General features: G+C 41.2%; 1 protein-coding gene, 1 long non-coding RNA gene and 3 other non-coding genes across 5 annotated transcripts; 1 reads left to right on the top strand and 4 right to left on the bottom strand.

Annotated features, from left to right (window-relative positions):
- Positions 1-26038: 26038 nt before the first annotated feature.
- On the bottom strand, positions 26039-38821 carry LOC133631305 (zinc finger protein 37 homolog). The gene is made up of 2 exons (XM_062023483.1): positions 38467-38821; positions 26039-27737 (listed from the first exon to the last, which is right to left on the bottom strand). Exons 1-2 carry the CDS (start codon positions 38816-38818, stop codon positions 26605-26607), a joined length of 1485 nt encoding a protein of 494 aa, XP_061879467.1. The 5' UTR covers positions 38819-38821; the 3' UTR covers positions 26039-26604.
- Positions 38822-43689: 4868 nt separating this feature from the next.
- Positions 43690-54160, bottom strand: LOC133631306 (uncharacterized). The gene is made up of 3 exons (XR_009821436.1): positions 53863-54160; positions 47153-47345; positions 43690-45610 (listed from the first exon to the last, which is right to left on the bottom strand). It is a non-coding gene; the product is annotated as an uncharacterized LOC133631306 (long non-coding RNA).
- trnav-cac (transfer RNA valine (anticodon CAC)) lies at positions 47883-47955 on the bottom strand. The gene has a single exon. It is a non-coding gene; the product is annotated as a tRNA-Val (tRNA).
- trnav-cac (transfer RNA valine (anticodon CAC)) lies at positions 49606-49678 on the bottom strand. The gene has a single exon. It is a non-coding gene; the product is annotated as a tRNA-Val (tRNA).
- On the top strand, positions 49913-49983 carry trnag-gcc (transfer RNA glycine (anticodon GCC)). The gene has a single exon. It is a non-coding gene; the product is annotated as a tRNA-Gly (tRNA).
- Positions 54161-72089: the final 17929 nt, after the last annotated feature.

A 72089-nucleotide genomic window follows, 5' to 3' on the forward strand; every position in this document is an offset into this window, starting at 1 on the left:
CAGAGACACATATACACGCACACAGAGACACATACAGACACACACAGAGACACTTATACACGCACACAGAGACAAATATAGACACACACACAGAGACACATACAGACACACACAGAGACACATACAGTATACACACACACAGAGACACATATACACGCACACAGAGACACTTATAGACACACACACAGAGACACAGACAGACACACACAGAGACACATACACGCACACAGAGACACATATAGACACACACACAGAGACACATATAGACGCACACAGAGACACATATAGACACACACACAGAGACACATACAGACACACACAGAGACACTTATACACGCACACAGAGACACATACAGACACACACAGAGACACGTATACACGCACACAGAGACATATAGACACACACACAGAGACACATACAGACACACACAGAGACTTATATAGTATACACACACACAGAGACACATATACATGCACACAGAGACACATATAGACACACACACAGAGACACATACAGACTAGGGATGATGTTTGATAAGAAATTATCGAGTTCGAGTCTATTATCGAATCCTCTTATCGAACCGATTCCTTATCGATTCTCTTATCGAGTCCAGATAGGTTGTTGTATATGGAAAAAAACACACAATATTTGGTTTAACAAAAGCTCACTTTTATTATATAAGAAAACAATTTAATCTAATAAATAAATAAATATTGACTGTTACCCCCCTAAAAAAATAAAATAAATGAACATTGACTGTTGTTACCCAAAGTATATTAAGTGGGATTTTTCAGAAAAACAAATATATACAGTAACACAAAAACAACCTGTCTCTGTGATCACTATAGGTGTATAAATAATAATATAGTGTTAAATAAAATCAGTCCCTTGGGCACAAAACTGGAAATAATACAGCTCTCCAAAAAGTGCAATTCTGCTGCTATTTGACATAACTGTTTGTTATGATGCTTTGACATTTTTGCACTTTAAAGAAAGAAAGAAAATTCTATGAAGAGAAAAGTTGTTTGCAAATGTGGTTACAATGCTAAAAAATGAAAAGTTAAAGCTAAAAAAAGAAATACACTTTATTGAGTTAACATTATTTCTTTATAGGGGGAAAGATGTTATGAGCTAGGGAATATAACAACTACACTACCCATCATGCAACGGGAGTGACGAGCATGCGCGGTAGCCCCGAAAAGTGTTGCATGTCGTCACCCGTGAAAGTAAACGTCAAGAACTCAGCCAACACGCCTCGTCTGCATTATTTATAATTAGACAGACAACACATATACAGTGTGAAAAACAAAAGTTAAAAAAGGGAGATGTGTTGTATATATATATGTATGTGCTGCGGTTGCTTTAAGAACGTTGCGCCAGCTGCCGTAAAGGAGGTGCGTTGCTAGCCTGGTTGCTATGTTTCCGGTTGGTCGTAAAAGTGTTCGTCATGTGTTTGTACCCTGCTCAAATCTCTCAGTAAAGTTATTCATTGGATTATACCTTTTGTTTTGAACTTTATTACACCTTGGAGCGCTTTTTCCCGTCCATTTTTTTCCTGCTTTCTCTATCTGCGCCTAATGACTGAGCTACGTGACTGATTTATTGTGATGTCACACGGAGCATTTCTGGTCGGGACGGGATTCGTTCCGAGAGATTCGAATAAAGAACCAACTCTTTTCTTTACTATAGTGGTCTCGATAACGGGTACCGGTTCTCAAAAAGGGATTCGAGTCCGAGGACTCGGTTATTTTCTTATCGAACAACCGGGAAAACCGGTTTCGAGTATCATCCCTAATACAGACACACACAGAGACACATATACACGCACACAGAGACACATATAGACACACATACAGAGACACACACAGACACACACAGAGACACATACAGTATACACACACACAGAGACACATATACATATATACACACACAGAGACACATACAGACACACACAGAGACACATATACACACACAGAGACACATATACACACACAGAGACACATATACACGCACACAGAGACACACACACACAGAAACACATACAGACACACACAGAGACACATATACACGCACACAGACACATATACACGCACACAGAGACGCATATAGACACACACACAGAGACACATACAGACACACACAGAGACACATACAGTATACACACACACAGAGACACATATACATATATACACACACAGAGACACATACAGACACACACAGAGACACATATACACACACAGAGACACATATACACGCACACAGAGACACACACACACAGAAACACATACAGACACACACAGAGACACATATACACGCACACAGAGACACACACACACAGAAACACATACAGACACACACAGAGACACATATACACGCACACAGACACATATACACGCACACAGAGACGCATATAGACACACACACAGAGACACATACAGACACACACAGAGACACATACAGTATACACACACAGAGAGACACATGTAGACACATATACATATATACACACACAGAGACACATATAGGCACACACACAGAGACACATTTAGACACACAAAGACACATATAGACGCATACATAGACACATATAGACACATGTATAGACACGTATACACACACACACAGACACATATACATATATACACACACAGAGACACATATACACGCACACAGAGACACATATAGACACACACACAGAGACACATACAGACACACACAGAGACACATAGACACATTTACATAGATACACACACAGAGACACAGGTAGACACACACAGAGACACATATAACGCACACAGAGACACATATAGACACACACATAGACACGTATACACACACACACAGACACATAGACACACACACAGACACATACAGACACACACAGAGACACATATAACACACACAGAGACACATATAGACACACACACAGACACGTATACAGACACACACAGAGACACATATACACGCACATAAAGACACATATAGACACACACACAGAGACACATACAGACACACACAGAGACACATAGACACATTTACATAGATACACACACAGAGACACAGGTAGACACACACAGAGACACATATAACGCACACAGAGACACATATAGACACACACATAGACACGTATACACACACACACAGACACACAGACACACACACAGACACATACAGACACACACAGAGACACATATAACACACACAGAGACACATATAGACACACATATAGACACATACAGAGACACACACAGAGACACATATAGACACACACACAGACACGTATACAGACACACACAGAGACACATATAACACACACAGAGACACATATAGACACACACAGAGACACATATAGACACACACAGAGACACATATAGACACATACAGAGACACATATAACACACACAGAGACACATATAGACACACACAGAGACACATATAACACACACAGAGACACATATAGACACACACAGAGACACATATAGACACACACAGAGACACATATAGACACACACAGAGACACATATAGACACATACAGACACACATATAGACACACACAGAGACACATATAGACACACACAGAGACACATATAGACACACACACAGAGACACATTTACACACACACAGAGACACATAGACCCATATGCATATATACACACACAGAGACACACACACACCCTCCCCTCACTAAGCATCCAATCAGTGTTGCAGTGGTCAAATAAAGAAGTTGCCAAGCCCCACAGAGCAGTTGTAGTGTGAAGCAGCAGCACAGACGTGCTTTCACGTCCACTGCATGAGATAAACAGAAGGCAAACAACTCATGTCTGACAAATCCCTACGCACAGCTCCGTCCCAGGCTGTAGTTCTGACTCTTTTATTTCATTTGAGCACAGCTTTTTTTTTTTTTTTTTAGAACGCCAGCTTACTGATTTTCTGCTCCTTCTCGCAGTATCAGCAAACACTGCTTGTCCTGATCCTCCCTCCATTTCCCCAACAAGTGTTTGCCCCAAAGCAGCCTGCTAACATACCCATGCAGTGACTTAAAGGATCATATTGTGTTATTCTTTTGTTACATGTACAACACTCCTTTACATACCATGTGATGGTGGTTTAGATGATGTTTTACAGACCATCTTCAAGCCGCTTTCTGACCATCTCTTTAGGATGTGCTGTTATGTGCCTCCACTTCAACTGTTATGTGCCTCCACTTCGACTGCGTCATCTCCCCGTCAGCCATGTTGTAGTTTTTAGCACTTCCATATCGAGTCTACTGACAGATATAAGTTCGAACTATACGCTACTTCTTATTAGAAATGGCACGTGCATCTACGAGACAGTCTGCCCCACAACAAGAGAACAGGGCGAAAGAAGGAACTTACAATGGCGGACTGTCGCAAAGCTATTTGGGTACATTTCCACCAGATATGGAGATATCCGTTGACTTCAGAACTGGGAAAAAATGTCACTAATTGGGCAAATTCCCAATGGCTCCTTTGGCGACAGCATGAAGGAAGGCAAGATTATTTTATAAGTATCTCCGCCATGCTTCAGTGGTTTGATATCACATTTTCAGGACTGCAAATACAAAATATGCAGAAACAGGTACCATAAGGTAAGAAAAGTGGGGTTTGCATAATAGGCAATGTATCTTTTCAGCCTTTTCAGCCCAAAGCGGGCATCTGGTAGAACATTGAGGTTATTCAACCCTGGCTGGTATGGCACCTTGCCATGCTGCATGTGGTACGAGATGCCTGCTTCTGTTTCTGTGGCAGCACTGTTAATGAGAGGGATGTAGTTTTTACCTCAACTTGTTTTAACAGCTGGAAGATCAAGACAAGGGGCTACAGCAGGCCTGGACAATTATTTTGCCTCGGGAGGTCCACATTTAGAGAAAAAAATGTATCTGGGGGCCGGTGTATCTATTTTTAGGAACACTAATACAAAACCTCACAAAAATGTCTGGATGCTAAACACGTTATGCCTTGGAATGGAATGGAATTTTAAATTTTTTTACTGAATGAGACACCCAGAATGTACATGAAAATAAAGAATGGGATTTACAATATTAACTATGAAGGATAAAACACTGAATATTGACAACATATGAACGTCACACACCGTCTCCATCGACATATTTTACCATCAAGCGAAACACAACAAAAATGCAACAAACAGCGAAATATGAATGCGAAGGGTAAATAAACAAAACACCTACAATCTGATACATCTGATACATCACTAAGCTTTAGAACTTTCTTGTTAAAATCTCCTTCCGAGTCTGTCCCTGACACCCGCATTTCAAGCTGACACTCTGTGGAAACGCTCCCCACCCACACTGCTTGGTGCCTCGTCTGAGCTGCTTTGACTTAGATTACCATAGTAACTAATTAGATTACTATAGTAACTAGTATATCATGCAAAAGCGCGGATTCCAACCATTGAAATACTTTGTATAGTTCAAGACTTACGGTCATTAGAAAACATCACTGCACATCATAATGGCAGCTACAGTTTCCATCTTAAAGATCTAAAAAAATTATTTGGGAATGTCCGGCGGACCAGATTGAAAAGCTTGATTGATTGATTGATTGAGACTTTTATTAGTAGGTTGCACAGTGAAGTACATATTCCGTACAATTGACCACTAAATGGTTACACCCGAATAAGTTTTTCAACTTGTTTAAGTCGGGGTCCACTTAAATTGATTCATGATACAGGTGTATACTATCAGATATATACTATCATCATAATACAGTCATCACACAAGATAATCACATTGAATTATTTACATTATTTACAATCCGGGGTGTGGAGGGGGTTGGGGGGGTTAGGTTTGGTTGTTATCATCAGTCATCAACAATTGAGAACAGAGAAATGGATATTGGAACAGTGTAGGTCTGACTTGGTAGGATATGGACAGCAAGTAGTGGACATAGAGAGAGAGAGAGAGAGAGAGAGAGAGAGAGAGAGAGAGAGAGAGAGAGAGAGAGAGAGAGAGAGAGAGAGAGAGAGAGAGAGAGAGAGAGATCAGAAGGCATAAGAAAAAGTATCTACATTTGATTATTAACAATCCGGGGAGGGTGTTAGTTTAGGGTTGTAGCTGCCTGGAGGTGTACTTTTATTGCGGTTTTGAAGGAGGATAGAGATGCCTTTTTATACTTGTTGGGAGCGCATTCCACATTGATGTGGCATAGAAAGAGAATGAGTTAAGACCTTTGTTAGATTGGAATCTGGGTTTAACGTGGTTAGTGGAGCTCCCCCTGGTGTTGTGGTTATGGCGGTCATTTACGTTAAGGAAGTAGTTTGACATGTACTTCGGTATCAGGGAGGTGTAGCGGATTTTATTGACTAGGCTCAGTGCGAGTTGTTTTACTCTGTCCTCCACCCTGAGCCAGCCCACTTTGGAGAAGTGAGGTGTGATCTGGGGTGGAGCTCTAGAAGTAATCTGACTAGCTTGTTCTGGGATGTTTGAAGTTTAGATTTGAGGGTTTTGGAGGTGCTAGGGTACCAGGAGGTGCATGCGTAATCGAAAAAGGGTTGAACGAGATTTTCCCGCTAGGATCCTCATGGTGCTTTTGCTGACCAGAGAGGAGATTCTATTGAGAAATCTCATTCGTTTGTTGACCTTTTTGATTACCTTGGTTGCCATTTTGTCACAGGAAAGATTAGCCTCTAGAATGGAACCTAGGTAGGTGACCTCATCTTTCCTGGTGATAACAATGTCACCCACTTGGTGAAGTCATTGACTTTCTTAAGGTTGATGTGGGACCCAAACAGGATGGATTCTGTCTTACCCAAGTGTATGGATAGCTTGTTGTCAGCGAGCCAGGTGCAAGTTCTACAGAGTTCAGCACTGAGGATTTTCTCCACCTGTGACTTGTCCTTGTCTGATACCAGCAGGGCAGAGTCATCCGCAAACAAGAACAATTCACAGTCGCATGCCGATGACAAGTCGTTTATGTATATTAGGAACAGAAAAGGCCCCAATATACTGCCTTAACGGGGCCCCCGGACCATAATTTGCCCAGGTCTGGTCTACAGGCATGTGTCCATGCACAACCATGTGCATGCTTCTACTCTACCTTCCAGTTTTGCAAATATTGACTCTTGTGTGTGAAGTCCTACTTTAGGTACAGTTTTATGCCATCCAGTTGAGGGATTACCACCTTATAGTGGTCAGGGGTTGCACCTCAGCAAAAGATGGTCTTCAGGCGGGACAACCAAGTTGTGCAGGTCTGAAGGTTAGAGGCCTGACAAAGTGCAAGCCACTTCTCCAGGTTGGAGTTAGACACAAAGCTAACAACTAAATTCACTGAAGAAGACAATGTTATTCATGTATTAGCACTGGGGAAGTGCTGCAGCATGCTGGAACAACATGTAAACATGATGCCACCTTCACATTTCTGACAGCCCCCTCATATACGCCTGCCTAGAACCAGCCCTGCATAACACATGTCAGGTGTGTACTTTCTTACATTCACAATAAACTTTACTGAATAACATGTGCACTGTGTGTATTTTCTTATATTCATTATTCCACCTCTGCACATAAGAACACTTCCACTTCCTAAACCTCAATCAACCTTCAGGCTACACATGTGTTTTCCCTGATACGTGACTGCCATCTATTGACAACTTTTATCATTACATCCCCCTTCCAGAGTTAACCATGAAAGCCAAATATTTGAAAATGTATTTCCGTGAGAGCCATATAATATTTTTTAACACTGAATACAACTAAATGCGTGCATTTTTAAGTAAGACCAACATTTTTAGAGTATAATAAGTCTCTTATTCGTTTTAATAACATTGTTATTCTGAAGCTAATCAATAATAAATTAAATACTTCTTACCATAAATGCGACGTCTTGAACAGGTGCGGTAGAAAACGGATGGATGGATTAAAATACATGAGAATGTTTTTTATTTTGAACGTTATTTTTAACACTGTGATTACCAGCGGAATTATTCATTACTTATCGTGTTAAGCAATGTCAGCTAAGATTTATCTGAGAGCCAGATGCAGTCAACAAAAGAGCCACATCTGGCTCGAGAGCCATAGGTTCCCTACCCCTGCACTACTGTATGAGTTGCATGTTAACTAACTTCTAAAACACTACATGTTAAACCGGGGGTCGGCAACGCGTGGCTCTCGAGCCACAAGCTCGAGCCCTAGTGGCTCCCTGGGGCTTTTTCAAAAATGTATGAAAATGGAAAAAGATGAGGAAAAAAAAAAATTTTTTGTTTTAATATGGTTTCTTTAAGAGGACAACATGACACAAACCTTCCTAATTGTTAGAAATCCTGCAGTTTGTATTAAACACACTTCACTGATGAGAGTATTTGGCGCGCGCCACTGTGTCCTGATTTCGGACGTCCTTGAGCGCACCGTAGTTTGTTTACAAGTACAACTTTCCTTGATGCTGCCACGGAAAGACGCGATTTATGCCACTCCTTCGTCTATTTGTCCATCAAACGTTTTATGCTGTGCGCGAATCCACAAAGGTGAGCTTTGTTGATGTTATTGACTTGCGTGGAGTGCTAATCAGACATATTTGGTCACTGCGTGACTGCAAGCTAATCAATGCTAACATGCTATTAGCTGTATGTGCATAATGCATCATGATGCCTCAGATTTTAGGTATATTTGAGCTCATTTTATTTGTAGTTTCCGTTTCCTTCAACTTGAACACACACATCTTTACCTTTGGCCATTCTAAGCCTCCGTTTTAGTAATGTTTTCCAATGTTGTAAAAATGTGTAGAATAAATATTACATTTTAACATTTCTGTCAACGAAGATTTGCATCCGCCTGCGACACATAGTCATTTTGATAGTAGGCTATTATAGCTATAATAGACACTTACATCATGTGTTGTCTTCATTATAACACTAATATAAGGCTTTACATTTTTTGCAGCTCCAGACAGATTTTTATTCATTTTTTGGTCCAATATGGCTCTTTCAACATTTTGGGTTGCCGACCCCTGGGTTAAACCATACAACACAAACACATATTTATGAATATGTATTTATGTTAATCAGCTTCAGTGGGAGGATACTATTGCACTGAAATGTGATTCCAGTTCTGTTTCTGACCTTTTTTTGTCAAAAAGCTATCAATGTCAAACCACATTTCACTGCAATATTATTTCCTTGCCCCTAACCCACAGGTGTCAAACTCAAGGCCCGGGGGCCAGATCTGGCCCGTGACATCATTTTATCCGGCCCGCAAACATCTAGAAATGTGTCAATAAAGTACTTAATATTTCCTCACTAAATGTAATTGATTTTTTTCATTTTGACAGAAAAAATATATGTACTGCTTGAAATTGCATACATTTTAAACTTTATTGGTATCCAATATTGCAACACATATTACAGTATATTATCAAACTTTCCAAACATGTTTTTGTCTAAATAAAAATACTTAACTTTACACCAAACTACCCATCAAATTAATGAAAATGACAATACATTTGATGTTGTTCTTTACAGCATATTACTGTGAATTGAAAAAAACTACTACTGTTTTTTGCGTTAAAATTCTGTTGACTGAGCTACCGGTTTTTGACTGTAAAATCTACGGTTGTTGTTTTTAACGGTGTACTACTGTAAATGGAAAGACGGTACATTTGTTTTTACAGTAGAAAAACTGGCAGTTAAGTTGCCAGAATAAAAAAAGAACTTGTACTGTTTTTCCATTAACAATATCATGTTGAAAAAAACAATGTAAATTTAACAGTAAAATTCTGGCAACTAAGCTGACAGTTTTTTCCGTAAAACCCCCCCAAAAAATCAGTGGTACTCTTTTTCCATTTACAGTAAGATGTTGGCCTAGTGGTTAGAGTGTCCGCCCTGAGATCGGTAGGTTGTGAGTTCAAACCCCGGCCGAGTCATACCAAAGACTATAAAAATGGGACTCATTACCTCCCTGCTTGGCACTCAGCATCAAGGGTTGGAATTGGGGGTTAAATCACCAAAAATGATTCCCGGGCGCGGCCACTGCTGCTGCTCACTGCTCCCCTCACCTCCCAGGGGGTGAACAAGGGGATGGGTCAAATGCAGAGGACACATTTCACCACTCCTAGTGTGTGTGTGTGACAATCATTGGTACTTTAACTTTGTAAAAAAATAAGAAAAATACGGAGCCCCTAAAGGGACATGGGAATTTTTTTTTTTTTAGACATGTATCTCGTGGCCACGAGATACTTTCTCGTGGCCACGAGAAAGTATCTCGTGGCCACGAGAAACTTTCTCGTGGCCACGAGAAACTTTTTATTAAAAAAAAAAAAAAAAAAAAAAAAAATAATAATTTTTATTTTTATTTTTTTTTTTTATAAAAAGTTTCTCGTGGCCACGAGAAACTTTCTCGTGGCCACGAGAAACTTTCTCGTGCGCACGAGAAACTTTCTCGTGGCCACGAGAAACTTTCTCGTGGCCACGAGAAAGCATTGGATGCGTGCTGATGTGTGTTAAAATGGCAGTTTATGAGTTAATATGGCTGTATTTCCAGATAGGACTTTCCCCCATGTGTGTTGTGGCAAAATGTGAATGCTTGATTAGTAGGTGTGAGACAAACACTTCATCTTCCTGGTTATTGTAACGCTACATGTTTGACATTATTTAAGACTTTATCATGCCCGGGAAAGGACAGTTTTCCTCTTCTGTGGCTGTGGGGGGTGGGCGTGGCTTGCGGACCTGCAGCGAAGCGGAGTGTGTCAGTTAGTCCCATGTTGATGTGATCAAACTTCTTTCTTGCTTGGAAGATACACACACAATTGTAACTGTTATTTCTTCCTGCAAATAATAAATATGTACAACGTGTTTGGATGTATTCATTTATGTAAAATTGTCATTAAATGTAATATTGCCTGACAAAAAGTGATACGACGTACGTAATATTTTGATATTTACACATCGCATATTTACACACGCGCATCTGACTAGAATACCCTTATGTGCATTACATATATCAACATCAACTACCTACTGTACTGTTTACTTGTTGAAATACCCTTTTTAGAACAAATATCTACCCACATAATTTATATGTGTATATATAATATATATATATGTGTATGTATGTATATGCATATATATATATATATATATATATATATATATATATATATATATATATATATATATATATATATATATATATATATATATATATATATATATATATATATATATATATATATATATATATATATACAGTATATACACGCACACACACACATATACATGTATACTGTATAGGAAGAAACACACATAAAAATATACAGTATACATATATACACACAAACACTAAATTTGACAAACAAAATAACTACTATTTTTAAGAACAAGTTACAGTAATATAATATATATATATACACTACCGTTCAAAAGTTTGGGGTCACCCAAACAATTTTGTAGAATAGCCTTCATTTCTAAGAACAAGAATAGACTGTCGAGTTTCAGATGAAACTTCTCTTTTTCTGGCCATTTTGAGCGTTTAATTGACCCCACAAATGTGATGCTCCAGAAACTCAATCTGCTCAAAGGAAGGTCAGTTTTGTAGCTTCTGTAACGAGCTAAAGTGTTTTCAGATGTGTGAACATGATTGCACAAGGGTTTTCTAATCATCAATTAGCCTTCTGAGCCAATGAGCAAACACATTGTACCATTAGAACACTGGAGTGATAGTTGCTGGAAATGGGCCTCTATACACCTATGTAGATATTGCACCAAAAACCAGACATTTGCAGCTAGAATAGTCATTTACCACATTAGCAATGTATAGAGTGTATTTCTTTAAAGTTAAGACTAGTTGAAAGTTATCTTCATTGAAAAGTACAGTGCTTTTCCTTCAAAAATAAGGACATTTCAATGTGACCCCAAACTTTTAAACGGTAGAGTATATATATACATGCTTATACATAATATGTATATATATATATATATATATATATATATGTATATATATATATATATATATATATATATATATATATATATATATATATATATATATATATATATATATATATATATATATATATATATATATATATATATATGTATATATATATATATATATATATATATATATATATATATATATATATATACTATATATATATATATATATGTATATATATATATATATATATATATATATATATATACATATACATATACATATATATATATATATATATATATATATATATATATAGATACACACATATATATATATATATATATATATATATATATATATATATATATATATATATATATATATATATATATATATATATATATATGCATATACATACATACACATTTATATATATTATATATACACATATATATTATGTGGGTAGATATTTGTTCTAAAAAGGGTATTTCAACAAGTAAACAGTACAGTAGGTAGTTGATGTTGATATATGTAATGCACATAAGGGTATTCTAGTCAGATGCGCGTGTGTAAATATGCGATGTGTAAATATCAAAATATTACGTACGTCGTGTCAGGCAATATTACATTTAATGACAATTTTACATAAATGAATACATCCAAACACGTTGTACATATTTATTATTTGCAGGAAGAAATAACAGTTACAATTGTGTGTGTATCTTCCAAGCAAGAAAGAAGTTTGATCACATCAACATGGGACTAACTGACACACTCCGCTTCGCTGCAGGTCCGCAAGCCACGCCCACCCCCCACAGCCACAGAAGAGGAAAACTGTCCTTTCCCGGGCATGATAACGTCTTAAATAATGTCAAACACGTAGCGTTACAATAACCAGGAAGATAAAGTGTTTGTCTCACACCTACTAATCAAGCATTCACATTTTGCCACAACACACATGGGGGAAAGTCCTATCTGGAAATACAGCCATATTAACTCATAAACTGCCATTTTAACACACATCAGCACGCATCCAATGCTTTCTCGTGGCCACGAGAAAGTTTCTCGTGGCCACGAGAAAGTTTCTCGTGCGCACGAGAAAGTTTCTCGTGGCCACGAGAAAGTTTCTCGTGGCCACGAGAAAGTTTCTCGTGGCCACGAGAAACTTTTTATTAAAAAAAAAAAAAAAAAAAAAAAATTATTTTTTTTTTTTTTTTTTTTTTTTTTATAAAAAGTTTCTCGTGGCCACGAGAAAGTTTCTCGTGGCCACGAGATACTTTCTCGTGGCCACGAGATACTTTCTCGTGGCCACGAGATACATGTCTAAAAAAAAAAAAATTCCCATGTCCCTTTAGGGGCTCCGTACCACACTATATTTTACAGTAAAATTTTGTAATTGTTAAGTTATTACTGTAAAACCGTCTACTTAAAACTATTTGTATAATTAATAATGAAATCCAGAGGCAAATTCATACATTATTCGCTGTTACAAGCGGCCCTCTTATGGCAGCCATAACTGCCTTGTGGCCCTCAATGAAAACCAGTTTGACATCCTTGCCCCTAACCTAACATCCATCATTCTGTGGTGGGATGTTGAGCACTCAGCAGGCTTGTAGGCCTCTGGTGGCAGCCCAGACATGTCTGAGTGAAGCTGGTTTGTTTGCCATGCGTTTGTTCTGGAAATAAGACTGGAAATAAGGACAAAAGAGTACCACGTCCCGGGAGTTTGGGGGTTAAATATTCATATGTCTCTGTTGGGCACATCAATCATTCTGAGGAGTAGAAGTTGGCAATTCTTTATGTTAGCCAGCATCACCTCTGTGTGTCACTAAAATATCCACAACCTGTAGAAATGCACATATTAGTGAGGCAGCGCACAATTCCACGTCAAAGTCAGTCTTGATTCATCTCACCTTTGACTTGAAAAAGGGCGTACGGCAGATTTTTATGTTTACAAAAGCTTGTTACATGAGGCCCCTGTATGTGCATCAGGAACACGGGTGCCCACACTTTCTCTGCAGGCGAGCTACTTTTCAATTGACCAAGTTGAGGGGATCTACCTCATTCATATATATCCATCCATCCAAATTTCTACCGCTTATCCCTTTCGGGGTCACGGAGGGTGCTGGAGCCTATATATAATTTACATGTATTTATTTATGAAAGATACATTTTTGTTAACAAGTTAAAGGTGTTCAATGATAATACAAGCATGTTTAACATATATAGATTCCTTTCTTTCATGAAGACAAGAATATAATTTGTTGTATTACCTGATTCTGATGACTTGCATTGATTGGAATCAGACAGCAGTGATGATAACATACACATTTTCAAATGGAGAAGAAAATAATTCCTGCTTTCTGTCCAATACCACATGAAAGTGGTTGGTTTTTGGCATCTTATTTGTCCAACTTCCATACTCCTTTGTATACACTTTACAAGAAATGAATTGGCTGCAAACTCCGTAGCTCGCTAGCTTGTGCGCGCTAGCTTTCTGAGGCTCTTATTTTCAATGCAAAAACTGAAATCTAAGTAAGATGAAATATCTCAAATAAGGGTGATATTGGCTTATTTTCTGTCTGATAAGATAATTCTTCTCACTAAGCAGATTTTATGTTAGTGTTTTACTTGTTGTAAGGGTTTTGGTCCTAAATGATCTCAGTAAGATATTACAGCGTGTAGCTGAGATTTATGACCTATATTGAGTAAAACATGCTTGAAACTAGAATATCAATTAATGCAAAGCTGTGTCATCAACACTCACAAGTATAAAACTACTTTTTTTAAAGTAATAATTTCTGAACTTCCGGTTGGCGACAAGATGGAGTAGTCGCACTTTTTTCACGCTCCCGCAAATTTCATTCCTACCATTCTGTATAGCTCGACTGAATGCAGTAACTGCTACTAACATTTTAATAGTACAAATACCTTTTCGCGCTAAATGAGAAAATGTCTAACAGAGCCAAAAAGGAGGAGCAAAGGAAGGAGGATTCGGCGGCAAGTACCATCATGGCTACGCTAACTACAATGCTAGCGGACCACAAGACTTCTCTCTCGTCGGAGTTTAACTCCGCCTTTTCCAAACTCAACAACACGCTGGACTGTATTCAGACCACACTTCTGGAAAACCAGAAGCGTCTCTCCTCACTAGAACTGTTTGCCGACACGACCAGCCAGGATATGCTGGCTATGAACACCAAGCTAACGTTCATAACCGAGGAGAACGCGAGGCTAAAAGCTAAGCTAATAGACTTGGAGAGCAGAAGTCGTCGGAACAACATAAGAATTGTCGGCGTACCCGAAAACATCGAAGGTCCAAACCCAACAACGTTCTTCTCTCAACTGCTGGTCGAAGTCTTGGGTGAACACACGCTGTCGTCGACCCCGGAGCTGGACCGTACCCACCGCTCGCTAACAGCAAAGCCAGGCCCCGGTGAGAGACCGCGTGCTATCGTGATATGCTTCCACCGATTCCAGACGAGGGAGCTGGTGGTGCGGGAAGCTCGGAAACGCAGGGGCAAACTAAAGTACAAGGACTCACCGATACACATCTTCGAAGACTACTGCCCTGAAATACTGGAACAGCGGGCCGTGTACCGGGACGTCATGAGGGATCTCTACAATCTGGGCCTCAAACCAGCACTCCACTATCCGGCTAAGCTAATGGTTTCAACCGAGGATGGAAGGAGACGACGACTCGCATCTCTCAAAGACGCCCAAGATTTTGTCAAATCCCACAATCAACGCAGCCAAGAACATGCAAAAGAGTAATCTCAGTTGGTATGACTTTATTGAAACTTTGTTTGATACGATGTGACTACCCCACAGTGCATGACAGGACGGCGCTAGCTTAGCTAACTGCAGCCATGTCTGGAGGCCACACTGCCGCCACCAACCTTAACAATCAACGCCTGCTTTATCACGGTTAACCATCCTAACAACTCCAGGCCTGACTGTGAATATTACATCTGTGTGGTCGCTCATTGGATCCACTTTCATTCACTCTTTGTTTAACCTTTCAGCTAATATATTATACTGACATTCTAGAGCTAACCTGGCTAATATACAATTATCATTATTGTTTAAACAACCTGCAATATTTGTAATTCTGTTTTATTTTGCTACATCGACACTAAAATTATTTTGTCTCCTTTTTACATTTATTTAACATGTTCTTATAGATATATATTCTTACACTGTGGTTTACTTTTTCTGTTGTTATTTGACCTAACTGCTGACCTACTTATCTCTTGGTTGGTTACTGTTATTCCTTACCCACACATCCATGATGGTATGCACGTTCATGCATGGGTGTGTGTGTATGTATGTATACATATATATATATAGGTGTGTGTATGTATGTATATGTACATGGCACCACTTGTACTTTATGTTACTATATGCTTTTTGAGTTGTTTATACTTTATAATCTATTTTTCTCGCTTTCTGAAGTTATCTTAGTACTGGGTACTATGTTTCCTGAGGGAATATATTGCAGTTTTGATGCACTTTAAAATGTTCTGACTCAGTTGGAGCCAATTTGTTGTTCTCGGGAGGTGGAAAAAACCGGAAGCCGATATGGATACGTCCACGCAGGCGCAAGGACAGCGCACTGCTGTGAAAAGGACACTTAAGGTTCAGTTTCGACAATGGGGTTCTCAGGTCCTGGGACGATGGCCCTGTAGGTGGTTCCCAGGTTTAACCCACCTGGCATTGTTGTATGTTGTTGTGTCTGCGAGTATGTATGTGAGTCTGTTGTGTTTTCTATATGTATGTGTTTTTATTGGTTTGTTTATCTCCTCATTCCTTCCTCTCATGCTTCTGTTTCATCCCCTCCTCTTACCAGTACTCTCTGCAGTTCCCAGTTATCATGCATCAGCCCCCCTCCTGACAGCCCGTTCTGCTCTCCTAGTTGGACATGGTGAGGTATGACAAGCACCAGTAATACACTTAGATTTGTTTCATGGAACGTGAGGGGAGTGGGGAGCGCCACTAAAATAGGGAGGGTCTTGACCCATTTGCAACACCTCAAAGGAGATATATTTTTCATTCAGGAGACCCACCTTCGCAACAGAGAGATTTCACGACTTAAAAGAGGCTGGATCAGCCATATTTTCCATTCAAAATTCAACGAAAGGGCCAGGGGCACAGCTATCCTCATTCGTAAAAATATTTCGTTCGGACTCAATCAAATTGTAGCAGACCCGGCTGGTCGTTATGTTCTGGTCCTGCTCTAAACTATGTTCCTTTTGGGAGGATATTTTTGACACGATCGAAAAAGCATACGGTCAAAACTTTCCCCCCAACCCATTATCAGCCATTTTTGGCGTATGCCCCGATAACATGTGCCCGGTATCACTAAAACGCGCCGTTGCTTTTACGACCTTGCTGGCCAGGCGATTGATCTTGTTTAATTGGAAGCTGGCTCGCCCCCCATCACACGGCCGTTGGATTAGAGAGGTTCTCTACAATCTAAAACTGGAAAAACTTAGGTTTTCGCTAAAAGGCTCGGCTCAAGCGTTTGAAAGCTCATGGAGTCCTTTCTTGCTGTATGTCAACTCTCTTGATTTATCCCCAGATGCAGATGAGGAATAATCTCCCTTTTATTTATTATTATTATTTTATTTTAATTTAATTTAATTTTAATTTTATTTTTTCCCTTTCTCTCCTTTCAGCCTGTTTGTCTGTCTCTGGCCTCGTATGTGTGTGTGTGTGTGTGTGTGTGTGAGAATGTCTGTCTTTGTCGTCTTACTTGTTATATGATTGTGCCATATGTCCCTTGTTGGTGTGACCTGAGTGGGGTGGGAGGGTGGGTGGGGGATTTGGGTTTTAAGGGAAAGGGTGTGAAGAATTGTCTGACTTTAAAATTGTACTGTTTCGACTTGCACTTTTTTCTGTATTTGAAAATGCCAATAAAAAAAGTTGGATTAAAGTAATAATTTCTTACTTCAAGCATGAAGTACGTCCTCCTCGGACGTACTGCAAGTGAAAAAGGGTGTCCCTCAAGGTTCTGTGTTGGGCCCATTATTATTCACTATTTACATAAATAATCTTGGACAGAATATTCCGAACTCAACTTTCCATTTCTATGCTGATGATACTGTCATATACTGTACAGCACCCACTCCTGCTGAGGCCTTTAAATATCTACAACATGCATTTGACAGAGTACAAGAACAACTTTGCTATCTTCAACTGGTTTTAAATCCAGAGAAAACAAAGTGTATGTTCTTTACCACATCAAAAACTGTAAGATCAGCACTGTGTGAGAACATTTTAACAAGAAATGGGCAACAAATTATGTTAGTATGTGCTTTTAAATATTTAGGATTTTTAATTGATGACCACTTGAGTTTTAAGGAGCACATTCAGTATGTTGTAAAAAAACTGAAACTTTTACTGGGATTTTATTATAGAAACAAGTCTTGCTTTTCTTTTACTGTGAAACAGAAATTGGTAGAAACAACCTTCTTACCTGTTATTGACTATGGAGATGTGTTGTACATGAATGCTACTGCTGGTTGTCTCCACAAGCTGGATAGTGTGTACCACGGTGCACTGAGATTTATCACCAACTGCGCTCCCCTTACTCACCATTGCGTATTATACTCAATGGTTAACTGGACATCTTTATGTGCTCGACGCCTCAATCATTGGTATGTTTTCATCTGCAAACCATTCTGGGTATCACTCCATCTTATCTGTCTTGTCTTTTAACAAAGAAACAAGGAAGTCACAATCTTCGTTCAACGAATGTTCTGCAATTTGTTGTCCCCAAAGTAAGAACTGAACTGGGCAAGAAAGCATTTAGGTTTTCAGCAGCGAAGGCTTGGAATAACCTACAATCGAATATTAAACTTCAAACCCTTGTTACATTAAATGAGTTTAAAGCTTCCGTGAAAGGACTGCAGTCTACCTTGTCTGTATGCACATGTGTTATGTGAGCAAGTTTTAATGTCGTAAATGTGATGTTTTATGTATTTGTTTACTGTTTTTAATGTAACCTTGCTGCTGCCCTCTTGGCCAGGTCTCCCTTGGAAAAGAGATCTTTGATCTCAATGGGATTTTACCTGGTTAAACAAAGGCTAATAAATAAATAAATAATGAGAAAAAAAATCATGATGCCGAGCGCATATCATTATGTCAAGATAATGGCACTAGCATTTACTTACTTAACAATCATTTTCAACATATTGAGCAAAAAGGTCTCTTTTTTTTCTACCAAGAAAAGTGCACTTGTTGTTAGTGAGAATATACATATTTTAAGGTATTTTTGGGTTCATTGAGGGTAGCTAATTTTACTTGTTTTGGAAAGTCTTGACAAGCCAAATTTTCTTGTTCTATTGGCAGATAATTTTGCTTAGTTCAAGTAAAATACCCCTAATTTTTGTATTTTCTTTTCTTGTTTTTGAACACTGACTTTTTGCAGTGCTGTTAGCGCAGGCGGGATGAAGCAGCGCTTTTATTGTGAAGATAGGAACTGTGCAGTCGGTCTTTAGAGCTTTGACAGCAGGTACGGCAAAGAGTCTGTTGAAATAAAAAGTGTTTCTCGCCTTCCTGTCTGTCATTTTTTCTTAATATTGATCTCGCAGCAGCCTGCGTTATCTCACAAGACCCTTGGGTGCTGTGAATGTCAATCAAGTGACGAAAGTGACATCATAGTGAAGATTGATGATCGCTAATTTCCATGTCTTTGAGAACTGAACACACACTGAAAGAAAAAAAGAAATGGCTGTGTCAGCAAGAAAGCGAAGAAGAAGCCAAAACTGATTTTGGGATAATTAGTGTTGCACCTCGTTTGAAAAGATAGTCGTTACAATGATACGTCAAACTTTAGAAGAGGCGGGTGACTCTGATTACCCCCATAATTGATGTCATGTATTACAAAACGTTTTAATGCAGAAGCCTGCTCACATGAGCCAGATTACAGTTTCATTGTCATGGGGCGTGCACAATCAGCTGCTCCTTCGTCTGCACGTGCCACAGGACACGCCCACACACTCTCTGCTTCTGCTGCCACACACCAGCACAGCTGTGCGCAATCATCAACCGACACACCTGCTGCTGATGACATCACTCCTCATAAAAGCCAGCGTGTCCAGAGAACCAACGCTGGAACGTAGTCTCTGCTTGCAGTAAGCTTTCGTCTCTGGCTCCTCACCTTTGTTTGCTCGCTCCTTGTGACCTTCGACCCTTGTGCTCATGTGTCTCTTGTTTTCCCCAGTATTCCCTCCGTCGCCTTGGAAGTGAGCAGTGTGCCTCACTTCTCTGGACCCCTCTGGATTCTGATTTGCCTCCCTCGATCCTCGACCCCCACTTTGGACTTGGACCTCTGGACGCCCCTCTCAGCCCCACGGACCCCCGCTTGTTTCACGGACTCCCCTACCTGCCTCGCCCTACTGAACTGGTCACCTTCTCACTCAACACGCACTTACAACAACCACTGGTAAATATTCATTGTAACGCTTCACATAGTCCTGCAAACATACACAGTAGCATACACACTCCACCACATCATCAAGCTCTAAATAAACTATTGAGCTTATTCTTGTTGCTGTGTCGTCTCCTTCCCCGTCGAACATAACATTCATGTGAAAATTAGGTTAGCTGGATAGGCTCAAATCCCCACATCGATATATTAATTTTATCGATGTATTCGAGTATATCATTGCAGACTATTAAAAAAAATAAAAACTTATATATTTTTCTTCTCTAACTTCCATATGTTCTGGAACATATGTACAATCTATGTGGGATCTGAGCCGAGGATGTCATTGTGGCTTGTGCAGCCTCTTGAGACACTCGTGATTTAGGGCTATATAAGTAAACTTTGATTGATTGATTTTTGTATGGCAACATCATTTTTAATTTTCCTGAAGGAATCAATAAAGTACTATCCATCTATCTATCAAATAAAATAACTGCAGTGTCTCTTGGCCCTATTAAATGCAAGAACATGTTCTTCGTACCTTGTCACATACATTTGAACACCAATTACAATGAAATGTACACACTTGAACAAGTTTTTACTATATTTGTCCAACATCTCATGAATAACTTCAGAAGCAGGAGCAACAAAAGTATACACACATTTCTGCAACAAAAGTTGTACCCATTTATAGATACACGAAGATACAGTAATTGTACAACATTGTGGATATTTACAGTGTGTAGCTAGCATAGATAATCCTCCCTACGTCACTTTTACGATGACTGCTATGCAAAACAAGGTTAATCTCGCAAGATGGTTGAAAAGATCGCCACTATTTGCTCTTTCCTAAAAGCAAAAAAATTATTCCTCAAACGGAGAAAATCCACACATATGAAACTCATACCATTTCACTACAGAACATTTGGTACACGGTATAACAATAATTTATTAAGAATATTTACCTCCTGAAGTTACGAGTTCACTTAAACACAAAACGTGATTTTATTTGGTACTCATCCAACTCTGACTTCACGGAATGTTGCAAACACACCACAAATGCCACACTGACCCCTATTGGTGTCCTCTCAGAACTACATTCTAAAATACATTTTTTCCAACCGGCTACATCTCTTCTGCAAAAAAAGTTACCAAATTAAAAAGTGCCACACCCAACTATTTAACTACTCACGGCTTAATGAAAATAACATTACAAGTCTACTTAGGAAAGTGATATGGGTTTGCACGCATCCAGGCATTGGGTCTCCAACTTCGACGTGGTGTCGGAATGAGCACTGAAACCTGCCAGCTTCCAGTCGTCTCTAAGAAAGTAGCAGGGGCAGTTGTATCATGTAATGGTTTGTGCTGACCGGATGCTGGTACAGCAACATCAGGTTAATCAACACTCCTTGGTCCCCCACTATTCTGACGAGTGTTGTCGTGTCCCCTCTTTGTTGTTAGCTCAATTTGAGGATAAGCCACTTCTTCTATTGGACTCTGACACTGAATCAGTCTGCTCAACACAAGGATGGACCTGATCCAACAGTTGGACAAGCTTGACAGGGCTTGAGATGAACTCGATGAATGGTCTTCACCGCAGATCCACTTTCCACTAGTTCAACAGTGTACATGCTTCCCTGTTTGTCAATCACACAATATATTTGAAATCCCCATGCATCTTGTATTTATTTTCTTACTTTTGACCAGTTACAGAGAAATGCTAAATGTCCTATTCCTACATCTGGACAGTATGCAGTCTCCTTGTCACATTCCAATCTATGGGCCACTTTCTGCTGTACATATTGTTGAGCTCTCCGATTGGCATTGTTCAACCGTTCTTGATGAAATTTGCATCAGAAGCTGAATCACTTTTGAGTTTCAGCTGCAGTAGATCACAAAGCTGTACTGACTGAAAAACATGAACAATCATATTAAAGTATCTGTAAAGTATTAGCCCACATTTTGTTTTGTTTGTATACAGCTAGCTCAACAGTGTATGTAGTTGTAATAACATGCATGGTGTGCTGCATGTCTCATGATCAATATTATAGTGACTCACTCAATGGATAGTTGTCCGTTTGGCCGGGGTAGTTTTTTCAAGTTGAATTTGGGTAGGTACGCCATTTAGTTCACATAGCTTGGCTTCAAGTTCCACATTTACACAGACAAGCTTGCGTCTGCACCAGCGTTTCACCCACTGTTCGTGCTCGCTTCTACAAACCCCGTTTCCATATGAGTTGGAAAATTGTGTTAGATGTAAATATAAACTGAATACAATGATTTGCAAATCCTTTTCAACCCATATTCAATTGAATGCACTACAAAGACAATATATTTGATGTTCAAACTCATAAACGTTATTTTTTATTTGCAAATAATAATCAACTTAGAATTATATGGCTGCAACACGTGCCAAAGTAGTTGGGAAAGGGCATGTTCACCACTGTGTTACATGGCCTTTCCTTTTAACAACACTCAGTAAACGTTTGGGAATGAGGAGACACATTTTTTAAGCTTCTCAGGTGGAATTCTTTCCCATTCTTGCTTGATGTACAGCTTAAGTTGTTCAACAGTCCGGGGGTCTCCGTTGTGGTATTTTAGGCTTCATAATGCGCCACACATTTTCAATGGGAGACAGGTCTGGACTACAGGCAGGCCAGTCTAGTACCCGCACTGTTTTACTATGAAGCCACGTTGATGTAACACGTGGCTTGGCATTGTCTTGCTGAAATAAGCAGGGGCGTCCATGGTAACGTTGCTTGGATGGCAACATGTGTTGTTCCAAAACCTGTATGTACCTTTCAGTATTAATGGCGCCTTCACAGATGTGTAAGTTACCCATGTCTTGGGCACTAATACACCCCCATACCATCACAGATGCTGGCTTTTCAACTTTGCACCTATAACAATCCGGATGGTTCTTTTCCTCTTTGGTCCGGAGGACACAACGTCCACAGTTTCCTAAAACAATTTGAAATGTGGACTCATCAGACCACAAAACACTTTTCCACTTTGTATCAGTCCATCTTAGATTAGCTCAGGCCCAGCGAAGCCGACGGCGTTTCTGGGTGTTGTTGATAAACAGTTTTTGCCTGACATAGGAGAGTTTTAACTTGCACTTACAGATGTGGTGACCAACTGTAGTTACTGACAGTGGATTTCTGAAGTGTTCCTGAGCCCATGTGGTGATATCCTTTTTACACTGATGTTGCTTGTTGATGCAGTACAGCCTGAGGGACCGAAGGTCACGGGCTTAGCTGCTTACATGCAGTGATTTCTCCAGATTCTCTGAACCCTTTGATGATATTACGGACCGTAGATGGTGAAATCCCTAAATTCCTTGCAATAGCTGGTTGAGAAAGGTTTTTCTTAAACTGTTCAACAATTTGTTCACGCATTTGTTGACAAAGTGGTGACCCTCGCCCCATCCTTGTTTGTGAATGACTGAGCATTTCATGGAATCTACTTTTATACCCAATCATGGCACCCACCTGTTCCCAATTTTCCTGTTCACCTGTGGGATGTTCCAAATACGTGTTTGATGAGCATTCCTCAACTTTATCAGTATTTATTGCCACCTTTCCCAACTTCTTTGTCACGTGTTGCTGGCATCAAATTCTAAAGTTAATGATTATTTGCAAAAAAAAAAAAAGTTTATCAGTTTGAACATCAAATATGTTGTCTTTGTAGCATATCTAATTGAATATGGGTTGAAAATGATTTGCAAATCATTTTATTCCGTTTATATTTACATCCAACACAATTTCCCAACTCATATGAAAACGGGGTTTGTATAAGCAACAGTTCATCCTTCGTAAATTCAGGTTAAAAAAGATACGATTTTGAATTCTCATTTGTTCAAAAATAGTCATCTTAGTTGTGTTTTATCAAGGCTACCATGATTAGTACACACTCTCATTTGTTTCTGGAAGTAGGAACAACTCTTATTTTTTTGTGATAGAGTGAATGGAGCACATACTTGTTGGTCACAAAAAACATTCATGAAGTTTGGTTCTTTTATGAATTTATTATGGGTCTACTGAAAATGTGACCAAATCTGCTGGGTCAAAAGTATACATACAGCAATGCTAATATTTGGTTACACGTCCCTTGGCAAGTTTCACTGCAATAAGGCGCTTTTGGTAGCCATCCACAAGCTTCTGGTTGAATTTTTGACCACTACTCTTGACAATATTGGTGCAGTTCAGCTAAATGTGTTCGTTTTCTGACATGGACTTGTTTCTTCAGCATTGTCCACACATTTAAGTCAGGACTTTGGGAAGGCCATTCTAAAACATTAATTCTAGCCTGACTTAGCCATTCCTTTACCACTTTTGACGTGTGTTTGGGGTCATTGTCCTGTTGGAACACCCAACTGCGCCCAAGACCCAACCTCCGGGTTGATGATTTTAGGTTGTCCTGGAGAATTTGGAGGTAATCCTCCTTTTTCATTGTCCCATTTACTCTCTGTAAAGCACCAGTTCCATTGGCAGTAAAACAGGCCCAGAGCATAATACTACCACCACCATGCTTGACGTTAGGAATGGTGTTCCTGGGATTAAAAGCCTTACCTTTTCTCCTCCAAACATATTGCTGGGTATTGTGGCCAAACAGCTCAATTTCTGTTTCATCTGACCACAGAACTTTCCTCCAGAAGGTCTTATCTTTGTCCATGTGATGTCAGTTGACATCACAAGCTCTCTCTCTCTCTCTCTCTCTCGAGAGAGAGAGCTTGTGATGGACATCTGCACCCGAAGCTATCTAAGGGCATATTTCCTTAATAGGATAATCTGTGACCAAATACAAATACATGCTAGTTCACAATCATATAAGAAAATGGTACACAGTATAATTCACCACATTCGAATTTGATTTTCCACGTCGTTTTTCGCCCGGAAAAGGGTGGAGTGCCATCTCCAGGTTGGGGAGGAGACCCTGCCCCAAGTGGAGGAGTTCAAGTACCTATGAGTCTTGTTCACGAGTGAGGGAAGAGTGGATCGTGGGATCGACAGTCGGATCGGTGCGGCATCTTCAGTAATGCGGACGCTGTATCGATCCGTTGTGGTGAAGAAGGAACTGAGCCGGAAGGCAAAGCTCTCAATTTACCGGTCGATTTATGTTCCCATCCTCACCTATGGTCATGAGCTTTGGGTTATGGCCGAAAGGACAAGATCACGGATCCAGGCAGCCGAAATGAGTTTCCTCTGCCGGGTGGCGGGGTTCTCCCTTAGCGATAGGGTGAGAAGCTCTGTCATCCGGGGGGAGCTCAAAGTAATGCTGCTGCTCCTCCACATTGAGAGGAGCCAGATGAGGTGGTTCGGGCATCTGGTCATGATGCCACCCGAACGCCTCCCTAGGGAGGTGTTTAGGAGGCCACGGGGAAGACCCAGGACACGTTGGGAAGACTATGTCTCCCGGCTGGCCTGGGAACGCTTCGAGATCCCCCGGGAAGAGCTGGACGAGGTGGCTGGGGAGAGGGACGTCTGGGCTTCTCTACTTAGGCTGCTGCCCCCGCGACCCGACCTCGAATAAGCGGAGGAAGATGGATGGATGGTTTTTCCCCATGTGAGTACATCACAACCCAGTGCAGCAGTGGCCTTTTGATTTTCTTCTGGTGAATGGTTTAATTTGAATATTGTTTATGTTTTGACAAACGGCTGCTACTACACTGAAAAATAAATATAAAACGATAAGTATGAAATTGACAGCTACTTGGCGAGTATTTATTAGACAAGAGTTCGAACATGCATGAGGATGACAGCATTTATTTTCTTCACAGTACAGCTACAGTACATTTCCTCAGCAATCCCCATATAGCAACAGGAAATGACATCATACCATTGTCACAATCACATTTCACATGATAAAAATAACGAACGCTCATGAAATGTACATATACAGTAGGAACAAACATACCAATATTTAATTTAAGTTTAAATGAATAATTGCTACAATGATGATTTATTAAAACATATACCATAAAAAACATGCAAAACTGGTATTTGGCTGACAGAAACAAAATAACTTTGGATTGGATTTATATAGTTGCTATTTTTAGCAGCGCACTAACATGCAAGTCATGAAGGAATGCGGCATTACTCACACAGGCTCAAGCAAACACACACAGCTGAACATCACCTTCTAGCTGACTTCTCGTGGAATATTACACTTCTATGATTTGACAAAAACAAAAACACCTATTCAGTTGTGTGTTAACATGTATGCTGTCAAAATGTTCCTCCAAGTAAAACTTTAGTAAAAACTAAAGGGTTTTTTCTCCTGTGTGTGTTCTCATGTGTGATTTCACGTGGGCCATTCTGGAAAATCTTTTGTCGCAAATTGAACAACAAAATTTCTTCTCTCCTGTGTGCGTTGTCATGTGTTTTGTGACTTTACTTTTCTCAGAGAAGGTTCTGTCGCAAACTGAGCAACTGAAAGGTTTTTCTCCAGTGTGCGTTCTCATGTGTGTTTCTTCATGTGTCTTTTGGTAGAATCTTTTGCCACAAACGGAGCAACAGAAAGGTTTCTCTCCCGTGTGTCTTTTCATGTGTGACACCATATTTCTTTTGTCAGAAAATTGTTTACCGCAAATCGAGCAACTGAACGGTTTTTCTCCTGAGTGTGTTCTCATGTGTTGAGTCACATCACTTTTATAATAAAAGCTTTTGCCGCAATCCAAGCAACTAAATGGTTTTTCCTTGTTGTGTGCTCTCACGTGTCTTAACATATTACTTTGAAAAGAGAATTGCTTATCACAAATTGAGCAACCAAAAGATTTTTCCCCTGTGTGCCTTCTCATGTGTTGAGTCAAACAACTCTCTTTAATGAAACCTTTATCACAAACGCAGCAGGTCAAACGTTTTTTACAGGCCTTCTTTTTAGAGCATTCAGATTGATTGTTGTCGGTGTGGGTCCCCATGTCTTCATCCTCTGCAACGTGTGACGTTGTGTCTTGATCTGATAGTGGCGCTTGTGATCCTCCACAGTGGTCTCCATCAGCTTTTGTTGTCATGTGTTGATGTGAGCAGCTGCTTGAAGGCTCTGTCCTTGTCTTCTCCTCATATGAACTGGAGTGAAGGTGGGAGGACTCAGGCCGTTTGTCTTCAAACCTCACAGGCAACTTGGTGAGATCAGCCTCCTTCTCTCCTAGAAAACACAATTTCTCCTGACTGATACATAGTTCCTCCTCTTCCTCTTTAATGTTGGAGGGCTGTGGCTCCTCCTCTTTCTGTTTAGTGTACGGGAGGTGTAACTTTTCCTCCTCTCTGTGGGAGAGCTGTGGTTCTTCCTCTTGAAAGTGGGAAAGATGCTCTTCCTCTTTAATGTGGAGGGGCTGTGGCTCCTCTTCCTCTTTAACATAGACAAGGGAAAGAGGTATTTGTTCTTGCTGGACATCTGCAAGACATACAAAACATACATTACCTAATACATAAAGTATGATGCATTTAATGAATATGGTTATTAGAAAAAAAATTATTAGTTAAGGGGAGTCAAACTTGTTTTCATTGAGAGCCACATAGTAGTTATAAAGTGAAGTGAATTACATTTATATGGCGCTTTTCTCAAGTGACTCAAAGCGCTTTACATAGTGAAACCCAATATCTAAGTTACATTTAAACCAGTGTGGGTGGCACTGGGAGCAGGTGGGTAAAGTGTCTTGCCCAAGGACACAACGGCAGTGACTAGGATGGCAGAAGCGGGGATCGAACCTGCAACCCTGAAGTTGCTGGCACGGCGGCCACTCTACCAACCGAGCTATACCGCCCCAAATGGCTCTCATGTATAAATACAAACATATATTTACAGCTATATACATATATACACATTTTAAGGTTGTACAGTATGCAGGTACTAACAAAGTGCCGCGGTATCAATAAATTAAAAACCTTTGGTAAATACTGGTACTTTTATTAACTTAAATGCTGACGTGCGACGGTGACATAGCGAGACGTACAGTACAGGCCAAAAGTTTGGACACACCTTTTCATTCAATGCGTTTTCTTGACTTTTCATTGTAGATTGTCACTAAAGGCATCAAAACTATGAATGAACACATGTGGAGTTATGTACTTAACAAAAAAGGTGAAATAACTGAAAACATGTTTTATATTCTAGTTTCTTCAAAATAGCCACCCTTTGCTCTGATTACTTTTATACACACTCTTGGCATTCTCTCGATGAGCTTCAAGAGGTAGTCCCCTGAAAGGGTTTTCAAACAAGAAATATTGTCTAGAAGTTTCATTCTCATTTTATTACAATGTTTCAGTTTTCGGCCTTGGTTTCGGCCAAGAATCTTAATTTTGATTCCCACACAAAATAAATCACAACTTGATTGTGTTGTTGACTCGACTCCATTCGACAACTTCAACATGGCAGTAAGGCTGAAACGACGTGTCGACGTAGTCGACGTCATCGGTTACGTAAATACGTCGACGCCGTTTTTGTGCGTCGACGCGTCGCATATTTACGTCACACTACCGTCATGGCGGACCGCAAAGCAGACGGTGCGAGCGAGGGGGAAAAAATCACGCCAAAAGTCGTCAAAAGTGTGGGAGTATTTCAATAAACGGCCTAATAATGTTGTTGTATGCACACTGTGTCGAGCGGAAATGGCCTATCATAGCAGCACAACGGCTATGAACGAACATTTGAAAAGAAAACCATCAACTAGTCAATCGTCCGTGTGAGCATACGTTGTCATCATTACACAAAAACATGAATGTGTCATTTGTATCTGCTAGGGGTGTAACGGTATGTGTTTTGTATTGAACCGTTTCGGTACGGGGGTGTACCGAACGAGTTTCTAAGCTAAAGCTAAAGTCTTAACAAGCTGCTTTGCTCCTTCTGCTTCTGTCTCAGCACGCAGCATTGTCCCACCCACACAACCATCTGATTGGTACACAGAAAGCGTTATCAGCCAATCAGCAGTGTGTATTCAAAACGTTACCAGCCAATCAGCAGTGCGTATTCAGAGCGCATGTAGTCAGCGCTTCAGCATCGAGCAGATAGGTGTTTAGCAGGTGAGCATCAGGCAGCGGACTCTCCCCAAATGATAATAAACACCTCCCAGTCAACTACTAGTAACATCACTATGAGCCCGTTGACCTTCTAGAAACTTAAACTGCAGCTCAGCTCACTCGCAGTCCTGGCTTGAGGTGAAGGCTAATTAGCTCTCAGTTCCAGCCACATCGACCCCTTCTGAGCGCCTATTTTCAGCTGCTGGGAATATTGTAAACAAGAAAAGAACCAGAGCATGTAGACATGCTAACCTTTCTTCATTACAACTGTTAGTCACTCACTGGAATGAGTAGACTTGGTTATTGTGTACTGTGTTGGACTGGATGTTTATTTTGCACATTTTAAAAGCAATACTTAATGTTTACAGTGCTCCAGAATATTTAGATTGGCACTTTTTTGTATTGGATGTTTATCTTTATTTTTGCACATTTTAGCAAATAAGCAATACTTTCACTTTTGTTGAAATGTTTACACTGTTGTTACAGAATATTTCATTTTGCACTTTTTTGTATTGGATGTTTATCTTTATTTTTGCACATTTTAAAGCAAAATAAGCAATACTTTTACTTTTGAAAAGCTTATACTATTGCAGAATATTATGATTTGCACTGGATGTTTACTTTTATATTTGCACATTAAAAAGCAAATAAGCTACTTTTAATTTTGTTAAATGTTAAAAGTTTTAAATGTTTACATTGTTACAGAATATTTTGTCATGTTGTTGTCAATGTTGACTGAGTGGCCATACTTCTTTTTTTTTTGTAAATAAAAGCCATGCCTTTTGAAAAAACGGGCCTACATTTATTTTTTCATCTTCATTTTACATAAAAAAAATAATCGGTAAAAGGAAAAATAATCTATAGATTAATCGAAAAAAATAATCTATAGATTAACTGATTAATCGAAAAAATAATCGATAGAAAAATAATCTTTAGCTGCAGCCTTACATGGCAGCAACTTTTCACCGCGATTTTTGTTATTCCAACATTTGCCCCTTTTTGATGAACTATCTGAGCAACTCTAATAACTTTTTTTTTTGCAAAATTTATATTTAAAATATTTCCACAGGCCAGTATTACAAATGTTTGCCACATTTTCACTCTGCTTTCACTTGACTTCCTGCAAAAAATGAGTCACTCGCTATTATGAAATAATTTAGACTAAGGCCCAGTCCCAATACACCCCTCACCCTATTTTTTACCCCTTTCCCTACATTTTGCACGTTCCCGTGAAGGTAGTGGTGTCCCAATGACACTTTGCATGTAGAGGTAGTGGGCATAACAAGGGGTATAGGGTATGAATTTAGTCCATCAGAGTGAGGGATTTCAGATGCTGACTCGCTCAGGTAGAGAAGAATGCAAAATTCCTATATAAATTATATAATATATTACATGTTTGTTTGGAACGTTAGCCAGCTGGTCATGTGAGTGTGACTAGCCTAGCTAACGTTAGGCTAAAATACTAAATAACACTTAAATACTAATACTATAAAGCTTGCGAATGTGAAAACATTAACGTTACATACCTTTAACAAAATTCACAACAGCTTATTAATCAACTGAAGAATAATGAATATAAAAAACAAAAAAAAACAATCTCAGCCGTTAACTCCATTGCTGCTTGGTTTATTGAGTAATGGTGGGACTATAGCGTTGTACAGTACACTACTACTAAATAAGTACCGCGGTACTAATTAATTGAAATAGGTACTACTGCTTTTGGAAAACACTGGTAGTTATCTTTCATCCACATATGCTGCCATGCGGCGGGGACATTGTTTAGTCAAGGCGTGGCGCAATTGTGTCAAAATGCACACACTGAGCGCAAACAAGCAGAAAAAGTGTCCAAAAGAATAATGACAAAAAAACGGAAATTCTACTGGTTCATAAAAAGGGGTGTGTGAAAGACAATATGAAGGTATTTGGGCTATAAAACTATCGATAAAGGTGACGTTTTAAACACGGAAATGCCGCACTGCTTTAAAACATGCCTCAACAAATATGTCAGTACAGCATTACCACCGTTACTTCAAATTTAGGTAAACAAGGAGATTAAAGGCCTACTGAAATGAAATTGTTTTATTTAAACGGGGATAGCAGATCCATTCTATGTGTCATACTTGATCATTTCGCGATATTGCCATATTTTTGCTGAAAGGATTTAGTAGAGAACATCGACAATAAAGTTCGCAACTTTTGGTCGCTGATAAAAAAAAGCCTTGCCTGTACCGGAAGTAGCGTGACGTCACAGGTTGAAAGGCTCCTCACATTTCCCCATTGTTTACACCAGCAGCGAGAGCGATTCGGACCGAGAAAGCGACGATTACCCCATTAATTTGAGCCAGGATGAAAGATTTGTGGATGAGGAACGTGAGAGTGAAGGACTAGAGTGCAGTGCAGGATGCATCTTTTTTCGCTCTGACCGTAACTTAGGTACAAGCTGGCTCATTGGATTCCACACTCTCCTTTTTCTATTGTGGATCACGGATTTGTATTTTAAACCACCTCGGATACTATATCCTCTTGAAAATGAGAGTCGAGAACGCGAAATGGACATTCACAGTGACTTTTATCTCCACAACAATACATCGGTGAAGCACTTTAGCTACGGAGCTAACGTGATAGCATCGGGCTTAAATGCAGATAGAAACAAAAGAAATAAACCCCTGACTGAAAGGATAGACAGAAAATCAACAATACTATTAAACCATGGACCTGTAACTACACGGTTAATGCTTTCCAGCCTGGCAAAGCTTTACAATGCTGTTGCTAACGACGCTATTGAAGCTAACTTAGCAACGGGACCTCACAGAGCTATGCTAAAAACATTAGCTATCCACCTACGCCAGCCAGCCCTCATCTGCTCATCAACACCCGTGCTCACCTGCGTTCCAGCGATCGATGGAGTGACGAAGGACTTCACCCGATCATCAATGCAGTCGGCGGCTAGCGTCGGATAGCGCGTCTGCTATCCAAGTCAAAGTCCTCCTGGTTGTGTTGCTGCAGCCAGCCGCTAATACACCAATCCCACCTAAAGCTTGCTTCTTTGCAGTCATCATTGTTCATTAAACAAATTGCAAAAGATTCACCAACACAGATGTCCAGAATACTGTGGAATTTTGCGATGAAAACAGAGCTTTTTGTATTGGATACAATGTTTCCGAATACTTCCGTTTCAACGATTGACGTCACGCGCATACGTCATCATACATAGACGTTTTCAACCGGAAGTTTAGCGGGAAATTTAAAATTGCACTTTATAAGTTAACCCGGCCGTATTGGCATGTGTTGCATAGTTAAGATTTCATCATTGATATATAAACTATCAGACTGCGTGGTCGGTAGTAGTGGGTTTCAGTAGGCCTTTAAAGCATGGCAGGTACTACAGTTAACAGGTCTCCCCGTGCACATATAGATACAAAGATGTTGAAACTCAATTATTAGCGCAGTCAAAAACAGCCCACGTAAGGCAAGTGAATTGACTGAATTTCGTAAAAAAATGTCCCTCTATTTTATTTGTTTTATCTTTAACAATGTGTGTTTTATCTGCTACTTGTCTTACCTGTGTACTTCTCGTCTTTTTGTTTTCAATATTTACTATTGTTTGTATTTGTCTTGAAGCACGGATCAAAATCGGCAACCATAAATCATTGAGCATTTAATAAAATATCTATAAAGCTTTTTATTATTGTAGGAGTCGCTTCCTAGCGGTTCCCCTGCCACACACGTCACAGGAGTCAGGTGTGTAGATTTGAACAAAGTTTTAATGTTCCTCAATAAGCTCATAAATAATCGTTTCAGATATACAGGACTTTTCAGTCTCTCCAAGTCCTCTCAGTCCTCCTTCTTCCTGTTCCCGGCCGCTACTGTTAAAGACAACAGGTGATTAGACAACTCATAACACCTGGGAAATCTAATCACCTGTTCAGCTGTGTTTCGAAGCTGGCACTGACACGCCTCTGTCTGTTGGTGCGCTGTCCTCAGCACCTTGGACAGGGGCGGTGACCTCCACTCCTGCAGGCAGCGCTGGCCACGCCTCCCTCCACAATTATATTCTAACCTAATTCTAGATTATGGCAGGCTATACAGTATGTAATATGTAAAAGCTCATGTGTTTACTGCGCCTTTTAATTTTGATTCCAATATTTTCAAATTGTTCTTTTGGTGCACTAAGAAACATGTTTAATAATACGTTTTATGATAAAATGGAGCCAATAAAGACATTTTTTGAAAAAGTATTGAAAGGCATTACGACATACATTTTGGTACAACTCTAGGTGGGACGTGTGTGCAGACATAACTACGTAGTCACTTACGTGCCAGAACGTAAACTACGCAGTGACGTAGCAAGTGGTGTCCTAATTCCTAGGGAAGATTACAAAGCTCTACCCCTTTTTGCTTCATTTTGAAGGTGTAGTGGTAGTGGGTGAGGTTTAGTGTTAGTGAGTGAGGGACATTTTGCACGTTCCCGTGGAGGTAGTTGTGTCCCTAATGACTCTTTGCATGTAGTGGGCAAAACAAGGGGTAGGGGGGTTGAGTCTAGCCCTTCAGAGTGAGGAATTTCAGATGCTGACAGTCCCAGATGGGGCCAGAGAAATGTCTCCAATTTCTGCATAAGTTGTATCATATATTGCACGTTAGTTTGTAACGTTAGCCAGCTAGCCACGCTAGCTAAGGTTAGGCTAAAATACTGACGAAAAGCTTGCAAATGTGAAAACATTAACGTTACCTACCTTCAAAAAATTCACAAGAGACAATAGTCGTAGATGGCGGCTTCTTCTTTATGTAGTTCTCTGTTTATTCATCAACCAAAGCATGATGAATGATTAAAAAATGCTGCCGGGTTTGTTGCATAATGGTAGGACTAGGGTTGTACGGTACACTGTTAATAATAAAAAGGAACTACTGCCTTTGGAATATACCGGCCTTTTTTATACTTTTTTTTCACCCACACGTTGCTGCGTCGAGGCTAATCAGTATGTCAAAACGCACACACTGAGTGCATTAAGCAAAAACAGTGTTGAGACAAAAAAGGGGCAAAACGGCAATTTTATTGGTTAATAAAGAGGGTGCTTGAAGCGCAATTTGGGTTTTAAAACTACCGAAAAAAATGACGCTTTAAACATGGAAGTGCCGCACTGCAGGAAGTTTAAAACATGCCTCACCAAATGTGTAATACAGCATTTACCACCTTTGCTTCAAATTTAGGAAATACTTTGTACAATAAACATCCAGACCTGCACAAGGAGTTTAAAGAGTGGCAGGTAATATAGTTAACAGATTCCCGTGTGCACACACACCTGTAGATACGAGACACGCATACAGCTGATTGGCTTGTTGAAAATTATTAGCGCAGTCCAAACTGCCCACGTAGTGTAAACTAATGCAAATAAATTGACTAAATTTAGTAACAAATTCCCTCTATTTCATTTGTGTTTTATCTTTAACATTGTGTTTTACCTGACACTTGTCTTACCTGTGTACTTTTAGCCTTATTGTTTTCAGTATTTACTAATTATTGTATTTGTCTTGAAGCACAGATCAAAAATGGCAACCATAAATGAAGCATTTAATACAAGGTCAATAAAGCTTTCTATTATATTCTAATCTGAGTCTAGATAATGGCTAGCGATATGTAACATGTCAAATAACTGTAAACTGTTCTTTGAGTGCAATAAGAAAATGTCATGTGTTTAAAGCCTTTTAATTTTAAAGGCCTACTGAAACCCACTACTACCGACCACGCAGTCTGATAGTTTATATATCAATGATGAAATCTTAACATTGCAACACATGCCAATACGGCCGGGTTAACTTATAAAGTGCAATTTTAAATTTCCCGCTAAACTTCCGGTTGGAAACTTCTGTGTATGATGCGTATGCACGTGACGTCACGACGGCAACGGAAGTATTCGTACCCAATGTGTCACCATACAAACTGCTCTGTTTTCATCGAACAATTCCACAGTATTCTGGACATCTGTGTTGGTAAATCTTTTGCAATTTGTTTAATGAACAATGGAGATTGCAAAGAAGAAAGTTGTAGGTGGGATCGGTGTATTAGCGGCTAGCTGTAGCAACACAACAAGGAGTACTTACTTGGATAGCAGACGCGCTAGCCGATGCTAGCCGCCAACCACATCTGTGATCGGGTGAAGTCCTTCGTCGCGCCGTCGATCGCTGGAACGCAGGTGAGCACGGGTGTTGATGAGCAGATGAGGGCTGGCTGGCGTAGGTGGAGCGCTAATGTTTTTATCATAGCTCTGTGAGGTCCGGTTGCTAAGTTGCTAAGTTAGCTTCAGTGTCGTTAGCAACAGCATTGTTAAGCTTTGCCAGGCTGAGAATTATTAACCGTGTAGTTACATGTCCATGGTTTAATAGTATTGTTGATCTTCTGTCTATCCTTCCAGTCAGGGATTTATTTATTTTGTTTCTATCTGCATTTGAGCCAGATGCTATCATGTTAGCTCAGTAGCTAAAGAGCTTCGCTGATGTATTGTCGTGGAGATAAAAGTCACTGTGAATGTCCATTTCGCGTTCTCGACTCATTTTCAAGAGGATATAGTATCCGAGGTGGTTTAAAATACAAATCCGTGATCCACAATAGAAAAAGGAGAGTGTGTAGAATCCAATGAGACCTTGTACCTAAGTTACGGTCAGAGCGAAAAAAGATACACTCTGCACTGCCTCTCTAGTTCTTCACTCTAACGTTCCTCATCCACGAATCTTTCATCCTCGCTCAAATGAATGGGGTAATCGTCGCTTTCTCGGTTCGAATCTCTCTCGCTCCATTGTAAACAACTGGGAATTGTGAGGAATCCTTCCTCCTGTGACGTGTACAGGCAAGGCTTTTTTAATCAGCGACCAAAAGTTGCGAACTTTATAGTCGTTGTTCTATACTAAATCCTTTCAGCAAAAATATGGCAATATCGCAAAATGATCAAGTATGACACATAGAATGAAACTGCTATCCCCGTTTAAATTAAAAAAAATCATTTCAGTAGGCCTTTAATTACAATATTCAAAAATTGTTCTTTGAGTGCAGTAAGAAACGTATGTTTAATCATAAGTTGTATCATAAGCTTCTCTGTTAGAATGAAGCGAATAATATATTTTTTAAATTGTAGTCAGCTTTAGTTTGAAAAGTAACCATATACATTTCAATATTTGTAGAGGTACCAAAATAATTGTCAAGACAACTATAGGTGGGACGTATGTGCAAACGTAACTACGTAGTCGTTTATGTGCCAGAACTTGATGCTTCATGATGAGAGCTAGTGGTAGTGAGTGAGGGGGAACATTGGGATTGGGCCTAAATGTATCTTTTGTTAGTAGGCCACGGCAAAGCACTTTTAAAAAAAATTATATGACGTTTTATCTATTATTCAACAGAAACCTAAATAGCCGAAGATTAAGCGAGTGAAATTTACAAAATCCAAAACCAATGAAGTTGGCAAGTCGTGTAAATGGTAAATAAAAATAGAATACAATGATTTGCAAATCATTTTCAACCTATATTCAATTGAATAGACTGCAAAGACAAGATACTTAACATTTGAACTGGAAAACTTATTTTTTGCAAATATTAGCTCATTTGGAATTTGATGTTTCAAAAAAGCTGGCACAAGTGGCAAAAAAGACCGAGAAAGTTGAGGAATGCTCATCAAACACTTATTTGGAACACCCCACAGGTGAACAGGCTAATTGGGAACAGGTGGGTGCCATGATTGGGTATAAAAGCAGCTTCCATGAAATGCTCAGTCATTCACAAACAAGGATGGGGCGAGGGTCACCACTTTGTGAACAAATGCGTGAGCAAATTGTTGAACAGTTTAAGAACAACATGCCTCACAATACGAAGGTCCTGGGTTCGATCCTGCGCTCAGGATCTTTCTGTGTGGAGTTTGTATGTTCTCCCCGTGACTGCGTGTGTTCCCTCCGGGTACTCCGGCTTCCTCCCAACTCCAAAGACAATAAATTGACCCTAGTGTGTCAATGTGAGTGTGAATGTTGTCTGTCTATCTATGTTGGCCCTGTGATGAGGTGGCGACTTGTCCAGGGTGTACCCCGCCGAACGCCCGAATGCAGCTGAGATAGGCTCCAGCGACCCCCCGTGACCCCAAAAGGGACAAGCGGTAGAACATGGATGGATGGATTGATTTCTCAACCAGCTATTGCAAGGAATTTAGGGATTTCACCAGCTACGGTCCGTAATATCATCAAAAGGTTCAGAGAATCTGGAGAAATCACTGCACGTAAGCGATGATATTACGGACATTCGATCCCTCAGGTGGTACCGCATCAAAAAGCGGCATCACTGTGTAAAGGATATCACCACATGGGCTCAAGAACACTTCAGAAAACCACTGTCAGTAACTACAGATTGTCACTACATCTGTAAGTGCAAGTTAAAACTCTACTATGCAAAGCGAAAGCCATTTATCAACAACACCCAGAAATGCCGCCAGCTTGGCTGGGCCTGAGCTCATCTAAGATGGACTGATGCAAAGTGTAAAAGTGTTCTGTGGTCTGACGAGTTCACATTTCAAATTGTTTTTGGAAACTGTGGACGTTGTGTCCTCCGGACCAAAGAGGAAAAGAACCATCCGGATTGTTATAGGTGCAAAGTGTAAAAGCCAGCATCTGTGATGGTATGGGGGTGTATTAGTGCCCAATGCATGGGTAACTTACACATCTGTGAAGGCACCATTAATGCTGAAAGGTACATACAGGTTTTGGAGCGACATATGTTGCCATCCAAGCAACGTTATCATGCTTATCTTCTTATTTCAGTATTAGGATTTGCAAATCAATTTATTCTGTTTTTATTTACGAATTACACAACGTGCCAACTTCCCTGGTTTTGGGTTTTGTACAATGTGGAGTATTCTAATTAAGAATTGTATCTTTCACTGCTCATAAAGTACCACCCAAACAAAGTAGCAACGTTTGCTGAATGTCAATAGTGTATATAGGTGACCATTTTGGATGATATATTTACAGCACTGTGGTTTAAAATATAAAAGTATTCCATGAAATATCACCAGCTGCGTGTTTTAGCCACATGTAGTATTTTAAAAGAGTGAGTAGTAAACATGTAAACAAACCTTCAGTGTGGTCAACTGTCTTGCAAAAAGCTTCAAGTTGTTGTCGAAGTTGTTCGTTCTCCTCTTTTGTTCGAGAAAGTTCCTCCTCGTAAGACACTGTTGTTCTTTCAAACATGGCAAATAGTTCATCAGCTAGCGCCATTAGTCGCTCCCTTACCAACTCTTTCAACATTTTAAATGCTTTTAACGCGAATAAACTCATTCGAACAGTCGCTGTCACTACAAGATCCGTACCAGAAACAGTGGATTCTGCGCTTGCGCAGTTTCTCTTCTTCTTCTTCTTCTTCTTCTTCTTCTTCTTCTTCTTCTTCGGTCTAATGACGAACAACCTTGTATTGTGCATTACCGCCATCTTCTGAAATTAAGTGTGAATCGAAATGGTACCAAATTAATTGCCATGTACATTGCTATTAATTACACCGTAAAAAACGATACCTTGTCGCTTATTATTTTATTTCTGAACTATGTTTTTTTGTGGGATAACTGTTGAAGCTTCTATTTGATCATTTATAGTTTTAGATGCTTTTGTAAAAATGTTGACATAATCTGAATATTTTTCCTCAATACATATTCCTAACTGACAATAATTTTAACCTCTATTATTTATACGTTAATTGCATATCCATGTCTGGGATTTCCTACATCAACTGTGGTATGCCAGGAATTGGAGCTGTTGTGGTAACTATAATATCATCAATTTCAACTAAATGTATTATTAGTACTTGATGAGTTGGATTTCCTTGCCTGTTTGCCCAATAAATTGCTGACAATTGACTTTCTCTCATTTCTAAAGGTTTTTCATTTATTTCTACATGTAATGCTGCCACTGGGTTTGATTTTGTAGCTCCACATCATACTTAGACTTCTTCTATATTTTCGTGATAAGTTTAATTCAAAGCTCCTTTTAAACCTTCCTTTTTGTAAAATTCATTACTTTAGTTTTCCTAAATGAAACATTTGAAAACGAGCTGTTCCCCATTTTTATATTTTATTTACGGCTTCTTTGAATCTTCTTTTCTACATGATTTATATTTCTACCTCTCTTCCACATTAGTTCATTTTCAGCAAAAAGTGCCGCCCCGCTCACTAATCCTCCCACTTCACTAAACACTTCATTGATCTCTATTGACAATTCCTGGTGTTTTATTTTCCACTTGATATTTTCCACTATATTCATTCTCTATTTTTAAATGTGTTTTTACTTGTTAAGAAGTATTTTATTCATGTGTGCATTCTTCTTTTAATCCCTGTTTTATTTAATGTGATCAGCAATCCCTGTTTCTGCAACATGTCATAAGCTTTTTCTATATAAAAAAAAAATGCTGCAATTATACTTTGTTTAATAATTTGCCTTTTTCAAATGTCCTCTGCCAAATACACAGCTGCGTCATTTGTGTTTCTGCCTTTCCGAAATCCACTTTGATAGCTTTTTGATATTCCTTTTCATTTGAAGTAATATACTACTCTTCCTTTAATCATTTTTTTCCATGACTTCGCCCAAATTTGAAGTCATCCTATAATTTCCTGCCTCCTCCGGTCATTTCCTGGTTGCATATTGGAATTAGTACTGCCTCTTTACACTTGGCAGTGTCATGATCCATTGCCCGGATCATGTTTTGTTTGGTTATAGACTACCTTAGTTCTGTTTCAGCACCCCTGGGTTTGTGTGTTCTTAGTTGCCATGGGTGCTGATTATTTTCACCTGCCTCTGATTAGTGTTTGGGACGCTCACCTACTCCCGGGCACTAATCAGAGAGCTACTTATTCCTGCTTTTCGCCACACTCAGTCTGGCTGTCTTGTTTGCTCAATGCAACAAGTTTTGTGTGTTTTCCGTTTGATTTCCGAGCTAAGCTTTGCCATTGGTTTGCTTGTTTTCCATGCTAATCTTTTCCTTTAGCTTACCATAGCTTCCCGTGCTATCTGCACGCTTCCCATATTTTTGTATTCCTGCCTGACTGATTTATGGACAATAAATCAGAGTTCCGTCTGCATACTGCAATTTTCCTTCTTCATATATCCTGTTAAAGAATTTCAACAACACTTATTTACCAAAGTAACCAACATTTTTGGTCATGGGTTGTATTTAAAATCTGTTTTAATATTCTAACCATTTTATTTTGGAAAATGTAATATCTATCGTGTTTCTGAAGCTTCTTCGTGACTTCTACTCTCTCCATCTGGCTAAGCTTGGTAAGCCGCCAGGTGTCACCTTATACGAGGAGGAGGGGAATACTGGTGAGTGAGTAAGAAAAAAAAGTTAGGGTTACGCGTTACTGATTTTATTCATTTTGATACAAAAATATTTTTGAAAGAAAAACAATATGCAAGTTCAGGAAAACATTTTGCAAGAGTGGGCAACATCTTTGCCAAGTCGAATCTAAATGTTCACACTTTCCATGTAAAGTAAACAGATTTTAGAATAAAAGTTGGCACTTTTGAGAATGTTTTTGAAAGTTTGGAAAAAAATGATAAAAATATGCACGTAATGGAACAAAAACTATAAACAATAATGTTAGGTTTAAGAAAATGTACAACAATGAGACTTTTCAAGACTAATTGATTAGAAAAAATATGTCCAACTTTTGAAGGAAAACATGTTATGGTTAGCATTTTAAAAGTTTACAAAGATGAAAGGCCTACTGAAACCCACTACTACCAACCACGCAGTCTGATAGTTTATATATCAATGATGAAATCTTAACATTGCAACACATGCCAATACGGCCGGGTTAACTTATAAAGTGCAATTTTAAAATTCCTGCCACACTTCCGGTTGAAAAACTCCTTTGGATATGATTTATGCGCGTGACGTCACAAAAGCAACGGAAGTGGTTGGACCCCATCGGACCCGATAGAAAAACCTCTTGTTTTCTTCGACAAAATTCCACAGTATTCTGGACATCTGTGTTGGTGAATCTTTTGCAATTTGTTTAATGAACAATGGAGGCTGCAAAGAAGAACGTTGTAGGTGGGATCGATCGGTGTCTTAGCGGCTAAGTACAATACTTACAGCAACACAACAAGGACTACTTACCCTGATAGCAGACGCCTAGCCGATGCTTGCCGCCAAACCCACGGATTAAGTCCTTCGTCGCGCCGTTGATCGCTGGAATGCAGGTGAGCACGGCTGTTGATGGGAAGATGAGGGCTGGCTGGCGTAGGTGGAGGGCTAATGTTTTCTCATAGTTCTGTGAGGTCCGGTTGCTAAGTTGCTAAATTAGCCTTAGCGTCGTTAGCAACAGCATTGTTAAGCCTTACCAGGCTGAGAATTTTTAACCGTGTAGTTACATGTACATGGTTTAATAGTATTGTTGGTCTTCTGTCTATCCTTCCAGTCAGGGGTTTATTTCTTTTGTTTCTGTCTTCATTTGAGAACGATGCTATCACGTTAGCTCAGTAGCTAAGTGTGTCACCGATGTATTGTCTTGGAGATAAAAGTCACTTTAAATGTCCATTTCGCGTGCTCGACTCTCATTTTCAAGAGGATATAGTATCCGAGGTGGTTTAAAATACAAATCCGTGATCCACAATAGAAAAAGGAGAGAGTGTGGAATCCAATGAGCCAGCTTGTACCTAAGTTACGGTCAGAGCGAAAAAAGATACGTCCATCACTGCCTCTCAAGTCCTTCACTGTAACGTTCCTCATCTACGAATCTTTCACCCTCGCTCAAATTAATGGGGTAATCGTCACTTTCTCGATCCGAATCTCTCTCGCTCCATTGTAAACAATGGGGAATTGTGAGGAATACTAGCTCCTGTGACGTCACGCTACTTCCGGTACAGGCAAGGCTTTTTTTTATCAGCGAGCAAAAGTTGCGAACTTTATCGTCGATTTTCTCTACTAAATCCTTTCAGCAAAAATATGGCAATATCGCGAAATGATCAAGTATGACACATAGAATGGATCTGCTAATCCCGTTTAAATAAAAAAAAATTATTTCAGTAGGCCTTGAAGGGATTAGGGGCATAATTCAAACAAATGATCTACTGCAGGGGTCACCAACGCGGTGCCCGCGGGCACCAGGTAGCCCGTAAGGACCAGATGAGTAGCCCGCTGGCCTGTTCTAAAAATAGCTCAAATAGCAGCACTTACCAGTGAGCTGCCTCTATTTTTTAAATTTTATTTATTTACTAGCAGGCTGGTCTCGCTTTGCTCGACATTTTTAATTCTAAGAGAGACAAAACTCAAATAGAATTTGAAAATCCAAGAAAATATTTTAAAGACTTGGTCTTCACTAACTGACAAAGAAACCGATAACAGATTTTGGGTCCAGTTCAAAATGTGACATGATTTATTTAAACATTTGAGTTGACTTTTGTATTTTACATGAGTTATTATTTGTACAAACATGGTGCAAAGTAATTCATGATTTGTTAATAAATGTTAGTGGCTAGCTAGTTAAAATGGGATATTGTGATTTCACAACACTGTCTTAGAAGTGTTCATTTGAAAATGTTCAATTTGAAAAATGTGCACTTAGAGAAAATTTAAAAATAAAGTGTTGCATATTGATATTTATCTGTTTCTATATATATTTATTGTGAGAAATCATTAAGATGATCAGTGTTTCCACAAAGATAAATATCATTAATTAATAATAATAACATAGAGTTAAAGGTAAATTGAGCAAATTGGCTATTTCTGGCAATTTATTTAAGTGTGTATCAAACTGGTAGCCCTTCGCATTAACCAGTACCCAAGAAGTAGCTCTTGGTTTCAAAAAGGTTGGTGACCCCTGATCTACTGAATGAAATAAATAAAATAAAGCTACTAAAAAAAACATGGGTTAGGGTTGGGAGCTGTATTTAGTACATCATAACATATATTTAAGGTTAGCAAAATTAAGTGAAGTGAAGTGAATTTTATTTATACAGCGCTTTTCTCTAGTGACTCAAAGCGCTTTACATAGTGAAACCCAATATCTAAGTTACATTTAAACCAGTGTGGGTGGCACTGGGAGCAGGTGGGTAAAGTGTCTTGCCCAAGGACACAACGGCAGTGACTAGGATGGCGGGAGCGGGGATCGAACCTGGAACCCTCAAGTTGCTGGCACGGCCACTCTACCAACCGAGCTATACTGCCCCCCAATTTAAAAAATTGGGGGGCAAAATTAAAAACATTTTCCAACTTATTAAGGAAAAATTTTATGGCTGGCATTTTAAAAAGTTTAATTTTATTTAAACACAATGATAATGAATGAAATAAATAATATTGACACTACTATAAAGATAAATTGATAGAAACATTCATGATCAGATGACCCTGAGACCCTGCTTTAATACGGATTGTTTTGCTTTCAGTTCAATTATTGTTTGTAGTCATGTTAACTCTGCGGTAATGTTTACAGTTATGGAATTTTGTATGCAATACATCACAACATCCATAAACAGTGCATAGACAGTGAACAGGTGGGCTATGTGAAAATGGTCGTCATTCCAATCCATTAACACAATTTTAAAAATGCCAGACAATGTTTTAGACGTGTGAACAACATTCAGGACCATCAAATCCCATGGGACAGTCGGTGGTTCCACAGTTCTGGCTTTTTGCATACATATCTCATGATTTCAATGTCCTCATCTCTGGGTGTGTTGGTCGTGTAATGTATCGTCCTTACAGAATGCCCATCCAATGGTATGTGACGATGCAGTGTTCAAGTCCATCATGCACCTTTGTCATGTAACCAACCATGCTTTTTTACTTCTATTGATTCCTTTATAACACCCCTGTATTAAGATAAATAAAAACAGGCTTTAAAAACTGTATGGCATGAGAAAATATATATTCTCTATTAATGGGGAGTGAATTTTTTAGGACTCACCAGCTGAGTGATCCATGTCGATTCTGATCATAATGACAGTTCTTTAGCCTTGTGTTGGTCTCAAGGTGATGTGTTCTGGGTGTTAGAAGGGCTTGCGTGTAGTTCTAACTATCTGTTCAACATGGGAATGTCCTCACGCGGACCGATAGGCCTGATGGAGGAGGGACATGCAGCGGTACGTTCATGTGTAACTTGTACTTTAGTAAAGTATAGTCCGGGGGACAGCAACCCGCGGCTCTAGGGCCACATGCGGCTCTTTAGCGGTGCCCTGGTGGCTCCATGGAGCTTTTTCAAAAATGTATGAAAATGGAAAAAAAAATGGGGTGAAAAATGTTTTTTGTTGTAATATGGTTTCTGTAGGACAAACACGACACAAACATTCCCAATTGTTAGAAAGCCCACCGCTTAATATGTTTGTGTTTATGCTTCACTGATGAGAGTATTTGGTGAGTGCCGTTTTGTCCTACTAATTTCAGCAGCCCTTGAACTCACCATTGTGTGGATTGTGACTCAACAGTTTGTTTACATGCTGCCACAGAAAGACATGTTTTATGCCACTCTTTCTTTCTCATTTTGTCCACCAAACATTTTATGCTGTGCGTGAATGCACAAAGGTGAGCTTTGTTGATGTTATCGTTTTGTGTTGAGTGCTCATCAGGTCACTGCATGACTGCAAGCTAATAGATGCTAACATGCTATTTAGGCTAGCTGTATGTACATATTGCATTATATGCCTCATTTGTAGCTATATTTGAGCTCATTTAATTTCCTTATGTGTATTTAGTTTATTTTTCCATGCTGCATGACACATTATCTGTATGTAATATTGGCTGCATTTCTTATAGTTGTTTGTCGCCATGTTGTTCCAGACCACAGCAAACGTTACCCAGCTTGCAAAGATTGTAATACGTCCTTTAACTTGGACACACACCTTTGGCCATTCTATGACAGTAATTTCCAGGAGTTATCTCACCCTCTGAGAAGTTGTACTAATGTTTTTGTTATGTACTGAGAATGGAAGGAGGCGACAACCAAGGCTGAACTGTGGTTTACAAGGTTTTGTGAAACCTTTGATGAGTGAGTGGCGTGTGTATGCTACTCTAAGTGACTGGGTGTAGACGATGTGTAGAATTAACCGTGTAAGCATTACCAGAGTTTGTTGTCTGTGAGTGTTGGATGGAACTTTCGTCGAGTCAAGGGGGCAAGGCGAAGAGGCAGTCCGTAAGAAAGCAGGCAGTCGAGGGTAGGAGAGTGGCAGCGTAGTCGGTGTCCGAGCATGGGTCGAGGATCGAGGAAGGCATTCAGAAATCCGGATGGATGTCTTGAGGCAAAACACGATCACAGATGACGGGGAAGACACAAGGGAGACACAAGGGACATGAACTAAGGAACAAGGAAGAGCACAGAGAAGGCGAGCAAAGCACAAGAGAGGGAAGATGATCGACGTTCTGGCAAAGGTTCCTTGGGTCCGCTGGTCTTTATGTCGCTCCATCTCATTAGGTCCAAGTGCGCTGATCCGCTATTGCCTGCACTCTTGTAGCTGCGTGGGCGTGCTGCGCTCGGCGCGAGCAGGGGCATGTCTGGGCGCGCTGCCAGCGGAGGTGCCGGTACACCCAGTTGCCGGGGAAAAGCTGGTTCGAGCCCGCGCCGTGACAGTTTTTCAAAGTTGTAAAAATGTGTAGAATAAATATTACATTTCAACATTTCTGTCGACCAAGATTTGCGTCAGCCTGCTACACATAGTCATGTTGATAGTAGGCTAATATAGCTAATTATCCACTTACATCATGGGTTGCCATCATTATAACACTTATATAAGTCTTTACATTTTTTGCGGCTCCAGACCGATTACTTTTTTGTATCTGTGGTCCAATATGGCTCTTTCAACATTTTGGGCCTGGTATAGTCTTACTCATGTAAACCGTCTGCAATATTATTGTTGTTGAGACAATTAACATACTCCAACATTAAATTGTCATCGTAAGATAGTTTAGAAAAAAAGAGACTTTCTAAAATACTAACAAACAGAGGTAGTTGACAAAAGGTATAATCACTTTCAAATGTAGCATTTAAATATAGATTTTTACTTGAAAGATTGGCATTACATCTATTCTCCATAAGGATGTAAACCACACTTACATACATCAGTAATATACATTAGACATACATTACTGAATTGAAACTGAAAAATAGGCAAAATACGTTTGCCGATAGGGGTTGCCCCAAGGCATACGAGAGGCTATGCAAACCAAAACTAAAAACTTACAGACTACAAAACGTAGTTCTGCAACACGGCAAAGACTTACGCGCAGGAATAGCGTTCACGTGAATAAACATTCACAAAGTCCCAACAAAGAATTGCAATGGAGGCTCAACTTAGATAGCCGTAAATATAAAATAAAGACTTATGCGCTGAGCAGACGCTCAGAGGAGGGAGTAAAACCGCCTGTGGGAGCACCCAAACAAAACAGGAAAAACGACCACAGTAAGAGCGCTAAACCGGAACTAAGACACCAAAACGCCAACAATCAATGACTGATATTATGTGACAGATCATGACACAATATTACTCTAACCCTAACTATACTGATAGCTAAAAATCAACAACATAAGTAATTCATATTATCAAATGACATGACTATGGCGTGTAATGCTAGTTAAATGAGTTCCCACCAATAATACTCGCTATACTATGGCAGCAGTGATATTGGTCTGTGATTCGAGTACTCATGTTTGTTTCCACCTTTGTTTCACAGTTCTACATGTGATAACGCTTCTAGACAGTTTTTCTAGCATTTTGATGATCTTGCTGATCTGCTGTTTTTGTGTTTTTTGCTTCCGGTGTTTTTGCTACTCGACTTACCCCTGTTTTCGTCTGCCTTCAGTGCCTACCTACTCCAAGCCTTCTTGCCTGCCAAACACCTCCACTCCAGCTGACTACTCCTCTCCCTCATCCCACGTTTGTTTAAATTAAAACCTTTGGACTTTGGATCTGTCTTCTTGTCTGCTTTTGGGTCCGCCAGTTTGTTAAATCGTGACAGGAGTCCAGGGGCCTCCTGTACAAACGGCAAAGATAAAATGTATCAAAACTAACGTTGACATGGAAATGTCAAAGCTGTCTTACACACATTTCTGTAGGCTGTGGATACTTTAACTACACCCATAAGGCATGCTGGGTAACTGTTCACATAAAAAATTTGAAAGCAAGGCCAACACTCATTCAGACTGCAGCTGTCTTCTCTAACTCTTTGGGAATTACACCTATGATTCCTGCTAAAATGAGAGGTAAAACATCTTATGAATCAATCTAAACAGTTCAGTTGCAATCCATTCAAAGCCCTGAGAATACAATGACTTGAATGAATGAGAAATTTCACAGGTTTGTGCGTGACATTTTCATGGAACCCAGCATTCATGATGTTGAAGCCTGAGGTCTGCCTATATGAGAACCCTCTAAATTTGGTGTCGTGTGTGCTCGGCTGTACATGAGGTGGTCAGGTATGTTGCAAACTACTTTATGATGAAACACAGGACCTTGCTATCATTTATTTCCTTGCTTATTTATAGAGGTTAGAAGGAAAGTAAAAAGACCTTGTTTCCACCCTGTTTCGAACAGGGGACCTTTCGCGTGTGAGGCGAATGTGATAACCACTACACCACGGAAACCACTGCAAATTGCAGACCTTTATCAAGACTTACAAGTTGATTTTCGGCCAATGGAAAACATGGTGCTCGCTAGTGTTATTACTGTTATTAGCTGCATTGCATTTCTTGCCTTTTGTGGATGTTGTTAAATCCCTTGTGCACGTAGAATGTGTTCTACTTTGTAGCATGTTTTATCTGTCGCAGCCCGCATTTCAAACGTTTTTCCTCTTAACCGAGTTCATAAATCCCTCTTACTCCACAGGCGTAGGTGGTTCAGTGGTAGAATTATCGCCTGCCACGCAGGACACCCGCGTCCGATTCCCGGCCAATGCATTCTGTTGCTTTTATTACATTTGAACTAATATTCATAAGGGACAAAAGCAATGTTTGTGAAAACCGCAAGATGCAGGCATTCCACTCAAAAGGCATATTGGACTCACCGAAGGCTGAAGCAGTGTACTTTTAGTTACGCCCATCCAAAGACAATGACATCGGGACATCGTAACATGAGATTTTATAATTTTTTGGAGGAGTAATTAATCATGTAAACCCGTCAGTCTCTGTGGCGCAATCGGTCAGCGCGTTCGGCTGTTAATTGAAATCTTAACACAAGCACGGGGGTCTGAGGGTTTTCTTGTACAGCCCATGTCCTTCTCTAAATCTGCAAAAAAGTTTCTAGTTAAAACATGTGCCACATTTGCAACATAACTTTTAAGCCATGCTTGTTTAAACTAATGTAAATTACTGATAATCAATGCTATCGCCTCAAATTAGCTATCATTAATTCAGTGTAGGGTTAGAGACATCAAGTTCAAATCCCATGCTGTTCCAGGCGCTGTAGCTGTCAGTCAAGGTGCCTGTTTGTTAAATAGGAGATATTGGGCTCAAATCCCGTCAGTGTCTCGATGTTTTTTTTGCAACACTTTCTCAGTTTGTTTTCAAACCTCGTGAATGCAAGCCAAATTCTATTCGTTTTGAATAAAATCCCAATGGATCCACAGAGTTTGATGTTTACTACAGTGTTTTCTTAAAAAAAAATGCCATTTTAAATGTGGATTAAACCAGGACTCAGAAAGAAACACTACTTCAGATGGGTTCCAAATCACTTTGTTACAAGTAGTTTGTCTGGATATTCACCAGAGTAAGCATCTTGTAGTTTAAGACAGCAGAGTGGCGCAGCGGAAGCGTGCTGGGCCCATAACCCAGAGGTCGATGGATCGAAGCCATCCTCTGCTATGATTTATGTTTCAGGTGACTATTTGACTGATTCTTGATTTGAAAACAAGGCCAACACTCATTCAGACTGCAGCTGTCTTCTCTAACTCTTTGGGAATTACACCTATGATTCCTGCTAAAATGAGAGGTAAAACATCTTATGAATCAATCTAAACAGTACAGTTGCAATCCATTCAAAGCCCTGAGAATACAATGACTTGAATGAATGAGAAATTTCACAGGTTTGTGCGTGACATTTTCATGGAACCCAGCATTCATGATGTTGAAGCCTGAGGTCTGCCTATATGAGAACCCTCTAAATTTGGTGTTGTGTGTGCTCGGCTGTACATGAGGTGGTCAGGTATGTTGCAAACTACTTTATGATGAAACACAGGACCTTGCTATCATTTATTTCCTTGCTTATTTTTAGAGGTTAGAAGGAAAGTAAAAAGACCTTGTTCCCACCCTGTTTCGAACAGGGGACCTTTCGCGTGTGAGGCGAATGTGATAACCACTACACCATGGAAACTGCTGCAAGTCGCAGACCTTTATCAAGACTTACAAGTTGATTTTCGGCCAATGGAAAACATGGTGCTCGCTAGTCTTATTACTGTTATTAGCTGCATTGCGTTTCTTGCCTTTTGTGGATGTTGTTAAATCCCTTGTGCACGTAGAATGTGTTCTACTTTGTAGCATGTTTTGTCTGTCGCTTTTCAAATGTTCTTCTTCTTAACCGAGTTCATAAATCTCTTTTACTCCACGGGCATTGGTGGTTCAGTGGTAGAATTCTCGCCTGCCACGCGGGAGACCCGGGTCCGATTCCCGGCCAATGCATTCTGTTGCTTTTATTACATTTTAACTAATATTCATAAGGGACAAAACCAATGTTTGTGACAACCGCAAGATGCAGGCATTCCACCCAAAAGGAATATTGGACTCACCGAAGGCTGAAGCAGTGTACTTCTAGTTACGCCCATCCAAAGACAATGACATCGGGACATCGTAACATGAGATTTTATAATTTTTTGGGGAGTAATTAATCATGTAAACCAGTCAGTCTCTGTGGCACAATCAGTCAGCGCGTTCGGCTGTTGACTGAGAGGATGGTGGTTCAAGCCCACTCAGGGACGAAATCTTGACAAATTGGCTATCATTAATTCAGTGTAGGGTTATAGACATCAAGTTGAAATCCCATGCTGTTACAGGCGTTGTAGCTGTCAGTCAAGGTGCCTGTTTGTTAAATAGGAGATGTTGGTCTCAAATCAGAGAAGTAAGGCTACACCTTAAGTCAACAATTTTGATGGATGGGGGGCGGGGCCAAAGGTCAAGGGAGAACAAAGGAAAGGTCAAGGGGCGGGGCTAGAGAACAAAGGGAACAAAGGAAACAGAGGAAACAAAGGAAACAAAAGAAACAAAGGCAACAGGTTCTCATGAATATGAATGAGGTTGACCATCTGGCAAATTTGATGGATGCGGGGTAAAATGCAGTTGAATATTAATGAGGTTCGTGGGAAAAATGAGGAGGGGGTTACAACACTCAGTAAACGGTTACAAAACTCAGTAAACGGTGGCGCGGTTGGTATTTTGGAAGCAGTAAAAACTTTGTGAGTACGCTACAGAAATTCATTCATTTCAGCCATGATTAGCGAAACACCGGTGACCATTTATAAAAATAGTGTGTTGAAAACTTACGTCGACGCCCCGCAGAAAAGTAGGGTTTTTCTGAGTCATACTCAAATGCCGGCATCCGAGTCTTAGCGTGAGAAATGGGGTTTGTGTTACGTCTTCGACGCATGGCTGCGATTGTTGTGTTCCTTCCAAGGTAGGAGACAAGCAGGAGTGTCGTGGAGTTAAGATGAAGTATTATTTTAATAAATTAAAGGCAAGACAAAAATACAAAACTGAGGACGCTAGCAAGCGTGGAGCAGAACAAAACCAAAATGTCACCAAAGGTGAAAAACGAGGAAAGCTAGACTTTGCTACAGCGATGAGAAAAAAAAAACATGAGACGTAAATGTTGCCTACAGCAAACATTGACCCAGCAACTACTGCTGGGTGACCGCACACTATAAAGGGGAGTGATTAACCAAAACACCTGGCGAGAACACTAATTGCTAAACTAAGACAGGTGAGGAGAATCAGTGCCCATGGAAACCAACAGTAAACAGGGAAAGAGGGTGCTCCCAGGAAACAGACTAACACAGAAACATTACCAAAAACATACATCATGCCATGATCCGGGTAACGGATCATGACATAACCCCCCCCTTAAGGGACGGATCCCAGACGCCCCAAACTAGAAACCCCTCCCCTAAAAAAAAAAACCTCCAGAATAAGTCAAAAGTCACGGGAGGGTGGAGGGAGGTCTTGGTGGTGGGCCGCCCAGCCATGTGTCCCCGAAGCCACCGGGGACAAGTCAGGTGGCGGCGGCGAGTAGATTGTCGCCGCCTTTGTCGAGGCGGGCGACCTCGGAATGGCCATGTCTGTGGCCGTTGAGGCGGACGAGACTGACGCCAGAACCTCAGCAGTCTTTGAGTCCTACACCCAAGTCCTGGGCGTCGCTGCTGTTGGCGCCAAAAGCGTCCATAAAAAGTCCAGAGACGAGGAGGTGGGCGGCGCCGTGGTGTGGCCCGCCAGACACGAGTAGGTGGGCGGCGCCGTGGTGCGGCCCGCCTGACATGAGGAGGTGGGCACGTCGTCGGCGAAGCAGGCGTAGAAGCCGTGGGAGGCGTGGTAGGCGAGGCAGGTGTGGAAGCCGCGGGAAGCGTCATCGCCGTGGAAACAGGAAGCGTCGTCGCCGTGGAAGCAGGAGGCGTCGCCGTGGAAGCAGCAGGAGGCGTCGCCATGGAAGCAGGAGGCATCGCCATGGAAGCAGGAGGCTCGTCTGTCGGCGTGGGCGGAGCCAGAGGCGGAGCAGGCGGCTCGTCTGCCGGCGTGGGCAGAGCCAGAGGCGGAGCAGGCGGCTCGTCTGCCGGCGTGGGCAGAGCCATAGGCGGAGCAGGCGGCTCGTCTGCCGGCGTGGGCGGAGCCATAGGCGGAGCAGGCGGCTCGTCTGCCGGCGTGGGCGGAGCCATAGGCGGAGCAGGCGGCTCGTCTGCCGGCGTGGGCGGAGCAGGCGGCTCGTCTGCCGGCGTGGGCGGAGCAGGCGGCTCGTCTGCCGGCCTGGGCGGAGTCAGAGGCGGAGCAGGCGGCTCGTCTGCCGGCGTGGGCGGAGCCAGAGGCGGAGCAGGCGGAGCAGGCGGCTCGTCTGTCGGCGTGGGCGGAGCAGGCGGCTCGTCTGCCGGCGTGGGCGTAGCAGGCGGCTCGTCTGCCGGCGTGGGCGGAGCAGGCGGCTTGTCTGCCGGCGTGGGCGGAGCCAGAGGAGCAGGAAGTAGGGCCGAAGCAGACAGCTCCCCCGCTGGAGGAGAGGCAGGCAGCAACCTCAGTGGAATGAGGTCTGCTTGCCCCGCTGACACGCTACCAGCACTGGCCCCCCCCTCAGGAAGCAGATTCCAGATGCTAGATGGAGCTGGTGGGGGGAGCGCTTGTGCGGGTTCGGCGGGAGCAGAGGGCACGGGCGGGTGGGCTCTAGGAAGCCTGGGAGCTGGCCTTGTGCGTGAGCGCCGCTGGCGTCTTTCTGGACAATTGCCAGCAGGTGGTGTCTGAGGGGAGGAGAAGCCGCACGGGAAGAGCCTGGCAGACAACGTTGGGGGAAAAGTGTCCATTTCGCAACCCTCATACGCATGTGCCTCTGTGCCTGCCCACTGCCCGAGCCTTCGCTTACCGGGTGGCGTGGACGATGTCCGGGTGGCTTGAGAGTGGGGGAGGAAGCGGGTCTCTGCTTCCGTCAACTTCGCCATCAGCTGCCCCCATGCCACCAGAGCGCCGGCCGGAAGGTCTTCTTCGGACAGCTCCGCTTCGTCTTCGCTCTCCCATGGCTGGACGTCCGCTCTGAGCTCCCGGAGGATGTCTTGCTTGTCCATGTTGGACAGGAACACTTCGTCTGGCTGGGTCAATCTGTTACGTCTTCGACGCATGGCTGCGATTGTTGTGTTCCTTCCAAGGTAGGAGACAAGCAGGAGTGTCGTGGAGTTAAGATGAAGTATTATTTTAATAAATTAAAGGCAAGACAAAAATACAAAACTGAGGACGCTAGCAAGCGTGGAGCAGAACAAAACCAAAATGTCACCAAAGGTGAAAAACGAGGAAAGCTAGACTTTGCTACAGCGATGAGAAAAAAAAAACATGAGACGTAAATGTTGCCTACAGCAAACATTGACCCAGCAACTACTGCTGGGTGACCGCACACTATAAAGGGGAGTGATTAACCAAAACACCTGGCGAGAACACTAATTGCTAAACTAAGACAGGTGAGGAGAATCAGTGCCCATGGAAACCAACAGTAAACAGGGAAAGAGGGTGCTCCCAGGAAACAGACTAACACAGAAACATTACCAAAAACATACATCATGCCATGATCCGGGTAACGGATCATGACAGTTTGGAAGCTTACTCTGAGTCGTACTCAAATGCCGGCATCCGAGTCTTAGCGTGAGAAATGGGGTTTGGAAGCTTACGGGATGGATGGATTTTTGGATACGTTTTCAGATACGAGGCGGGAGATGTCTGCTTATTTCAGCTGAAAGAAAAAAGAGACGGAAGCCCTTTCGCGATTTGCTGTGGCGGGATCCTTCTCCGGTCGATAAACGCGTAAAAGAAAGCTTGTCTACTTACCCGACGATGGCTGAGTTGAGTGAGAGAAGAATTCTGTTCAGCGCTACTTGGGAGACGAAATCTTCGGCCGCGGGTCGTTGGTTTTTCCGCGCCAGTCTTCGTGCTCCTAAAATCACCGGTCCCTATCCGACCGAGCCCGACGTCTTTTCCCTGGAGACTTTCAACTCTGAATGTGGGGTGTTTACACCGGTTGTGGTCGTTCCCATCGTGGCATGGCGAGAGCGTATGGGGGAAATGAAGGAGAAGATTGACAACCGGTTTCGAAGCAGTCGGAATTGGAAAAGCATGCTGACGTTGGAAAGAAAATTGTCCTTTGAGGACACACCCCCGGCGGAGGACGAAAGAATCACCCCCGCTTCAGTTTCGCCCAATCCCCTTTGAAAACACCCCACCCCTGCAATTTTTGACCAATCCACATCAGATCTCCCGCTTTTTTGGATCGGTAAAGAAAATGCCAAACAAGACAATTAGACAAACTCGAACCATCATTGAACATGACTGATGAACCATCCACTTCCCCCACGAACCAATACATTTAGATTGGGGTATGTTGTTTCTTTATGGACAAAGACGTTAATATTCTAGTTTTCATGTTAGCATTTCAGCTTGCGTGCTGGAACCAGTCATTCCGTGCAGTTATCAATCGTGTTTTTTTTTTATAATCTTCATTTAAAATGGTAATACTAACCGTTTTACCATGTTTATCAATTATACCCTTTATTGTTACATCCTTAGTGCCAACTAACAATAAAGATGGCAACTTTGTTCAGAAATATTTATTCATACCGTAAATGTGCTGTTCATTACGCTGTTACATGAATACTAATAACTCTATTAAAGTGTTTTCCATTTTATAGCAAGGATGGGAAAAGTGCTGATAAAAAACTAGTAATCAATGTTTTGAGGACAGTCCAAAATAGCAGCAATAAATACAAACAAAACAACACCAAAGCTTTTTTGTTTGATGGCGATGTGTTAAGAAAGACGCACATATGTATATAGACAAAATTAGCTGGCAGACTTTGGACTAAAAGCTTTTTTTTTTGACTCAACATCGTCTCACTGTAGTTAGTTAGCTAGCTTCAGGAATTCATCAGGAATACAAAACACATTAAGGTCTTACAAACAACACACGTTTTGCCTCTAACAATAAACACTCTAAAACCTTTACAAATTAAAACTTATAAAAAAATATTTTAAAACTCATATAATAGTAGAACAATATTTATAATGTTTGTTCTGCTAAGGAAAGTATATTATTTAGGTGTGTTGCTAATGTTTTATACATGTGTTTATTTATTTTAAATAACACTTTGTTAAAATATTTCAAGGTATTAGTTATTTTTGAGCACATTTGACAATTCCGTGATAATTTATGATAACCGTGATATTTTGGTCACAATAACTGTGATATGATTTTATTTTATTTTTTTATATTTATAATTCACATAAACTTGTTGCAATGCCTCCATGTTTGTTTTGTGTTCTAACATTAGGGAAAGTCTGTATTGTTTATTATGGTTGTTTGGCACAGTTTATTCCCAACACGTTATACGTTTTATTGAAGTACATCACAGATTAACACTTGGACATGTCCGAGAAGGAGTATGAAGAAGCGGAGCTAATTTACTGTTTTTGGCCAAATCGCAAGATTTTGTGCCATTCCCTCCCCTTGCGACAGACCCATGATGAGCTGACATGGGCTACATTCATCCATCATCCAGTGTAGTAATCTGGCCCATAATATTTCGGGGTAGATGTAAAAAAAAAAAAGTTATGTCCTTTATGAGGGAGGCGTTCATGACAGAAAATAATTAAGAACCACTGCACTACAATAGGAAAATTCAATAAAACATAAAGGAATGCTGAATAAATGTAGAATTTATTTTAATTCATATGTTGAGAGAGTAAATGGAGTACGAGGGGTTGGGAGGAATCCAACAGTTATGTTTATTGTGCAGAAAATCTTTTTTTTTTTCAAGGAGTAGTGGATGCCCCAGCTGTATTATTTATATATTGGCTTTTAACACTACGTGAGTTGTGTGGTCTTCTGTCCTCTGTTGTCCTGTGTGGTTAGGGTTAGGGTTATAAATTTTGATGTCTATTTTACTGTTTTAATTGGTTTTACCCTTTAAAATCGTTTTTAATCATATTTATTTTTTATATTGTCTCTGTATTGGTTTTCTATTCATTTATTCTTTGTTTTTATTCAGTCATTGGTGTAGCATAATATTGTTTTTAATATTATTTTTAATATCGTTTTTAATATTGTTTTTAATATTGTTTTTAACATGGCTGTGCAGCACTTTGGAAACATTCTTGTTGTGTAAATGTGCTATATAAATAAAGTGGATTGGATTGGATTGGATTATGTTCTCTGAGGAGGCTTACCACGCCAACCCATGGGGCCGTATTTATCAAGCGTCTTAGAGTGCCATTTTACACTTAAGTCCTGAGAATTTGCGAAATGTAGTCCTACTCTCAAACTTAAGAATAAAAGCTATTTATCAACTTTCTTAAGTCTAAGAATCACTCCTACTCTCCATGATATTTAAGAGACCTTCAGAGGTGTCTTAAGTGGTTAGGAGTTGCCAGTGTGACACCCACAAACAGTTGTTATTGTGTATTTTTATAATTTGTTTTGATAATATTCAGGGGAAAAATATTTAATGGTGACACTAGGATACCAACAGATTGTTAAACAACAGCTAACTACTGACAGCAGGGGGCAGTGTAGGTCTGTTTCACCGTGGGAGTCTCCTGTACACTGACGTACTTCCGCCCAAACTTCACAATCCTGTGGAATTTGGGAAAGCGACAAATTATCAACTTTTTGATAATTTGTTGATACTTATCAAACAAACAGGTTAGTATTGTGTATGGACACAATACTAACCTGCAGTATTTCTGACTCAGAGATAGAAATACAAAACTTTTCGGTTATCAGAAAGGATAGGAATAAACACGGTGGGGGCGTTTGTATGTATATTCACCAGGATATTAAATACATAACTCGCACTGATCTTAACCACAATAACCTGGAATCTGTGTGGGCGGAAATCAAATTTAAAAATGCTAAGCCGGTACTAATAGGGACTGTTTATAGACCCCCTAATCAGAGTGATTTCTATGGGGCTTTGGAAGAATGCTTGGCGGGGACAGACAACATGGAGAAAATTATAACTGGGGATCTGAACACAGATATTCAACGCAAAGATGCGCCTGTCTTCAGATCCTTCAGCAAGTTTTGTAATCTGCACGGTCTTTCCCAGCTAATAGCGCTACCCACAAGGGTGTGTGATTCCACCCAATCAACCATAGATCTCATTCTCACTTCAGACCGGCCTAAAATAAAAAATAGTGGGGTCATGATCTGTGGTCTTAGCGACCACTATCTAACCTTCTGCACCCGTAAAATAGCTAAACCTAAAGCCAATGGCCACATAACAGCCCAATCCAGATCCCTCAAAAAATACTCCAATGACAATTTCAATTTAAAATTAGATGAGTGGGACTGGTCCCCTGTGCTCGCGAGCAACCTGGTCGACGTCGCTTGGGATCGCTTCAAAACGGCGTTCCTAAAGATACTAAATGACATGGCTCCCGTGAAAACAGTCAGGATCAAAGCCCGCTCGGAACCATGGATGAATCCGGACCTATTAGCTGCCATAAAAGACAGAGACAGGAAATACTCTGAATACCAAAAATGTAAAACAGAAGTAGATAAACAACCCAATAATATCAACCTCAAATTACTCCTTTCAACTCTCAAAAAGCAATGCAATAAATTAAGAAATAAGTCAACCAACCTGACTAAATCCTTAAAAAAAAATTACATTAACGACAAAATAGAGGAAAACACGAATAAGCCACGTGAGCTCTGGAAAATTCTCAACAACCAGCTTCCTGGTTGCAGCCAGAAACTTAAAACAAGACTCACCAACATCAGCATCAAGGAGGGTGACTCCCTCATTACAGACAAAATGGAGGTAGCTAGCAGACTTAACATCTTTTTCACCAGCATAGCCGCAACTCTTGTCAACAAGCTGTCCCACCACTCTGGTCGCTTTGGTGTAGAACACATTAAAGCCTTCTACAGAAAGCTAGGAGTATCCAACAATGATTTCAAATTAGAAATGGTCACAGCTGATGAGGTGTTTAAAAATTGAGCGCGCTCCACCCTAACAAGGCCACCGGCCTTGATAATATTCCCTCCAGATTCCTCAGGGACTCTGCCTCCATCATTGCCCCGATCATCACGCACATAATAAACCTATCAATTACACAAGGCCAAGTACCAAAAGATTTTAAGATAGCAAGAGTAACTCCCCTCTTTAAAAAAGGAAGCAAATTGGAACCTGGCAACTACCGACCTGTTTCTATTCTCAGCTCCATTTCGAAAGTAATGGAGAAAATAGTTTATGAACAGGTCGATAGTTACCTTGCCACTAATAAACTCATGTACAAATTCCAATCCGGCTTCAGAACTAACCACTCCACTGACACATGCCTTCTCTATCTGACCGACCACATCAAACATGAGGTGGACGCGGGCAAATACTGCGGCATGGTCATGCTGGACCTTCAGAAGGCCTTTGACACCGTTAACCACGCTATACTGTTGGATAAGCTCAGAGCAATCGGATTTAACAAAACCTCTTGGAGCTGGATGCAGTCTTACTTGGAGGGGAGGGAGCAGGTGGTAGAGGTGAACGGCACCGTGTCCCCCCCCCTCTCGGTGAGCTGTGGAGTCCCCCAAGGCAGTATATTGGGACCTTTACTGTTCCTAATATACATAAACGACATGTCATCGGCATGTGACTGTGAATTGTTTTTGTTTGCGGATGACTCTGCCCTGCTGGTATCCGGCAAGGACAAGTCACAGGTGGAGAAAATCCTCAGTGCTGAGCTCTGTAGAACTTGCACCTGGCTCGCTGACAACAAGCTATCCATCCACTTGGGTAAAACAGAATCCATCCTGTTTGGGTCCCACATCAAACTTAAGAGAGTCAATCACTTCACCATAAAAGTAGGTGACAGTGTCATCACCAGGAAAGATGAGGTCACCTACCTAGGTTCCATTCTAGAGGCTAACCTTTCCTGTGATAAAATGGCAACCAAGGTAATCAAAAAGGTTAACCAACGAACGAGATTTCTCTACAGAATTTCCTCTCTGGTCAATAAAAGCACCTTGAGGATTCTGGCGGGAACTCTCGTTCAACCCTTTTTCGATTACGCATGCACCTCCTGGTACCCTAGCACCTCCAAAACCCTCAAATCTAAACTCCAAACATCTCAGAACAAGCTAGTCAGGTTACTTCTAGACCTCCACCCCAGATCCCACCTCACTCCTACCCACTTCTCTAAAGTGGGCTGGCTCAAGGTGGAGGACAGAGTTAAACAACTTGCACTGAGCCTAGTCTATAAAATCCGCTACACCTCCCTGATACCGAAGTACATGTCAAACTACTTCCTTAACGTAAATGACCGCCATAACCACAACACCAGGGGGTGCTCCACTAACCACGTTAAACCCAGATTCCGAACTAACAAAGGTCTTAACTCATTCTCTTTCTATGCCACATCAATGTGGAATGCGCTCCCAACAGGTATAAAAGAAAGGGCATCTCTATCCTCCTTCAAAACCGCTATAAAAGTTCACCTCCAGGCAGCTACAACCCTAAACTAACACCCTCCCCGGATTGCTAATAATCAAATGTAAACAATCAAATGCAGATTCTTTTTCTTATGCCTTCTGATCTCTCTCTCTCTCTCTCTCTCTCTTTGTCCACTACTTGATGTCCATATCCCCACCCCCCCACCCCCCACCCCAACCCCCCCTCCACACTCCTGATTGTAAATAATGTAAATAATTCAATGTGATTATCTTGTGTGATGACTGTATTATGATGATAGTATATATGATAGTATATATCTGTATCATGAATCAATTTAAGTGGACCCCGACTTAAACAAGTTGAAAAACTTATTCGGGTGTTACCATTTAGTGGTCAATTGTACGGAATATGTACTTCACTGTGCAACCTACTAATAAAAGTCTCAATCTCAATCAATCAGTCCATACTGCAGGTTAGTAATGACTTTAAAGCAGCTATAATTGAAACACAAATAATTTTGTGATAATGTGCAATCACTGAGCTTTAGTTTGATGTGAGGATGATGACATTTGGTGTTCGTTTTGGGACATTGTAATGTAATGCAAAGTGGGCTGCTGCAGTTTATTTTTCTATTAATATTTTTCTAATCACTTCTGTAAAAGTGACAAGTGCAATGAGGCTGGTTACTGGGGTTCAATCCCCACCTTCTACCATCCTAGTCACGTCCGTTGTGTCCTTGGGCAAGACACTTCACCCTTGCTCCTGATGGCTGCTGGTTAGCGCCTTGCATGGCAGCTCCCGCCATCAGTGTGTGAATGTGTGTGTGAATGGGTGAATGTGGAAATACTGTCAAAGCGCTTTGAGTACCTTGAAGGTAGAAAAGCGCTATACAAGTATAACCCATTTATAATTATTTATTTAAATGTGTACAATATGAGTTTGTTTTTGTATTATAACTTTCTATATTGTTTATTGGTCCAGTTCTGCCAATGTTGTTAGCATTAGCCACTGTCTGCTTTCTGTGTGCACTGTAGTGGTGCAGCTACTCACACGTGGGCTTTGTCAAAGCTATGTAGTAATACTACAATGATGCAGACACTGTAGTAACAGTATTATGCTGGAAATGAAAATGAGAGATATTGATGAGGAGAACAAATGATGTAAAATGAGAATGGTGTTATGTGTTATGTAGTGTGAATTTGAATAATGACAGAATGATTGTTATATTGATTATTATTGTGATAATATAAAAAATATGAACATTGAAAAGACAATGGAAAAAAACAAAAGAAATAGACAGAATATATTTTGTGTGGTTCAATAAAAACACAATCCTGTGGAATTTGGGAAAGCGACAACACGTTTCAATTTGTGATCCTTGTGTCCATACTGCAGGATAATTATAAGCTGTAACCAGGTACCCAAGCTGGGACCTGTAACAGTTTCTTGGGGGCTCGTCCGGGATTCAGCGCCACCTACAGGCCAAGGTTGGAAGCTGATCCACTACAATAGATGACATCGAGAGCTGCGCGGCCGCTGCAATTGATGAATGCTGGGGAAGAAGGACAGGTGTGAGCATCACGGTGATTGTTTGACAGAAGTAGAGACTGCGTCGACTTGCTGGACTGTGGGTGTCTGACGTGAGGAAGAGGAGAAGAGTACCAATGGCTGATGGAGAAAGGAAGAGATTAATGTGGGACATTAAGAAGAGCCTGTTCTGCCTGTCACCAAGCAACCTCTTTGACATTGCCAACAACGTGGGCCCAGTGCCAGGAGAAGAACAGCCAAAACTGGAGAAAGAAGATCACGAGGGTTGCTTTGATCACATCTGTGAGTTTATTTATAGCGAGCATCACATTAACAAAGAAGACGAAGGTATGACAGATTTTTTGCTACTGAAAGATGTTGTTGATGCTGCATTACAGTCTCAAAAAGTGGTAAAATTTGTAAAACCTGTTGAAAGTAATACCGTTGATGGTGATGCTAGTGTTCATGTGGGGCCAACTGATTCTACTCAGGCAGTGGTAACCAGTGCAGCCATGCCTGCTCAGTCAAATGACTCCATTAACACTACTACTGCAAATACAGACCATGTTACCCCAAGCAGTGATAACATTGATACTGCTATGCCTGACTCAGTTGGTGCTGCACAAAATGTTGAGCTACAAATAATGTTATTAAGCTATGCAGAGCTTGGGGAACAACTTAAACAATATATTGACACACCTACCACACAGTCACTCACCTCACAACATTCACTCTCACCACCAGCTGTACGGAACAAATATTTATACACACCACACATTTCATACACACCACACACTTGCTACCAACCTGGACACAATACTCATCAGCCAGAAGAGAAGGTGGTCTCCCTCAGAGAACTCTCTTATCTTCACCGAAGAGAATTCAAAATTCAAGGGGGTCAAATTGGCGATAACACATCAGACATTACATACGGTAATGTGTGCCGACAGATTGATGAGGGAATCCAAGAGGGTTTTAGTGACTCTGAAATTGTCAGGTCTGTGCTCAGGATTATTAAACCTGGCAGTTTCAAGGATATGTTGAGTAACAAAGATGATGTGACTGTGGAGGAACTGAAAGGGTTTTTGCAATCACACCTCAGAGAAAAGGATAGCACTGAACTGTTTCAAGAGTTGATGTGTGCAAAACAGAATGACAATGAAACACCCCAGCAGTTCCTTTACAGAGTAATTGGCCTCAAACAGAAGATACTGTTTACATCACGCCTTCCGGATGCAAACATCAAGTACAGCAAAGAGACTGTCCAAGACATTTTCTTACACACAGTGTATCAGGGGCTGGGACACAGACACAATGACATCCGGTGGGAGTTAAAACCCCTCCTCTCAGACAACAATGTGAAAGATGAGGTGATCCTTAAGCATGTGATGAGAATAACCACTGAAGAGAGTGAGAGGCAACGGAGGTTGGGCTCAACCCCCCGCCAAAACCAAACTAAAGCCCACAGTGCACAACTCGAGGCAAACGCAGCACAAGCCCAAGGTGCTAAGCAGCAGAATGTTGAACAGGCAGTTGGAATGGACATTATTCAACAGCTGTCAGCAAAGATTGAGGCACTTACCAAAGTGGTTGACTTACTAAAACAACCAACACAGGTACAACCACCAGAACAGTCGTGTCAATGTCCCTAGAGGAAATCGACGACTGCTGGGAGAGAGAGGACTAGTGGCTGTCCTAAGTGTGTGGAGCAGGGCCTGTCACTTTGTCGTCATTGCTTCATCTGTGGTGAAGAAGGTCACAGGGCTGTGGGGTGTCTAAAAAGACAGAAGAACCAGGGAAACTGGAGCCGGTCACTTCAAGGGGGAAACCAGTGATCGGACACCAACCGCCCCAGCTCCGTGGTGTCCAAGACAGCCAGACTAATACAGAGGACACGACCAAAACAAAACCTTCACTATATATCGCTCCAGTAGTAGCCTGTGCGAAACAGAGACATGGACAGAGAAATATAACCACTGAATTGCCATCATCAGACCCACTGAATGCGAAAAATGAACTAGTTGCAAGACTAATTGGGAGAAAAGCGCTAATTCAATGTCACCTGAATGGGCTAGCTGTGAATGCTTTGTTGGTTACTGGGGCCCAAGTGAGTATGATTGACCGGGCGTGGAAAGACAAACACTTCCCTCATCTTGAGACCCAGCCGCTCACTGAGCTGATGGAAGAAGAGGATGAGCTGGGAGTATATGCAGTGAATAGAGACCTCATCCCACTTACCTGGTAATGAAGACCCTAACCTGTTGATCAGTGTCCCATTCCTCGTGAGTAGCATGGCTTTGGAGAGGCGCTGCTTGGTTTCAATGTCGTGGGGGAGCTGATCCGGGGGCAACCAGAGAAACTCATCCCAACACTGATTACTTTACTCTGCGGGGCCATCTCCATCACAAATGACAAAGCAGAGGCCATAGTGAGCTGTGTATCTATCACAACACCCAGCATGCAACACGGACGCCTGAGGCTAGGCCAACATGACATGGTCATCCCTGCTGGTCAGGTTTCATGGATAAAGTGCAAAGTCCCACCCAGCATGAGTCCATCTAGCCCTCTCTTGTTTGCGCCAGACAAGTGCAGCGTGCCACTAGAACAACTTGATGTGGGTGAAGGCTTGCTCGAAATACAGAACCAGAAGCGACCATATGTGACAGTGCCAGTTGGGAACAATACTAAGCATGACATCACTCTGCCTCGAAAGACTGCCCTGAGAAATGTTCAGACAATAGCAAAAGTAGTTGAAACATACTCACCTGACAACACTGAAACGGACCGGTTGGGGGTTGACGTGAAGATAAACAGTGTCAGCACTTCAACGGCTGATGAAAGTCCATCCTTGTGGGACCCCCCAGTTGATATCACCCACCTAGAAGAGAAACATCAAGAGACAGTAAAGAAGATGCTGTATGAAGAATCGGCAGCTTTTTCACGAGACAGCGACGATATCGGCTGTATTCCAAGTTTGGAGATGGCGATCAATCTCAAAGACGACATTCCTGTTCAGAGAGCGTACTCTACCATCCCAAAGCCATTCCTCAAAGAGGTCAAAGAATACATCCAGGATCTCCTGACAAAGGGGGGGATAGTGAAATCCACATCCTCCTACTCAGCACCAATGGTGTGTGTTCGGAAAAAAGATGGAACTCTGCGCCTCTGCGTAGATTACCGGCTTCTCAACCAGAAGACCGTTCCAGACCGACATCCCTTACCCCGTATCCAGGACCTAACAGACTCCCTTGGTGGCTATTCCTGGTTTAGCATATTGGACCAGGGAAAAGCCTACCACCAGGGGTTTGTGGAGCAGAGGTCCAGACACCTGACGGCCTTCGTCACACCCTGGGGGCTCTACGAGTGGGTACGTATCCCATTCGGCCTCACTAACGCACCCGCAGCCTTCCAGCGGAGCATGGAGGAGATGCTAGGCCCCTTGAGGGACGAGCACTGCATCCCCTACCTCGACGATGTCCTATGCTACGCAAGGTCATTTCAAGAACACATGGAGATAGTACGCAAGGTCCTTAAAGCGCTCCAACAATATGGTGTGAAACTGAAGCCTGAGAAATGCGAACTGTTTAGTCGAGAAGTCCGGTATGTGGGGAGGCTGGTGTCAGCAGAGGGAGTCAGAATTGATCCAAAGGATCTGGAGGCAGTGGTGTCCCTTAAGACCAAAACTCCACAGACAGTGGGAGACATGAGACGCCTTCTCGGATTCCTAAGTTACTACAGATCGTACATCCAGGACTTCTCACGGATTGCCAGACCTCTTTATGAACTACTGCAAGTAAAGCCTGAGATGCAAGGGTCCCTGGCACGCAAAGGGAAGTCCAAAGGACCGCAGCTATCCTCCAGAACTCCTGTAGAGTGGACAAGAGAACATCAGATGACACTTGAGCGACTCCTGGACATGCTCACAAGCCCACCGGTACTGGCCTATCCCGACTTCAACCAGCCGTTCGTGCTGCATACCGATGCGTCCGAGCAGTGGCTCGGAGCGATCCTGTACCAGCAGCAAGAGGGGAAGTTGAGGGCCATTGGGTATGGTTCGAGAACATTAACCCCTGCAGAGAGAAACTACAACCTACACAGTGGGAAGTTGGAGTTTCTCGCCTTGAAATGGGCAGTGTGTGAGAAGTTCAGGGACTATCTGTATTACACCCCTCACTTCACGATATATACAGACAATAACCCGCTCACCTACATCATGAGCAGTGCCAAGCTAAATGCTGTAGGGTATCGATGGGTAGGGGAACTGTCTGATTTCCGTTTTGATGTGAAGTATCGCCCGGGCAAGGTAAACATCGATGCAGATACGCTGTCACGGATCCCGCTAGACATTGACAAATACATGTCCGCTTGCACTGAGGAGTTAACCCAAGATGTGGTGTGTGCAACGTGGGAGGGAAACAGAGCGGCTCAGAGGAAAGATGTCGCCTGGATCGCTGCCCTACACATCTCCTCTCTGAACACCAGACAGCAGCCACCTGCACTCCTGCCAACGATAAGCCATGATGAGCTGGTGAGAGCACAGCGAGAAGACCCGGCTATTGGAGAGATTGTGAAGTTCAAGGAGACAAGTACAGCACTCACTGATGAGATGCGGAAAGCAGCCAATGTACATACCAGGAAGCTCTTACATGAGTGGAGTAAGCTACACTTGGAGAATGAACTCCTGTACAGACGGACTGATTCCAGACAGCAGCTTGTCCTACCTGCAAAATACAGACCTGTGGCATTGAAACATCTTCATGACGAGATGGGACATGTTGGTACGGAGAGGGTGCTCAACCTGGCTAGAGAGCGGTTCTACTGGCCCTATATGAAGAGGGAGATTGAGGACTATGTTACCAGGAGGTGCCCATGCATCAAACAGAAGAAACCTGTCGCTCACATGCGGGCCCCTATGGGCAGTATAACGACAAGCTTCCCTCTAGAACTCGTCTGCATTGACTACCTACACCTTGAGACTAGCAAGGGAGGTTATCAATACATCCTGGTTGTAATTGACCACTTCACACGATTTGCACAAGCGTACGTTACGAAGAACAAGTCAGGTCATACCGCAGCAGAACGCATATATAACGACTTCGTCCCACGTTTTGGTTATCCGGCCAAGCTGCACCACGACCAAGGCCGTGAGTTCGAGAATGAACTGTTTCGGACATTGCAGAAACTCTCAGGAGTTGGACATTCCAGAATGTCACCATATCACCCACAAGGCAACCCAGCAGAGAGGTTTAATCGCACCTTATTGCAAATGCTGAGAACGCTGGCAGACCGAGAAAAGGAGCGCTGGAAAGACCATCTACCACAAATGGTACATGCGTACAACTGTACCCGGCATGAGGCCACTGGCTACTCGCCACATTATCTGCTCTTTGGCCATCACCCACGCCTGCCAGTCGATCTGTTATTTGGGTTGATGGAAGAAACAGACCCAGTCACACCAAAAGGGTATGCACAGAAGTGGGCGAAGAGAATGTCCGAGGCTTATCACATTGCAAGCGAGAACAGCAAGCAGTCAAGTGCCAGAGGCAAGTCATATTACGACCAAAAGATGGAAGGATCTGCCCTGCAACCTGGAGACAGAGTGCTTGTGAGGAACCTCAGCGAACAAGGTGGTCCTGGAAAGCTAAGGTCGTAGTGGGAAAGAGCCATATACCTAGTCAAAGAACAGGTATCAGAAAACCCTGTGTACGTTGTGTATCAAGAAAGTGGTGACAAGCAGAAAACAAGAACCCTGCATCGTAATCTGTTGTTGCCTGTGAGTGACCTACCCGTCGAAACTCTTCCTGGTCCAGTGAACTCAGCACCTGAGGGAAGACAGAGAAAAATATGTTCAAGAGCTAGTGATGCAGAGCAACAGATGCTTGAGAGTGACAACTCGGAGGATTCAGAGGATGAACAGAGCACTGGACGCTATTGGCTAAGACTGCCTTTGAATAGGACAGAACGGAGAGACTCAGTCCATGAACCGACTTCAAGTCGAAGACAATCATATAATGAACCTGTAATGGAGGGAATAATGAGTGAAGAAGAATTCTTACCTGGTAGACTCCAACAACCTGTGAGGGAAGAAAGACACTTACCTGATCCAGTGGGAGTCTCTGAAAGGGAATACCGAGGACAACTACAAGAACAAAATGATGAAGAGTACATGCCTGATCGAGTTCCATCACCTGCAAGAGAAGAACTGAGGCAATCAGAAGGAACAAATGACGATGAACACTTACCACTAAACAGTGATGTCAGAAGATCGACCAGAGAGAGGAGACCACGACACATATTTACATATGATACACTTGGTCAGCCAACAGTAAACACAGTTGAGGCATACATACTATTCTGGGGTACACCCTATCATATTCCACTAGCATACCCACCCGCACCTTACATGCCACAAACATATAGTCCATACTTTGCACCCACTCATTGATTTCGAGTTGTGAAGAAACATTTATATTGAATATTTTGAGAATGTCAGGAGCCATTTTTATTTTGTCGGGGAATGTGTGACACCCACAAAAAGTTGTTATTGTGTATTTTTATAATTTGTTTTGATAATATTCAGGTAAATAATATTTAATGGTGACACTAGGATACCAACAGATTGTTAAACAACAGCTAACTACTGACAGCAGGGGGCAGTGTAGGTCTGTTTCACCGTGGGAGTCTCCTGTACACTGACGTACTTCCGCCCAAACTTCACAATCCTGTGGAATTTGGGAAAACGACAACACGTTTCAATTTGTGATCCTTGTGTCCATACTGCAGGTTAGTAATGACCTTAAAGCAGCTATAATTGAAACACAAATAATTTTGTGATAAAGTGCAATCACTGAGCTTTAGTTTGATGTGAGGATGATGACGTTTGGTGTTCGTTTTGGGACATTGTAATGTAATGCAAAGTGGGCTGCTGCAGTTTATTTTTCTATTAATATTTTTCTAATCACTTCTGTAAAGGTGACAAGTGCAATGAGCCTAAATGTGTACAATATGAGTTTGTTTTTGTATTATAACTTTCTATATTGTTTATTGGTCCAGTTCTGCCAATGTTGTTAGCATTAGCCACTGTCTGCTTTCTGTGTGCACTGTAGTGGTGCAGCTACTCACACGTGGGCTTTGCCAAAGCTATGTAGTGATACTACAATGATGCAGACACTGTAGTAACAGTATTATGCTGGAAATGAAAATGAGAGATATTGATGAGGAGAACAAATGATGTAAAATGAGAATGGTGTTATGTGTTATGTAGTGTGAATTTGAATAATGACAGAATGATTGTTATATTGATTATTATTGTGATAATGTAAAAAATATGAACGTTGAAAAGACAATGGAAAAAAACAAAAGAAAGAGACAGACTATATTTTGTGTGGTTCAATAAAAACACAATCCTGTGGAATTTGGGAAAGCGACAACACGTTTCAATTTGTGATCCTTGTGTCCATACTGCAGGATAATTATAAGCTGTAACCAGGTACCCAAGCCGGGACCTGTAACACCAGCAGGGGATGGCACTGAGGCGAGAGAGACGTGTGCGAACGTTCAGGGAGCGGAAGGATGTCCTGGCTTTGTTTGATCACGAGCAGCTGATCAAACGGTATCGTTTAGACAGAGCGGGTATTATTTTTGTCACAGATTTAATAATTTTCGATTCCTTGTTGATTCCTGCATGTGGCTGCAGTGGGCTAGTATGTATAGAGCCACCCACACCAGTTTCAAATTAGTTGCCTAATTAATGAATTGGAAAGAAAATGTTATGAGAGTAGCGTATGTGTGAGGTGAGTGATGTCAGTGAGTGTGTGGGCGAGAGAAGAGAGGGAACGGTAGCGTGAGTGCGGGCGGGGACTAGTTTGTTTTGTATTATTTTGTAGTTTATTGTCAAAATATACACTCCCATTGTCCACTTAAATATTTCTAAGATATTTCTTTATTCTTAGACAAGGGATTCCCTTCCGTGATTGGTCATTTCTATGGACACAGAAATGACGTCACCTAAAATTCCGTTTACGGCACATAGTAATGTCGTAATTCAGCTCTGAGTGTGACACTTAAGATTCAGTCCTACACTTCGCTGAAAGTGTGAGTAAGACGCTTGATAACTAACTTTTAAGTGCAGCTTTCAGCGAATAATTTATTTACTCTTAAGTCAACTCTTAGCAGACTTCTTAGGAGTAATTCTAAGAAGCTTGATAAATACGGCCCCAGATCTATACTCTTCTGCACTTCCCTGGAAGTTGAGACATTTTAGTCCTCGACTTCTTCTAAATTCTTAACTCACACTCAAGCAGTGAAGCAGTTTTGTTTACATTCAGGGTTTTCTCTTAAGAATGGGTTCCTCGTCTTCCACAGACCTTGTGGGAGGAAAGAATGCCCTGATTCAATGAGTTTAAATAGAGGCACGGTCGTTGCCACTAACACCTTGCTGTCCGTCGCTAACACTTAATGGTGGCAAATTTTGCTCGTTTAATTTCTCATTTAAAGCTGCTAAATATGTTTGGACTGTGGACCAACCTAAATCAAGATGACTAATGGGCTAATGTGCTTCCCCATAGCTGCTCCACAGGAAACAGAGGTGCTCCTCCCTAGAAGTACACTATTGTCAAGGGACGAACAATGAACTTTTTGCTCAAGTTTTCTGGACTTTTGTGACCCACGATGTCTTTAACAGAATCTGTGAACAAATCTAACCCCCTTTTTTCCAGTAACACATTAATGACATCCTACGGTATTCACACACATTAAAACTGGGTTTTTCAGATAGCAGGTCGGGAGGGGAGTTTTTCTATTGATCCATCTATTAATTAATAGAAAAAACACACGGTCTAGCCTCAATGTGACTTTTAGGGAAAATTGTTGACATAAACAAAGATTTTTTTAATGACTGTCATTTTGGTCATTCTCCCCTGGGATACTTTTCCCAGGGGAGCTTCACTATATATTACTTATATTAAAAAGAAAAACGTTTTTTTTTTTAAAACCCTGTGGAACCAGATGCACATGAATCAGGTAATAGATACGTTGAAGAAAGAACCAAACCAAACAAAAAGACAAAGTATGATGAATTGAGTTACAATGTATTCAACAATTACACATACACACATTTTAAAAAGTTATTAATTGGAGGAGTGGTGTTGGATTTTTTTTTTTTTTAGCAAACACTGTAGGTGCTAACATGTCCTCATGTGTTTGAAGAAAACAAGTCAAATACATAAGATGGGGTGAGCTGCCAAAAAAAAAGGCTTTTACCTTGTTTCTGCTTGTTTGCTGCTCTTAAATATGCAGAATGATTTCTGGTAATGTTACATCCCATTATGAAATGCAAGCTGGCTTTCCCAGTGCAAACATTTCACAATGATGTATGTCTTTTTCAGTTTTAAATTATCTTAAAACTCTGATCTTCTCTGAGCTCTTTGCTGTCTTTCCACTTTGCTTTAGTTTTTCTGAGCCATCTTCCTCTAATGCATATGTTCCTTGACTGCACTTAAATGTAGAGTATATGTAGAATATATATATATATATATATATATATATATATATATATATATATATATATATATATATATATATATATATATATATATATATATATATATATATATATATATATATATATATATATATATATATATATATATATATATATAATATTATTTATTGTTATTCTTGTCTATTGTGAGCGAACTGTGGTGTTGAATTTCCCCCAGGGATCAATAAAGTACTTTCTATTCTATTCTATTCTATTCTATTCTAACAATAATAATTCGATTTCTCCAGTCAGCAACAATGTATACACATACACATAATGTGCAACCCGGTTCACTCTCTCATCTCCCTGGTATTTTGCATACTCCTCAGCATGTCTAGTGGTGTAATGACGTTTTAAATTGTATTTCTTGTGCACTGCAACTTTCTCTGTGCAAATAAGACACGTCGGAGTGCCCCTGTGCTCAACAAAGAAATATTGCATCTCCCACTTTTCCTGGAATTGTCTTTGCTCATCACTAACCTTTGTCTTTACTGCACGCTTTGAAAAAGACATTTTTGGGGTTGTGGAATATATTTGTATTTAGCCGACGCACGGAGAATAATGTTATTTCCGCAATGTGTGTCGTTCCGCTTTTCCTCCCGACAGCAACACGGCGGTCGGCGGAAAGTACCGGGAAAAAGTGACGGCTCCCGGAGTGTTATATGGCGTCATATACAAATATATGTAGTGTTCATCATGTGAGGCAATGCAAATTAAACAATAAAATGTTTCACTTCCTGCATCTTGCATCTATCATCACTGCCAAGGACAAGAGACAAGAGGAGCCACCGAGGAAGGAAGACACAACACAGCCTATCAGGAACGTCGAAGGAGGACCGCCACTGCAAAAGGAGAACGTCGACCATGAGATACACCAGAGCAAAGAGGAGAGGTGTCTATCCTCCTCTACCGCCCCTCCCTCCATTCTGAATGCATGTGAAGATCCCTCCCCCACATCCCCCAAGCCATCCACGTCTCCATCTTTCTCCCTCCCTCAAGTAGACCTTTCTCCCCCCTTCTCCCCCTTGGAGTTCCGGGAGCTACCCCCACTCACGCCCCACCCTACTCAGATTTTTACCCCCCTAGATCATCGCTCACCTCCACCACCCCCTCCACGAAGGCGTGCTCCACAACCCCCCAGCCATACTTCACCTTTCTCACGCCAACCCCTTACACGCCCTCAACGTCCACCTTCAGTAGTTCGTCCCAGCTCTGACGCTGCTCACTCCCCCTCCCCCTTACGGCAAACCCCGCCTCGCCCTGACAGCAGTCCTGAATATTTCTGATACAGAAAAGGGTTCAGCAGTAGACCACATTATCAGCTGGGCCCAAGGTTGCCTACATCAAATCATGGCACCTTCTACATCCCTGTTGTGACTACCAAGAGAGTAAACATTGGGAAACTTAGCCACCCTGCTAACCTAAACAATCTCATTCCTATTATCTCCAAATCAAAGCCAACATCGAAGCCTGTCAATAACACCATCAGGATGGGTCTGCTCAATGTCAGGTCTCTGAATAGCAAATCATTTTTAGTCAAT

The sequence above is a fragment of the Entelurus aequoreus genome, linkage group LG16 (assembly GCF_033978785.1).
Source record: "Entelurus aequoreus isolate RoL-2023_Sb linkage group LG16, RoL_Eaeq_v1.1, whole genome shotgun sequence".
Lineage (NCBI taxonomy): Eukaryota > Metazoa > Chordata > Actinopteri > Syngnathiformes > Syngnathidae > Entelurus > Entelurus aequoreus.

Coding starts and splice junctions, on each gene's coding strand:
- LOC133631305 (XM_062023483.1), bottom strand. CDS start 38,818: ATGGCGGTAATGCACAATACAAGGTTGTTCGTCATTAGACCGAAGAAG. Junction 27,738..38,466: donor GACAGTTGACCACACTGAAG/GTTTGTTTACAT, acceptor TATGTCTTGCAG/ATGTCCAGCAAGAACAAATA.